Source organism: Chiroxiphia lanceolata, chromosome W (assembly GCF_009829145.1).
Source record: "Chiroxiphia lanceolata isolate bChiLan1 chromosome W, bChiLan1.pri, whole genome shotgun sequence".
Taxonomy (NCBI): Eukaryota; Metazoa; Chordata; class Aves; order Passeriformes; family Pipridae; genus Chiroxiphia; species Chiroxiphia lanceolata.
Window position 1 is genome coordinate 10,863,908 of NC_045670.1, and position 72,089 is coordinate 10,935,996.

Sequence of the window (72,089 nt, forward strand, 5' to 3'; positions counted from 1 at the left end):
AAATAACGAGCAGTCCCCTGTAGATCCAGATGAGGTCCAGTGTACACAATCCATGTGGCAGAAGTTTGTACAGAGCATGTCATCATCGTACTCATGTCTTAAAATCTATATTAAATAAATTTTAGTATAGCTTGCTAGTACCTTTAGCTTACTAGTACCTTTGTACAAAATTCCAAAAAATGTCATTTAACATTCTTTGTTAAGAATTTCAACAGACAAGGGATTTTAATGAGGTGAAGAGTTCTCTATCTGTAAAAATGTACTGAGAAAGAGACATAACAGAGTGTAGTGGGTTTGTAACCCTCCCCGGGAGGGAAACAGAACTAGGGTAGCTCACCTGATGTATATTTTACCAATAAACTATTCCATACCATGTTACGTCAGCTCAGATATAAAGAGATTAGAAGAAAACAACTTCCTTCTTCTCTTCCGGGACAGTTGCGTGGGATAGATGGTTGTTTTTGGAGGAGGAAAACACCTTTTGTGGGTAAGTAGTCTCTATTGTTAGTTTTCCCTGTGTGTATTGATACCTTAAGTCCCTAATGGTTTTTTTATTTTTCTAATATTGGTAAGACTTGTAAGTTTTAAAAGCAGTAACCTCCCTCCTTTGTCCCTTGTCCCTTATCCTTTTCCCTCTAGCACCCTTGTTTATACATTCCTTAACCCTCTTACCCCATTCTATCCTCCCTATATCACTCATAGCCCCAAATCTAATAGAAATGTTTAGTCTTTTGTCAAGGCAAGGCCTAGACAGTTGACAGAACAGCATATCTGGGCCTAAACCACAGAATGAAGTCAAGAATTAGGTAACTGTGTACCCTTTGTACTCTGATGATGGTGAAGGTGATGAAGTAGGTGGTCCCGAAATGCACCCCAGACCCATTTTCAGGGGGTGGACCCCGGGGCTGTCCAGAGTAAAGGTCACAGGGTGGACACATCTGGGATTGGATGGATGGTATTATAAAATGTAACCTCTCGGGCACAGGTGCAGGCGTCTTGTAACATCTTAGCCTTGGCAAATAAACCCTTTCTTATCTCACCCCTAATTAACTGCTCCGGGAGATTTTTTCAGCACCTAAATCCCACGGTAACAGTATAGTGCTTATAGTTCTTTTTCTTCTCTGTGTAAATATAAAACTGCCTGTCTCAGCAGCCTCGGTTTTGCAAGTTTTTTTTCTTTTCCCCCCCTTCCCTCCTCCTTCTCCCTCGGGGGGGGGGGGGGTTGGGCGGAGTCTCGGTGGACACCGGGCATTCAGCCAAAGTACCGATAACGCAGGGACATAACACTTGATATAATAGTCAAAGCTTCTCAGAAGTGTTGAAACCATTCCAAAAGGTGTGCTACTGTGCCAAAGACCGAGGAACAAGATGAGGAAGAGGAAGACAAGATGAAGGTAAAGGGTCTTCAAGACCTCTGACTCAAATTCGGGAGGCATGTCAGGGATGGGGTGAAGTGGGTGTAACAGATGAGGTAATGTCCAAATATTGTAATTAGATTATAGTATAAAGTTGTAACACCTATGTAGTTCGTGATGCACACTTTGGAAAATATTCCTGTGCATCCAGTATGCTGTAATATATGTGTGCTTTTGCTTTCTAATACTCAAAAATAGCTTTAGAGAGTTATTTTCTGGCTTTTCAGGCATCAGTACACCAACTCATTGGCATTGATGTCAATGAGAGAAGGAGAACAAACAGTGTTTCAGGTGACTACCCGACTTTGGCAATATGAAGATCATCTTTTTTCCTCCCTACCAACCTTGACTGTGGAAAGACTGTCCAAGACTGCAGACAGATTCAAAAGACTCGAGCAAATTAGAGAGGAACTGTCCCATGCCCCACCAGTATGGACAAGAGTCTCTGTTGCTGGGAGCAAGTGCCCCCCAATCAAGAGAGAGGGGACACACTACGAGGCAACCTGGGATGGAAAACCCACCTCTGCCCTGCAGCACGTGTACGTGAGTTGAGAGGAAGAACAACCACCACAGGAAATTCTTCAAATAAATGCCCCTCCAGTTTCTATTGGGCAAGTCCTCAGACAGAATAGGAGGGTTAATGTTATTTCTGATCCTCTTGAAGGGGCCTCCAGTTCATGTTTACAAGAAGTGAGCAACGAGTACTATGACCAGAACTAGAGGGGCCCTGCCTCCAGCCAGGTGGAGGAAAGGGACATTTGGATCTATTGGACTGTGGGGATTTGATGGCACATCAGACCCACAAGAGTATAAGGCTGTAGTTGACACTGGTACACAGTGTACTTTGATGCCATCAAGATATATAGGGACAGAATCCACCTCTATTTCTGGCGTGACAGGGGGTCCCAGCAGCTGACTGTACTGGAAGCTGAAGTGATCCTGACTGGGAATGATGGCAAAAACACTCCATTGTGACTGCCTGTTATAAGTTAGTTAAATTGAGGGAGGGAGGAGTCAAATTTCAGTAATGAATATTCATTCCCATTATGTCTTCCAAAGTGTGAGGGGAACTCCTGTCCCCTCCTCCCCACTCCCCATCTGAGATGGAGGGGAGACAGGTTTGCATGGGTTGGGGTCTCTTCCAGGGTTATGGAACACACCAGAAAGATTAGTCCCTGGAATGGAGAATCCCAGGAACTTGGGAGATTGAAGATAAAAAGCGGGAGTAGGCCAGAACTTGCTCTCTCTTTACCTGGCTTTTGGCTGCAGGAGGACCGTGGACTCTCGGAGTCTTTGCCGGGGTATCCATCCATCCCTTCGCTGCCTGACCAAGCCCAGACTCACTTTCGGAGAGTCGGTTTACTGTTTATTCCATACCAAATCCAGGGGAACCCAGTGCATGCACTTGATTCCTTTCTTTAGTGTTCCCCTTGTAGGAAAAACCCTTGCTTTTAATTTAAGAAAACAACAAAAAATACCTGCAGGACAAGGAAAATTGCAACAAGAAATTCTTTATTGCAGCACTGGGTGCAATCCTAAGTCACGTGGGCCTGGAAAGCACCCCACCATTTGAAAAACACACCTTTTTGTACCCTCTTGGTTACATAAGCCGTTACATATTCAGTAGGTGACAGGTATTTTACCTTAAAAGGTAATTTCTCAGACTCAGGAGGGGGTGTTACTCTCCCTCCTGATTTATTGGTGATGTACCCCTCTGTACAAATGTACACAGGGGTCTGTCTGCACACAAAGGCCGGTCACGTGGCCCAGAGTACATTTTTATTTTTATACTTTCCCTATTCCCGACTGCAAAGTTTCCCTGGCGTCAGGCCCAGACAGGACCTTCCACCTTGCAGCTTTCACGATACACTTTAAAAAACCTCCTTGGAATTAAATGAAAGAAAAGAAAATCCCACCACCTTCTGTTTTCCACTAAATTCATTTTGCTTATAATAAAACCAGATTATTTATTTCTCATACCCTCCATGTGCCACCTTAGCTTTCTCTCTCTCTCTCTCTCTCTCTCTCTCTCATGTGCTCTCTTGCATGTGCTCTTTCTTGCATGGTCTTCCATGCCTTGCTCTTATGTGTTCTCTCACTGTCGCTGTTGACATAGACACGACACACACGGAATTGTGCACACACACCAAAAGCCCAAAGGTCCCATTTATTACCAGCCTTTTTATATCATTCTTAAGAATGTGTGTCCATACATAATTGGTTCACTCAAGGACAAACAGTTCATGATTGGAGGACCTTTCCTTTGCTGCATCTTCAATACTTCTTCTATTTCTGGCAGTTGCTTGTTCTTGTTTACTCAGTTCTTCTCGTGACTTTCCGGACTCTCAAGGATACAACGGTATCTGCTCAAGGTCAATATCAAGTTTACATTCCTCGGACACCTAGGACCAGCTGAGGTTTCCCACATCTCACGTGCATTCTCACATACTCTCTTGTTCTCTCTTGCGTGCATACTCTTTCTTGTGTACTTGGTGTCTTTTTAAATGTACTCCTCTGCATGGTCTCTTGTGCTCCCTCTCTCCTATGTGCTTCCTTGCATGTGCTCTCTTGAGTGCTCCATCTTTTTCTTCCTCCTTCCCCCACCTTGCACATTGTAGCTCTCTTGCATGCGTTTCTGCTCTCTCACATGTTCTCTCTCTTTTGCATGCTCTCCACTGTGGGGAATTTCAGTGGGACTGAGCCCCTGAGATGGAACGAGAGGGTGACTGAAAATGGAGGCCCTGATCCTGACAACATACTGATGCACCCTGAGAGAGCAGAGGAGCAGCGGGAGAGAGCTGTCCCGTGGGAACAGAGAACACTGTCTCATGAGAACAAGGACCTGTTTTGAACAGAGTGGTTGAGAAAAATATAAACATTGAAGAAAAATAAGAACAGGTGTGCAGGATTGTTGTGAGAAAGTAGAGCTAAGAAAGTCTACCTATCAGCTGATTTGCGATGGATCAATGCTGTTATGGCCACCATGGGTGCATTGCAACCTGGTTTACCTTCCCCAGCCATGATTCCTATGCATTGGGAAATTATTGTTATGGATCTTAAGGATTGCTTTTTCACCATCCCCTTAGATCCAAATGACATGGAAAAATTTGACTTCACTGTTCCGTCTGTGAATCATGCAGAACCTCCACAAAGATACCATTGGAAAGTGCTTCCTCAAGGAATGAAAAATTCTCCCACCATATGCCAATGGTTTGTGGCCCAAGACTTAAGTCCCATCAGAGAACATTTTCCTAACTGCTTGTGCTATCACTATATGGATGATATTCTTTTAGCTGCTCCATCACCTCAGATTTTAAATTCAATGGAAGATCAAACACACTTGTCCTTACAACAATTTGACCTTGTCGTTGCCCCTGAAAAGGTCCAACACCAATCTCCATGGCTGTATCTAGGATTTAAAGTCCTTGATCGCACAGTACAACCCCAACCCATTACTATAAATTTTGAAATTAAAAATCTGAATGATGTTCAGAAATTGGCTGGTGTGATCAATTGGGTGAGACCTTACCTAGACCTCTCCTCCTCTCAGTTAGCGCCTCTATTTGAACTCTTGAAAGGTGACACTGATCCATCTGTGCCTCGTCATTTGACGCAGAATGTGAAAAAAGTAATTGAGTTGGTGGAGCAAGCAATTCAGAATAAACACATATGGTGTATTGATTTCTCTGTAGAAGTTCAAGTTTTTGTGGTGATTGATGAATTGATTCCTACTGCCATGAGTGAGAAGTGGGATGACCCCCTTCATGTACTGGAATGGGCCTTTTTGTTGTTCCGCAGCAAGAAAACTGCCCCAGGTTTGTTTGAACTATTGGCTCAGGTAATTATTAAAGTATGACTGCGTTGCGCTGAATTGTTAACAAGAGACCCAGCACACATTGTCATACCAGTTCAAGCTGAGTATTTTGAGTGGTGTCTGGCCAATAACTCAGCGTTGCAAGCAGCACTGATGAATTTTACTGGGCAAATTACTTACCATCTCCCTTCTCATCCATTATTGAAATTGGCAAGTCAGGTACCGTTTGCCCAAAAACAACTCAGTTCACGAGACCCCGTGCCCAGTCCCACCGTTTTTACGGATGAGTCAGGAAAAACTGGAAAAGTTGCCGTAGTATGGTATGCCGATTCACAATGGCATCACATTGTAGAGCAACAAGAAGGCTCTCCACAGGTTGTAGAACTGCGTGCTTTTTTGTTAGTCTTTCAACATTTTACTAATCCTGTAAATATTGTCACTGACTCTGCTTATGTAGCTGGTTTGGTTCAATGACTTGACAAAGCTGTTTTGGGGGCTGTGTCTAATGCCCTCTTGTTTGGTGTGCTGAAGCTTTTATGGTTGACCATTCAGAAATGTTCACATCCTTATTACATTTTCCATATCAGGAACCATACTTCTCTTCCAGGTTTTTTCACCAAAGGTAATGCACGAGAGGACCATTTGGTTTCTGCACTAGCATTAGGTCCGGTTCCAAATTTGTGCCAACAAACTGTTGAGTCCCATCGTTTTTTCCATCAGGGTTTTTGAGCCCTGATGAGACAGTTTCAACTTACAGCAAGTGATGCATGATCCATTGTTGCCTCTTACCCTGATTGCCAGGATTATCATATTCCTACGTTTTATGGTACCAACCCACGAGGGCTTCAGGTCCTGCAAATTTGGCAATCTGATGTAACTCACATTCCAGAATTTGGCTGTCTAAAGTATGTTCATGTTTCTATCGATACCTTTTCACAGGTCATCGTTGCCACCGCCCATGCTGGTGATCTGCCATTGGCAACGGGCATTCTCTTTTTGGGAGTTCCCAGTCAACTTAAAACTGACAATGCTCCAGCTTACAAATCAAGTAGGATTGCACTGTTTTTACAACAATGGGGTGTCACGCATATTACGGGCATCCCTCATTCCCCTACAGGCCAAAGTATTGTTGAGTGTGCTCACGGCACTCTCAAACGTTTCCTTCAAAAACAGAAAGGGGGAATGACGGGTGAATCCCCTGAGGTAAGATTAAACAAAGCAACATATGTGCTTAATTTTTTGCATATTGCAGAAGGTTGTCAGGAACCTCCCATAGTTCGCCATTTCGCGTCTTTGACACAAAATTCTACTGTTTCCCCTGGGGTCAAGGTGCAGGTAAAAAATTTGCAGACGGGACAATGGGACATTACTGGGGAATTATTAACTTGGGGACGAGGCTATGCTTGTGTCTCCACAGATGAAGGGCCACGCTGGGCTCCTGCACAGTGTGTGCATCCTGTTCTACATTGGGATGATCGCTGCTGATACATCCTATGAAGAGGAGCTGAATCGAATGAGTCCATGGAAGGAGTACAATGTTTGGGTCACCTTAATGAAGGCCTTAAACCAAATCACCTTTTGGACCTCACTTGCACAGCCTGAACAGCCTTTTCATACCTGTCTGGTAGGGGTTCCGTTAAATGGTAGTGAGGTCAACCTTATAGCAGCCAGTCTCAGACCTCTAACGAAGCCATTTTGTAAAGTTATGCAGCAGTGTACAGGCAATTGGGATTTGTGGGATCATTCTCTCCCACGTGCTTTGCCGCTTCAAGAATTAGACATCTTGGGGAGTTTAATTGCTGAGAGTTGTGTTTTCTTTTATCATAGGTTTGATTATTAGCTATATGACAATAGTACAATGGTCCCACAAGACGTATCCCCTAGTGTACCTTTCTATCAAAATCATTCTAATTGGTGCCAACACCTAGGGCACGATAAAATCGATCCCACCCCAGGAATCAATGTTGCAAGGAAATTGCCCTCTGGCCTGTTTCTCATATATGTGGAGACAGAGTATGGCCAGGAATTCTGGAAAAAATAACAGGGGGACCTTGTGTCATAGGTCGTCTAGGACTGTTAACACCTTCTCACAAAGTACTTTTTAATCACACTCATTTATCTAGTCACTCTCGTGTTAAGCATGCTTTAACTCTTAATTCTAAGTGTGACAATTCTGTCAACTTGTGGAATCATGGAGAAATAGTAGCTACCTCTTTCTTTGTGCCAGGAGCAGCTGCTGCAAAAGCATTGGCGACCTTAAACAAATTAGCCTGCTGGATTACGAAACAAGCCAAAGAAACGTCTCAGATTTTATATCAGTTAGCCACAGATGTTGACAGTATTCGTCATGTTACTTTGCAAAATAGAGCTGCTATTGATTTTCTGCTTTTAGTTCACGGACATGGTTGTCAAGAATTTGAGGGGATGTGGTGCATGAATTTGTCTGACCACTCTGAATCAATTTACAGACAGATCACTAAGCTACAAGAAGAGACTCAGAAGATTACTCAGGACACAGGGTTCTTTGGTCTAGATAATGTGTTTAAGGGATGGGGGTTATCAGTATGGCTTCTTTCTTGCCTTAAGACAGGACTCCTTGTCATTGTTGTAGTTGTAGTTGTGCTTCTGATGTTGCCATGTATTGTGTCACTTGTGCAAAGGGCCCTGAAGAAGACGACACAGGCAATCTTTGTTGCACAAATACAGAAAGGGGGAATTGTGGGGAATTTCGGCGGGACCGAGCCCCTGAGATGGAACGAGAGGGTGACTGAAAATGGAGGTCCTGATCCTGACAACATACTGATGCATCCTGAGAGAGCAGAGGAGCAGCGGGAGAGAGCTGTCCCGTGGGAACAGAGAACACTGTCTCATGAGAACAAGAACACTGTCTCATAAGAACAAGGACCTGTTTTGAACAGAGTGATTGAGAAAAATATAAACACTGAAGAAAAATAAGAGCAGGTGTGCAGGATTGTTGTGAGAAAGTAGAGCTAAGAAAGTCTACCTATCAGCTGTAAGAATTCTAGTTTGTGTGTTTAAGTTAACCTATCCGTGTGGAATACGTGTGCCAAAAAACCTGTACTTAAGGGGTTGCAAAAGCAGTTCCACTTCTGCCTTTTCCTTGAAATAAAGTTTCTTGCTGGACATTTCGTTCCAACAGCGACACTCCACCCTGATTGCTTTCTTGTGTACTCTCTCTCGTGCTCTTGCACACATCTCCCATGTTGTTCATGGTTGTGGTAGCAATAAACTCCCCTTGCAAGGAACATCACATATTAGGAGTCAAAGGTGCACAAGGGAAATAGCAAATTTGTAGGTTAGGTTTGATGTAATTCAGTTCTTCAGCAGTGTGTGATTGATATGTTTTCCCTTCCTCTGTTGTTGTTTTTTCCTTTTGGTAGCTAAAGGAATACATTCAGGCATCGGATCAGGAACATACACATACTCATTTCTGGCAAAGCAAATTAGGTAAAATGAGCATAAAGGCAATAGTAGAGATTTCCTTGATGATCACAAAATTTAAAACAAAATTTAAAAAAAGGCATGATTCTGTATACATAACTGTATTATATGACAAGTTGATGCTCCTGAAGGATGGGATACCATCCAGAGGGACCTGAACAAATTCAAAAAGTGATCCCATGGGAACCTCATAAGATTTAACAAGGCCAAGTGCAAGGAGTGCAAGGTCCTGCACCTGGGTCAGGGCAAACACTGGTATCAATACAGACTGGACAGAGAATGGATTGAGAGTAGCCCTGATGAGAAGGACTTGGGAGTGCTGGTAGATGAGAGACTGGACATGACCCAGAAATGTGCACTTGCAGTCCAGAAAGCCAATCACATCCTGGGCTGCATCAAAAGCAGTGTGGCCAGCAGGTCAAGGGAGGTGATTTTGCCCCTCTACTCTGCTCTCATAAGACCCCACCTGCATGCAGCTCTGGGGTCCCCAGCACAGGAAAGACATCAACCTGTTGGAGTGAGTCCAGAGGAGGGTCACAAAGATGATCAGAAGGTTGGAAAACCTCTCCTATGAGGAAAGGTTGAGATAATTGGGATTGTTCAGTCTGGAAAAGAGAAGGCTCCAAGGTGATCTTATAGCAGCCTTCCAGTACCTGAAGGGGGCCTACATGAGAGCTGGAGAGGGACTTTTTACAAGGACATGTAGTGACAGGACAAGGGGGAATGGCTTTAAAATGAAAGAGGGCAGGGTTAGATTGGATATTAGGAAGAAATTTTTGCTGTGAGGGTGGTGAGGCCCTGGCACAGATTGCCCAGAGAAGTTGTGGTTGCCCATCCCTGGAAGTGTTCAAAGACAGGTTGGATGGGGCTTTGAGCAACCTGGTCTAATGGAAGATGCCCCTGCCCATGGTGGGTTGGTGGGGGAGGGGGTGTGTGAGAAACTGAAATGTTAATGGTTAATGACTCAAACAATCGTCCTTTTGCAAAAGCAGTAGGTGCTTTGCTGAAGTCAGGTTTCCCCCCCCCAAACAAAGGGGAGGAGGGGAGTTTTTGGGTGTGTGGTGGTGAAACCACTTATCTACATAACAACAGATGAGGTGCAGAGACGGTGCACACCCACCACCAGATGATGACCACAAAAACCTGACCTTTGTTTAGCAAGAAGCTGGTTTTTCACAGAATCACAGACTATTCTGAGTTGGAAGAGACCCACAAGGATCATCAAGTCCAACTCTTAAGTGAATGGCCTGTACAGGGATTAAACCCAAGATCTTGGTGTTTAAATAAATTATTTATTTTATTTATATAAAATTATTTGATTTACCATCCTTAATCCAAAATCATATAAGGCTCAATTACACCTTTATAGTCCTAGAATCATAGAATCAGTCGAGTTGGAAAAGACCTCTGAGATCATCAAGTCCAACCCTTGATCCACTACCACCGCGATTACTAGATCATGGCACTAAGTGCCACATCCAGTCTCATCTTAAAAACCTCCAAGGATGGAGAATCCACCACTTCCCTGGGCAGCCCGTTCCAATGCCTGATTACCCTCTCTGTAAAGAATTTCTTCCTAATATCCAACCTAAACCTCCCCTGGCAGAGTTTAAGACCATGCCCTCTTGTCTTACTGCTGGTTGCCTGGGAGAAGAGACCAACTCCCACCTGGCTACAACCTCCTTTCAGGGAGCTGTAGAGAGTGATGAGGTCTCCCCTGAGCCTCCAGGCTGAACAACCCCAGCTCCCTCAGCCTCTCCTCATAGAACTTGTGTTCGAGTCCCTTCACCAGCCTTGTTGCTCTTCTCTGGACCTTAGACATAAGTCCTTTAGACATAAACCATGGACCAAGTCTGGGACTAGGACTGGATCCAGACGTGCCCAAACTATTAACATCTCCCAGTGAGAACTGTTGAAAGAATCTTAGATGATGCAGGACATATACTGCTTCAGGCCTGCTTGCACAATCCGACCTGTGTGCCGGACGGCAGGGACCTGTGTTCTCCAGCAGCAGATGTGTGTCCTTGAGCAGCAGATATCAGAAAGCTGCATAGAGGAAAACAAGGAAGGAGGTTGTTATCCAGAGTGTGAGAAACCAGAAGATGGGGGTCCTGGAAATGTGCCTTGGCTAGTAGAGTCAATAAAGTTATAGTGTGTGAAAGTAAATGTAACCAATAGAAAGTTAGAATAGAGCGTGTGAACCCTGTAGGACCCTTGATAATGTGTGTATTTTTGGAATAAAGTTAGAGCATTGACTGTACCTCTATGAGGATGTGTCTCTGACTCTCGAACTCGTTTTTGCATCTTCTCGTTTTAGAGAACTGCTTTCCTAGTTCTCTCATCAATAAAACCAAGCTCCATTACTGCATTATCAAAGTGTATTTGGTCTGGCTAAGCTGGAGTTCATTTCCCCATAGCAGCCCTCACAGTGCTGTGCTTTGCATTGGTAGCTAGAAAGGGGTCAATAACACACCAGTGTTTTGGCTACTGCTGAGTAGTGCTGGCACAGCATCAGTGCTGTCTCCCCAAAATTCCACCCATCAGTAGGTTGGGGGAGGGCAAGAACTTGGGAGGGGACACAACCAGGTCAGCTGACCCAAACTAACCAAAGGGATATTCCATACCATATGATGTCAGTTCAGACATAAAAGTGAAGGAAAGGAGGAGGAAGGGGGGCATTTGTTATTTACGTTTTCCTTCCAGAGCAACTGCTCCATATGCTGAAGCCCTGCTTCCCAGGAAGTGACTGGACATCACTTGCTGATAGGAAGTGAAGAATAATTTTTTTTCTTCTCTTTGCTTGTGTGTGCACAAACTTTCACTTTTGCTTTAGTAAACTGCCTTAACTTACAAGTTGTTTTCCACCTTATTTTCTCTCCCCTGTTCAGCTGGGAAGGGGAGTGATAGAGCAGCTTGGTAGGGACCTGGCATCCAGCCAAGGTCAACCCACCACACAAACCATTTTAATTCCTATCACAGTTCAGATTTGAAGTACAGTTACAGGGACTCTTGCCTCAGGGATTTCAGAATGAAGCTACCATACAGCTTATTTGCTGAGATTTCCAGCTTCATGTGGTGTGTTACCAGATAACATATAGAAGTTCACAAAGTAGCACAAGAGCCATAAAACTGTGTTAGGGGGTTTTTTTTGGTAGAAAAGGCAGTGATACAAAGCAGTCTTTTTTTTTCTAATCTTTTGAGATTGTTCTTCCTAAGTCTGTTGGTCATTGGACACCAGCCCTCCCCCCTCCATTTATTTGCCCCTTTCAGCAAGCAATCATTTTCTGGCTAGCAGAATTATGACAAGTTTGCCAGGCCTCCAAGCAGTATGTAAATAACATATCCTGCAGTGTTATTTCACAACATGACCTTTCTTCGGGCAATGAAATTCACTTGGATTTCCCATATCAGTTTTTCCCCTTCCACTTTCATATGGTTGCAACTTCTCCAGACTTGAAACTTTGGCCACAGGAGAGACTCCTGCAGAGACCAGTCACATATTGAATCAATCAGTATTTAAAGTGCATAAGAAAACTATGCCACAGTAGCTGGGCTGGGCTTCATTACCATCCTGATGTCCCTGCAAGACAAAGATACAGTGCACAAGATAACTGGAAACCTGCCAAATACACTTTTGAGTGACTGATTTTCATGCATAGCAGTTGAAGTCCCTAGCCTTGGGGATGCTGACATCTCCCAACTTCTTAGACACTGATCTGTGAACAGAGACACCAAACTCTGCTCTCAGCTGGAGAGCAGAGCAAGTCTGAGTGTTCCCTTATTAATACAAGCCCTACTTAAAACTAACTGCCTCCATTTCAGTTTTAATCACAGTTTCATATCACTTTTTATCTGTGTGGCAGGTTGCTATGGAAGGTAGAGTTCCCCTTGGTCGAAGCTATATACACTGCTGGGATTTCTCATGTCAGATCTAGCAGACCTGTAGCCATGCAGGAATTGGACTGTCCCTGTGACCTGATGTGAAATAATCCCTTTCATCTGCCAAGAATAGACTATTATGTCTGATCGATGAGTGGCCCAGTTCACCATTTATTTTCATGATTGGTAGATCCAATATGAGAGGTGTCAGGAACAGAGTTCTGTCCACTGTAAAACTGTATGTAAGATGAACTATCCCTTTAGTAAACCTTTAAAAAGCTAATCTGTGTAGAAGGGTGACAACAGGTGCTTTATATTTTTATTTTTAAACCATCGTATTAGTTGTAATTTCACCAACAGATAAAACTACATTTCATCAACAAATGAAACTACTGCACTAAGTGAAACTCGGTATTTAGAGGCATTGACCTTGTGGGTCTGTAAGGGTCAGGATTTTAATAAGGAAATGTTGATTTAATCTGCTAGACTGAAGAATGAAAAACATGCTTTTATGTACTGCTGCAGTGCATAAAATATGCTGATTTTCTCCAACCTGCTGCTGCTGTTGTTCCCAAAACTTTCCTTTTGCCTTCCTCACCAGGATTTTCAGAATTTAATGACTATGTTGGATGAAACCTTGGTACTGAAGTCAAAGTGTATCCAAATGATGTGATCCCAGTTTCAGCTCTATTTAGCCTCTCCTGGCACTGACATCTCCCTGCAAACACCTCCACCAGTTCAAACCTTCTTTGCTTTGCACATGCACAAGAACAGCTACAGAAAATGACAGCCAGCGTTTTGTCACACTTGGTGCTGCAGAGTGGGGGTGGGTAGAGGGTAGCTTTCAATTTGATATTTGTGATTAGGGTGTATTTTAGATAAGGAAAGAGAGAATTCTGAGTAAATGAGAGATGACTACTTGGCATCACAAGCTTTGTATTTCATTAAGACCAGTAATCCATGTTCTTAAGAATTCAACAGCCTTTAAATATCTCATCAAGCAGCAGGCAGTCCTGTTCATGTATCATAGCAGTTTCTCACATGTTAAAGACATTTCTGTGTTGCCGAGAAAAGGAGGAGGAAATAAAAAACACTTTGAAGACAGACACAGATCTGAACAGAAATGCTCAAAAGCTATCCAGAACAGTGTTGGGAAACAGAAGCCAGAAAAGAGAGAGGAGCCACCGTTTGTTACGTGCGCTAACATAACTAGACCATAGGTAATTGGAAACCAAGGCAGGACAGAAAGTACTGTCACTTTCAGAAGAAGGAAGACTATTGTCGCCATTATATCTGTGCTTGGGATTGATGTCTCAGAGCTTTTTTTGGAGTTTTTAAATTTTTATAGATTTTAGAAGTAGATGTGTAGTGAATGTAGATTTTAATGCAGTTGTATTATATCCCTTACCCTGTAGCATAATGTTTACACATACCAAACCCTACTACCCCATTTCATATCAATCCCTCTAAAATTCTGTTACCTGTTTAGTCTTCTTTTCAAGGTAGAACTGTAGAAAAACACCTCAAGGTCTGGACCAGAAGATATCACACAGGCACAACGACCTTCAAGCCCAGAACTTTGGAGGAACTCCAAGGAATGTACGTGATGTGAAGAAGATGAAGATGAAGAAGAAGGGGTCCCAAATGCCCCCAGACCCAATTCCCGAAGGGCCGTGTTGGGGGGCATAATGGGGAAGAACCGGGAGTGGACAGATTTGGGATTGGATGGGTGTTATTATCAAATCATAGAGCTACTGTCTGGGGGGTGCACGTGGTATGTATTCCTCTGGGCCTACGGACTCATTAAAGGACCCTTTATCTTATTTTATACACTAAATTGGCCCAGAGTCTTAGGCAATGTAGTAAAGAACTGTTATTTCCTTTTCCACACTTTTTTGTCTGAAGTCTCTTAATTTCAAAGTTATAATAACTTAGAGGGAGGAATTTGGTTTTTTTCTATCCCACCCTCCTTGGTAGACTTTTTTGTCTTGTTAAACTAAGACATAACCTTAAGACTGGAGAGGAAAACATTGCCATTTTTGACAACAGCTTCAGGAGCTTTGGTCGTTTCCGTTGCATACTGGGAACCCAGTATCTCTTGGGTATTCAACACCTCAAGCATGTCTGAAGTCCTTTTATTGCCAAGGATGAGTGGATTTTCACAGTCAGGGCTGCTTAATGGTTTTTTTATTATTTTTTTTTCAGTCAAGTCTCACATTCAGTAGGGAACAATTAAATTCTGAGAACAGACTGATTATAAAATCTCACATTTAAAAAGATATAGTCTTGTGCATTGACTGGATGGTTCCAGTTTAAAAAACATTATCAGACCTCTGAAAACTGTTTCTTTGTTGTGTTGTTTTGTTTGAGGTTTTTTTTTTTTGTTCCTCAGTGTTCCTGGACATTTCTCCAGGGAGTGAATAGTTCCTGCTCTGAGAACTTGCGTTGGAGCTCAAATGTGCCAAACAGACTTGCCTTTTTCACAGTAGACTGAATAGGAATAACAGGTGGCTCAAATCTGGCATCTAACTTAAATCCCATCTCCTTTGCTTACGGAAATTTTTAGTCACTCATCTGTCTTGTCACAACTACCTCTGAAAATAGCAAGGTTAGGACATGGCACTATTGGTTGTGCGAATGGTTCTTCCTTGTGTGTTGTTTTAGAAATTACCAACTTGGGTAAGAGACTTTAAATGCCTGTGAATGTACTTTGCAGAGCTACTCTTTAAAAAAACTGAAAGTGTAATCAACCAATACTCATCTCCCAAGTATCAGAGTACATGGAGGGAAAGTTTCCCTCCCTCTCACTGCATTACTGGCTGGGTATCTCATTTTCCTGTGACCTGTGCACATGTCCTACAGTCCGACATTTTTCTCAGCTTCAAACTGTTGCAAAACTCCTCAGCAACTCCCTGATAACCCTGTTTTCTGTATGCTTACAGAGTGCTGGGGAAACTACTGTAAGTGCTCATGTCCATTTATGCTTTCAGAAGGTGCAAGGACTACCCAATTGCCACATATTATCTTCACCTTATGCACAGGAAAGCTCTCCCTGGTCCCAGGACGTGAAGGGAGGCTTTCTAAGAGTTGCTTGTTTTAAAGGGGAGCTTGGTTTAATGCCTGTTCTTCCCTCCATGGTTTTAACAAGATGCTGGTAGTGCCACTGCTTTATATCTCTCTGATGACTGTCAAGCACCACTGCTCTGCACTGTGTACAAATGCCACTGACACTAGGAGTCCTTCCCTTGTGCTTCTGTTCCTCAGAACTATGCTGTGTGACATTCCTTGGAGTGTTTGCACAAAATATGCAACCCAGATAACTGAGTGTCACTGTGATTACTGTACTGCTGCTCAGCTAAACCTGGGCTCCTCAGGGTAGCTGTAGAAGCAGGCAGTAAAATCCACAGCTGGTCAGACAGCAGTGTTGGCATTTTTGACTACTGAGCAGGCTTTGATTGAGATACTACAGACATTACTGTGGAGACACTGAGATGGACGAATGTGCTGCGACAACCGTAATTTTGGAGTGGGAGTGCTCACACAGCATGTTGTCAGTGAGTGTGTTTCAAGGTCACTGCCTTCAACAAGTGGACTTGCTTTGTGGTTCAGATGTGATGTATGCAGCAACAGAACTTTTTCAGGGCTCCAGCTGATCATTCTGTAGTTCTTGATTCAAATATAAGCTTCATATAACAGCACTGTTATCAGCTTCTGAAAGCCCACTGCCTCTAACCAGACCCTTTTTTGATGTGAAAATCAATGTCAAACTAGATGATGAGCACTCTACAGCTGTGCCATAGTGCAGACATCAGACATGGTTTGCAGTGGGTAAGCTGTTGGTCTCTCACTGTTGGCAACAGTATGAAACCCACATGCTTATTTGATGAACAAAGTCCCTACTAAACCACTTGTTGCCCATCACTTAAGCCACCTCTTTCAGGAGCTCTGGAGTATTCATCTGTTGCCTAAAAGACTGTGGAGAAAAAGACTCTGGGCCAATTTAGTGTATAAAATAAGATAAAGAGAGCAGGTCCTTTAATGAGTCTGTAGGCCCAGAGGAATACATACCACGTGCACCCCCCAGACAGTAGCTCTATGATTTGATAATAACACCCATCCAATCCCAAATCTGTCCACTCCCGGTTCTTCCCCATTATGCCCCCCAACACGGCCCTTCGGGAATTGGGTCTGGGGGCATTTGGGACCCCTTCTTCCTCATCTTCATCTTCTTCACAGCACATACAGTCCTTGGAGTTCCTCCAAAGTTCTGGGCTTGAAGGTCGTTGTGTCTGTGTGATATCTTCTGGTCCAGGCCTAGGGTGCAACTCTACCTTGAAAAGACTAAACACGCTAATGGAATTTTAGAGGGATTGATATGAAATGGGATAATAGGACTGGGTACGTGTAAACTGCTACATTAAGGGTAAGGGATATAATACAGCTACATTAAAATCTACGTTTAGTACACAACTACTTCTAAAATCTACAAAAGTTAAAAAAATCAAAAATCTCTGAGGTACCAGTAAATATATGTATATATATGTAACAAACAAAACACTCAACTACTCCGTAACCGCAACTTTCACCGAAAACAATGAAGTACTTTTTGCCTTTCGGCGCAGTTATAACCACGCCCAGCAGGGGGCGCTGGCGCGCAGGGGGAGGTAGGGGCTGCAGTGACTCACTCACTGTCACCAGGGGGCGCTGTTGGGCCCCAGCGAAATGCGGGAGCTGCAGTGACTCCCTTTCAACCAGCAGGGGGCGCTGTTGTGCCTCGGGAGAAGATAAGGCTGCAGTTACTCACTGGCGGCCGGCAGGGGGTGCTGTCAGGCTCCGGCGGCCGCCGCGTCTGTGGGGACCTGCGCACGGGAGGCAGCTGGATCGGTCCGATGCACCTCCCAGAGGACGCGAGTCGCTGCCGGCACGGGAAGGGAGAAGGGGGAAGGGCGGCCTTTCCCCTCAAGGGGACTCACTTTTTGAGGGCTGACTCCAGCTGGAACCCTTTCTGTTGATGGATGCAAAGTGCTGCTGACACGGGAAGGGAGGAGGGGAAAAAAGGTACAGGCAGGGACCCCCACACCCTCCTGAGCTAGGCGAGCGATCCAAAAACCAGACTGAACCGCTCCAGCCCACCCCGCGTGGCTCTCCCTCCCCCCCAGAAAAAATGTAAAAAGCCCGGGAAACCCAAGCACCTCCCAGCCAAAAACTGCCCCTTCCTCCTCCCCCTTCCAGCCCTTTTTCCCTCTGGCAAGGTTACACAGGAAAATCTACCTTCCCCCACTGCCTCGGGCAGAGACAAACAAGAGTTCCCCTTTCTGCAGAGGAAAGTCATTAGCTTTTCAATAGGGGGCAATTAGACTCCGAACTAGAAAACAACGAAGCCTGACATTCATCTTATCCTAGTAGACTGTTGGTGTGGGAAATTCACCAAAAAAAAAAAGTATTGTGATAAATAAATAATTGTGATTCGTGAAACAAATGGGTGATTACAGCAAAATAAAACAAACGGATTGTAAAACTTAATTACACCCCCATAAAGAAATAAAACAGACCCTTACAAGGTCAAGAAGCCCTAAAACCTCCCTACTATCCTAAGAATAAAATATGGTAGAACTTTAAATCTTTAGGCCCCTGTTCGTCCAAGAATGCATGAATTATGACCGGTTGTAGAGATAACCCTTTTAGCTTTAGCTGTAAGAAAACCCATATATTAAATACTTAGCAAAAACCTGTAGAATGTATATGTATATGATATAATTAATATGCAAGAAGTAGCTAAGATAAATACTAAATGTACCCTGTAGTAGGTGTGCAGATTTGGGAAACTGGTCCCCATTTCTGTCACCCAGCCGGCTGCTTGCTTTTTCCATATAATAAACTCTTATTCAAAAACTTATAGAAACGCGAGACTTTGTTTATCACAGTATGAAGCTATAAAAGGTTATTACCTAGATGATACTTTTTAATTCTTGTGTGAAAATATGCTAAATGAGCATTTTAAAAGTGTCATCCCCTTCCTGTTGTTTGATATTATACTGACACCTGATATTGTGATAGCCAATAAAGACCAAAGAGGAGATAATTTGCTTATCAACTTATATTTGCAACACTGTAACTACAAACTGTGATATGCATATTGATTGTATCATATACATGTACATTCTGCAGGTTTTTGCTAAGTGTTTTATATATGGGTTTTCTTACAGCCAAAGCTAAAAGGGGTTATCTCTACAGCCAGTCCCAATTCATGTATTCTTGGACTAATAGGCGCCTAAAGATTTAAAGTTCTACTATATTTACAGCCAAAGCTAAAAAGGTTATCTCTACAGCCAGTCCTAATTCATGTATTCTTGGACTAACAGGCGCCTAAAGATTTAAAGTTCTACTGTATTTCATTCTTAGGATAGTAAGGAAGTTTTAGACCTCTTGACCTTGTGAGGGTCTGTTTTATTTCTTTGTGGGGATGTAGTTTAGTTTTACAATCCATATTTTTATTTGTTTCACGAATCACGATTATTTATATATATCACACAAACCATAGCGTTATGTTACAATAATTAGTGATATTTTGTTATGTTACCTGTAGATCTTATAAATATATATATATAAAATGATACTTAAAGCAATATGAGAGGGAACTAATTACGTCAAGAAAAGGACCCGAAAAGAGAACAGAACTATTTCCCAGTGGCAAGCAAGCACATGCGCAGAGGAAGCCGACCACATCAAAAGGATGAAGTGAAGCTAGCCGAGCTTGTCTCCTAGCAACAAGATAACGCATGCGTACAGCTTCTCGGCTACAGAACAGAGCCGGCGCAGAGAGACCTGATGACGTACAACAGAGGAATCAGACAAAAGGAGGGGATTTTAAACAAAGGCAAGCAGCTACAAACCTATAAAAGGCAGACTGAAAATTATTGAGGTGTGCCTTGATGAACAAGGAAGGTTCATCAAGTCACCCAGCGCTGTTTTGCTTATTTGATTTTATATAAATCTATAATAAATTTTTTTTCTACGATATTTAAATCTAGTGCGGATTTTACTTATAACAATATGAAAGTTTTTCATTTCAACTTGAAGAACATATGTGAAAGTGTTTGTCATTATAGCAGTCTGAGATTAAAAGAGCCTGACCATGTACAATCAAATAAATACAGAACTAAAATGGGTTCATTTTTGTATTCAGGTGTAACAAAGACTATTAATGCTCATGGCAGATGCTTGATATTTTATTTGAATAATTGACATAATTTAAAATAAAATTCAATTTACCACAGAAGTCTGGTAACATTTGTTTTAAAGTAAATGTTTCCAAAATGCCTGTAAAAACATTTGATTGCAAAAGATTAACTGGGGCTGGGAATCAGTACTAGATCCCCTTCACACCTGGCCTGCTGACATAGCTGATGTTTCAGAAGCTGTCCTCCAACCTCCAGCCATGTGTAGCTGACCTGAACAGCCTGTGGCAGTAGCAAAATGACCCTTGCAACAGAAGCCTGCAGTCTCCCCAGCATGGAGAGCTGCCTAACCATACACTGTGCAGAAAAACTGATGACAAAGGATCTGGGGTTGGTGACCTGCACTGCCCAGGAGTGTTCCGGCTGCTGCAGGAGCCACAAGGCTAACTGAAGAAAGCCTCGGGGCATGCTCTCACTGTCTGACTGTAGGATCCCAAAAACGAAGTCACTCGCAAAACAAGTCAACAACCACAGCAGCACCTCTCATCCCACCAGGTCTCCAGCCTTATGCAGACAGAGTGGGAGCCCTCGGCTTCCATGTGGGTGATTGATGGCTCTTGTGTCAGACTCCTTACCAAGCTACTGCCGTCCAGAACCATCAGGAGGCAGCTCAGGCAGCTCAAAGCACAGCCATCAGTTTTGGCTCTGCTTCTACACTTCTCACAAGCCTTTCCGCCAAGGCGCCCAGACCTCAGTATCTGGCAGCAGCTAGCACAAGAAGGCCAAACAATGTCTGATAAAGTTAAAGCAGTGCCAGGTACATAAATCAATCTGATCCAAGAACCTAAGGAAAAGCCCTAAGGCCTCAAGTGTTACTGGGGATGCAGTCATCATCTCACCAGCTAGCAGCAGGGCAGAGCCTAGCCGCGCACCAGTTATCAGCGGGACCTCCCCACATCCAGGCTGAGTTTTGTTCATAACTTGACAGGAGAGAACAACAGTACCAGAGTAACTAAGCGATGCAGTGCCCAAAACAACATTCAAGTCTCATCACATTGTGTCATTTGTTACGTTTCTTCAGAACTGCCTCTCCCTTAAGCCACCAGATTAATCCCCTCCAAGCTGCTCTATCATTCCCCCTCTTCAACTGAACAGGGCAGGAGAAAATACAACTGTGGGAGCCCAAACCCAGCCTTCAGCAAAGGAAAACAAGGGCTGACAAAAACCTCGTGATCTGAAGGAGCTGGACCCTTCTCACAAGACCTGTTAAAGTTCTACCTTATGGATCAAGCCTGGCTCCAGCAGAAATCAGAAAAGACTTTTGAGATGATTGTATCAGACCATGTCTAAACCCCTGTAATCCCTCTATCCCCCATGTAATCCTACTAGAAGAAAAATTAACTATTTGGAAATTGCAGTAAAAACTTGTGTAATTCCATAATTAACATAACTCGTTCCCCTCATTAACATGTCCAACCTCAGATACCTTTAAAATAGTGTTCTCGTGTTCAATAAACTATTCCAGTTCCCCCATACTGGGATCGTGTCTAGCTTTTATTTTTCAGACCAACGCCACTTACAACAATACAACAAAAGGCTCATGGGCAGAGATAAGGACAGTTCAATCACTCAGCAATTACCATCACAGGCAAAACAGACTTGACTTGAGTAAATTATTTAATTTATTGCCAATCAAAGCAGATTAGACTAGTGAGAAATAAAAACAACCCTTAAAACATTTCACCTTTCTTCCCAGGCTCAACTTCATTTTCAAATTCTCTACCTCCTCCCCTCTGATCAGTACGGGGGGGATGGGGGTTGCGGTCAGTTCATCATGTCATCTTTGCTGCTCCTTCCTCCTCACTCTTCCCCTGCTCCAGCATGGGGTCCCACTCATGGGAGACAGTCCTCCACAAACTTCTCCAATATGGGTCCTTTCCATGGGGTGTAGTCCTTCAGGAACAGACTGCTCCAGCATGGGTCCCCCATGGGGTCAAAGTCCTGCCAGAAGACCTGCTCCAATGTGGACTACTCTCCACAGGGCCTGCCAGGAGCAAACTCCAGCATTGGCTTCTGTTATAGATTAGGAAATCAGGGGAATTTTTCTTCCCCTGCCCCACTCCAAGGGAAAAAAACGGAGGGGGGGGGGAAGGGAGGTCATTAGCGTTACAAAGGATGTAGCCTGCCTAGGTTAATGGGCCATTTGGAGAGAGGAGAGAGGGAGGCGGGGGTTGGCTCTGTTCGGAGGGGTGAGGAGTAGACTGCGTTGTTGGCTCCCTGGGTGCAGACAGGCATTTTGGGGAGGGGGACCGGAGGTCTAGTTTGGCTGTTCATCCTGGTCAGCTCGACTTCTCATCCTGCTGGCTTCGACCTGCCTGACTGTCCCGCTCCCCGGATCTGCTGTGCCTCAACGGAGAGTTTGCTTGCCCGCGGGAGAGGAGTGGGAGTTTCTTTTTTTTGTGACACCACCACCTGAGACTGCGGTGAGTCCCCGCCACTTGAGACAGCGGTGAGTTCCCGTGGGAGTGTACTGCCTGCCTTTCTTTTCATCCCCACGGAGGGGAGGACTTCCCCCATCTCCTTCTCGGCTTCCTCACGCGGTCCGGGACCGCTCTCCCCAGCCCCCCCCTTCCCGCGGGGTGACTGCCGGAGCCCACAGCGTCCCCTGCCGACCACGACCAGGTACTGCAGGTCCTACACTTTCCAGCGATACCACAGCGCCCCCTGCCGACCACGACCAGGTACTGCAGGTCTACGCCTTCCAGCGGTCCAACAGTGCCCCCTGCAGGCCACAACAGGGCATTGCAGACCCTGCACCTTCCAGCGATCCAACAATGCCCCCTGCCGGCCACAACAGGGCATTGCAGACCCTGCACCTTCCAGCGATCCAACAGCGCCCCCTGCAGGCCACAATTAGGACTGTGCTAAAGGACAGAGAAGTATTCATTTAGGCTTTTGTTGTTGTTGTTGTTGTTGTTTTTCTGGGATTACTGTCTAGTTCTTCTGTGGTTTTATTGCTGTTTTTGACAACACACATATATCTTTCAATAAAAGGTTGTTATTTCTTCTGTTTTTCCACATTTTCCTTGAGTAAAGCCCCTTAATTTTGATATTACAATTGCTGAGAGAGAGGAGTTTGGTCTATCTCATAACTCATCCTCTTTAGCAAACAGTTCAGTCTCATCAGACTGAGACAGCTTCCCACAGGGTCACAGCCTCCTTTGGGCATCCACCTGCTCTGGCATGGGGTCTTCCACAAGCTGCAGGGTGGATATCTCCTTCACTGTGGCTGCAGGGGGACAACCTGCTTCACCATGGTCTTCACAGGCTGCAGGGGAATCTCTGCTCCAGCCCCTGGTGGACCTCCTCCCCCTCCTTCTTCACTGACCTTGGTGTCTGCAGAGTTGTTTCTCACATATGCTCTTTTTTGGCTACTTGTCTTGGTTTTATTGACAGTGTACCAGGAGGCGGGACCTCCGATGGAATAGAAACCCCTCCCCCTAAATTACGAACAATTTTGAAATTATGAGGCATTCGAGTGGAGTATGAAAATGAATAACAATTTTACTAAAAATGGAGAACAAAACAGAATAAAACAATGATCAAACAATAACAGAGGAAATGTCACCCAAAACCACTCTCTCAACTGTACTGCCAAGATGACAACGCAGTCCCAACACGGTCACGTGGTCTCGATGTAGCCTGGGCAGAGTTGTGACTGTATGAGCAGTAACAATGGCAGTAGCGGCCACGTGGGAGCGGTGACTCCAGGCAGAGATGCTGGCGGCTGTAGCGGTGGCAGGGCTCCGAGTGGCAGGAAATGACAGGGATGAGTGACGGAGTAAAAAAACCCCAGCAACAGCTCACCATGCACACAAAGGGGGCTTCCCCAACTGGTAGCAGTAAAGCAGCTACAGCAGGTGAGCCACGGCAGCGAAGCAGGTCCCCCCACAGCGGCTGGCAGCGAAGCAGGTCCCCCGCAGTGGCTACAGTGGGCGGACGGCAGTAGCCAAGCAGATCCCCCCATGGCGGCTACAGCGGGCAAGCAGCAAACTCCTCCGAGTAACAGCCCAGGACAAAGAGACCAGGTCCCCCTTGTGCCAGCAGTTTTATTCTCCTAAGTTCTAATGGGATTTGTCCCAGCGGGAGCCCTTGTCCCTCCCTGCCCCCCCTCCCCTGAGGGGGGGGGTAGAGTGTGTCCCCCCGCCCTCCTCAAAAACCACATGATGGTATGGAGAAATTTAGCTAAACCATAACACTGCTGTTCCACAGCAGTTTTTTCCCCTTTCTAAATATGTTATCACAGAAGTGCTACCACCATTCCCAATTGACTCAGCTTTGACCAGCAATGGCATCTTCTCACAGAAGCCACGCCCATAGCCCCTCTTCTACCAAAACCTGGCCATGCCAACCCAATACAGATATAAATCCAGAAACCTCACCAACAAAGCAAGAGCAGCATCACCAGGGAAGACACAGAGGGGTACATCTCTTTGGAAGGAGACCACCAGCTTTTATAGGTATCACTTTCTGTCTTCACCTCTCTGCTCTCACTAGTACAACAGTCTCCATAAGCAGAGTGGTTACTGTAGTGGAGAGACTGAAAAAACTTAAAACACATTAACACAACTGAAGAGATAATTTTATTCAGAAGTTTGGTCTAAATAGTCGTTTCTTCACTGGCAAGACTTCTTGCCCCTTCAGGATTGTCTAGTACCAGACAGATTTGTTTGGATAATAATTGTGAGAAAAGTGAAACAAGCAACACAACTGAATGCTCTCAGCAGTGACAGTAAAGCAGTTTGAGTTTTGTTTTCCAGCTTTTCTGATTAATCAGGAACCCCATTTCCTCATTTCAAACTGTCACATTTCTCACCTAGGAAGGAAATTTGGGCAACTGCTTTACCTGCACCCACAGGCCTCTGTGTGCTGAATGTCCTTCTTAGACAAGTTTTAATTTCAGTCCCACTAATAGAAGCTGGTTAAGCTCAATACTATGGGATAAGTGCAAGGCAATGTCCTGGTCCTACTCATCATTCATCTCCACATCTCTTAGATACTTACCAGGTACATATTTTCTCAGCATTATTTTAAGTAAAGGTAATTAATGTAGTTGAGAACCTCACAGACAATTCCAGGAGTTAACACTGGACCCAAATTACATGTTTTTGTCATATAAAGTTAACTACATAATAGAGACAAATGTCATCTCCTTTGGGGTCCCGATGAGCTAAAACCTCCTACTGGAAAACCTAAACTGAGGCAATGAGTGAAGTTCTCCCTAAGTTCTCAATGCTCCCAGCTCCGTGCTGTAACACAAATTCCCTAGGCTTGGTTTTTGCACCACTGCAGCCATCTGCCTGGAGACCTCTGGTTGTTCTGCCCAACACACAGTGTTCACATGTGTCTACGGGAGCAGACAGCACTTGGGCAGGCAGGATCCAGCAAGTTGTTAATTTGCTGAAGCCAAAGAGCATGAGAGATGGGAACCATGACACTGGGACTTATATTGAGGGTTTTATTAGTTGTTCTTCTTCAAAATCAAAATATTTAGCAAATTACTGTAAAGATTCCTCAAGACTTGATATTTTAAGTATTTAGAACTTTAACTATCAAAACCAACCCAAAACCTGATTTCTAGTACTAGATGCTATTATGTAATTCTATAGCAGTGTGAGAAATGGAACTAGTGCAGTGAATATATCTCTTTTAAAGAAAGTGCTTGAAAGAAACCTCCTGCATCACACCAAGTATTATTTAAAACAAAAAGATAACTGATTTCCTAGCAGAGCATTGCCTTAAATATCCTACAAACCTGGGGGATTAAGAATACTGAGCTCCAGCTCTCTGCCTTCAGATTCAAGAACCAACATAAGTTGAAGGTCTAGATAGAGTTCACAGTTTACCTGTTTCAAGGGAACTTAAACACCACTCAACATTGAACGCTCATGTCTGGAAGAAGTGTTGGATGCATGGGTAAAAAAAACCCAAGAGGAACAGGTTCTCTGTGCATAGTGACAGTTTACAAACCAGTGTTTTACTAAGTTGCAGACTTTCCCCCCAAAAAATAAAACTCCATTGCACTAGAGGTCAAATTTAACCAGTTAATCTGGACTATGACACAGTCAAGTAATTCAGTACAAGCAGATACCATGAAAGCAGCTTCAAAGAACCAAAGCATCCTAGTTTCAGAACCAACTTAATGTTCTTCTGTTCAACTCCGGTGCAACAATGAGTGGGAGAAACCACTCCATCTCTACCTATGTACAATTCCAGTAGAGGCTGGGCAGTCTAAACTCTCTGTGGTCAAGCTGGAAAAAGGAAACTTAGGAAAGGACACTTTAAAAATTTAATTTCAGAAAGAAAGTTGGCTCTCAGGGGAAAAAGAAATCCTAGAGGGACGCACATGGGCAGACTCGTGCAGACGCTCTCCCTTATATGCAAAAAGCCAGACTCCTTCCTGCTGAGATTAAGTCACCCTGGATGTGAAGGTGGCAGGGCTGGTCCTGCTCCGCTGTATGATGAGAATCCAGGAATGTGTTTTCAGCTGGCTCCTGCACGGGCCATTAGATCTTCCAAAGCGTTCTGTTGGTCATTGTTATGCAATAATAAGACCTCCTTAATGTCTTTTAGTTCAAAGCCCATTTCTTTAAATTGACTCATTAGTTGGAGAAGCTCTGTGATCTGAAAGACACAGACAGTCCATTATTCGCAAGAGAAAAGAGGATCAGTGCTCAGTGGAGGTTTAGCACAGAGCCAGTCTTCAGTGACTGGGCACCCCATAGGGTAGATTTCTACACCCCAAGTACAGCCTGTTTCAACTCTAGTTGGAGAAAGTCTGCTCACACCAGAGTTGGCAGAGCTCTGGGTGCAGTAGCCCATGGAGCCTCACCTTCAGTCCCGTGTTTGCAGTCCTGCATTTCCAAAATCCTCTTCAGCAAGGGTACCAAAGCTCCTTCTGTGGGGTGTCTCTCCCAATATGAAATTTATCAGCCTGCCCTAATGAACTCTGATTAATGTCACCCTACTCCCCCACATCTAGCAACTACTGTTGCATCTGAATTTCTTTAGTTACTTTGGGAACATCACAGTAGCCCTTGCTATCAAATGGCTCTTCAGATCTAGGGCAAACTTGTGGGATTAGCACAAATCCTATTGGACACACTGTGTAAAATACTACCAACATAAACCACAAATCCTCCCTGAATTTTGTAAAAAATAAAGTAACAAGAAGTGAATGACTGATCAGACTTTTATGGACCCCTTGCCATTTACAGGACCTCCACCCCACTTTGGGGGAATGATGACAAAATCAAACCAAACCAAAACAGGTTGAAATGCATGATCAGGAGACTAGCCATTTCCAGATTTGGAGTTAAGCCTGTAGCAAATTCATTTACTGAACTAGGTCACTTCTCCCATCTTCACACTGTTCCTCTGTTTGCAAGCTCATCACCAAGTCCAAGAAAGCCAGGAAGGCATATATATGACATTAGTAACAACTAACATTATCTACCTGGACTCGTGCAAAGCATTTGACAGTCCCGCATGACATCCTTGTCTCTAAACTGGAGAGACAAGGATTTGATGGGTGCACCACTCAGTGGATAAGGAATTGGCTGGATGGTCACACTCAAGGAGTTGCAGTCAAGGGCTCAACGCCCAAGTGGAGACCAGTGATGGGTGGCGTTCCTCAGGGGTCAGTATTGGGACTGGTGCTGTTTAACATCTTTGTTGGTGACATGGACAGTGGGATTGAGTGCACCCTCAGCAGATTTCCTGATGAGACCAAGCTATGTGGTGCAGCTGACACACTGGGGGGAAGGTATGCCATCCAGAGGGACCTTGACAGGTGGGCCTGTGCAAACCTCATAAAGTTCAACAAGGCCAAGTGCAAGGTCCTGCACCTGGGTCAGGGCAAATGATGGTATCGATACAGGTTGAGGGATGAACCTATCGACAGTAGCTCTGCCAAGAAGGACTTGGGAGTGCTGGTGGATGAGAGGCTGGACACGACCCAGCAATGTGTGCTTTCAGCCCAGAAACCCAATTATATCCTGGGCTGCATCAAAAGCAGTGTGGCCAGCAGGTCAGGGGAGGTGATTCTGCCCATCTACTCTGCTCTCGTGAGACCCCACCTGGAGTACTGCATCCAGCTCTGGGGTCCTCAGCAAAGGAAGGACATGGACTCACTGGAGCGAGTCCGAAGGAGGGCCATGAAGATGATCAGAGGGCTGGAGCCCCTCTCCTATGAAGACAGGCTGAGAAAGATGGGATTGTTCAGCCTGGAGAAGAGAAGGCTCTGGGGAGACCTTGTAGCAGCCTTCCAGTACCTAAAGGGGCTACAAGAGAGCTGAAGAAGGACTTATTTACAAGGGCATGGAGTGACAGGACAAGGGGGAATGGCTTTAGACTGAAAGAGGGTAGGTTTAGCTTAGATATTGGGAAGAAATTCTTCACTGTGAGGGTGGTGAGGTACTGGAACAGGTTGCCCAGAGAAGTTGTGGTTGCCCCATCCCTGGAAGTGTTCAAGGTCAGCTTCCAGGTGTCCCTGCCCATGGTGGGGGGAGGTGGAACTAGATGATCTTTATGGTCCCTTCCAATCCAAACCATTCTATGATTCTATGTCTGGGGGGGTTGAGTTGTACCTCTAAAACTTTCATATAATAACTTGGCACACAACAGACAGTCAAACTTTAAAAGATACTGCTGTCTTCTGAGCTGGCTACCTGTTCCTGCCTCTGTATTTTTGGTGTTTGTAAAGCAGCCAGACCTCAAAAAACATTTTGGATCTTCTTCAAGAGAGACCACTAACCCAATTTGCTGAGCAGCCAGGCAGATGCATTTGTACAAGGGAGAAAATTCACGGCCAGGGCAGGTTGACACATTTTGAAAGATAATTTGCTGGTTCTGAAATTAACTGTCTCTATACCAAGCACCTTGCCCACAAGAGAACTCTGGGTTCAAAACATTACAATCAGAATAATCAGGGTCTTGAAAAAATCCTGTCCCCATAAAAATGCATTCAAGTGAGAATGATAAAGCAACACGGAATAATTCTAATGCTTTAACACATATTCACTTTATCACCACAGCGATGTTCTTCAACAGTCAATTTTGGAAATAAGGCAGTATTACACAAAAGCCAGAGGAACTGCACACTCTATTCTAGCACACATTGCGCCCTCACCTTCTCCTCTGAACGCTGGTGCATTTCTAAAGCTGCTTCAACAAGAAGTGGATCAAAGCCCTTCTCACAAAACTGTCCATGTACAAACAGGTAATCCAAAACCTGTGGGGAATGAAGAAAAGAAATTAAGCTTGCAGAGTAGCAGCACATGGTTGAATACCATCTTTATACACTCAGAGGGGCTCAGCACAACTTTACCCTGGGCTTCACCAGGGACTCAGATAAAGTCCTTCCTAGTAGATCTGAGACAGTCTTTATGCAAGAACTTGTTCAGAGAAAGCAGACGAGCCCTTCTGTCCTCCTGTGTTCTCCCACCCGCTCTGAACATCATCTTCTGCTCTAGTCAAAACAGTCTCACAAGCCAATCTTTAGAAGTTTAACTGTGCTTTTTATACTACAAGTTTTTAAGATGAAACTGTAAGTTCAGCAGTCAATATATGTCAGCTTTTAGCTTCCTCTCAGACATCCACAAGCACAAGAGTTGATGCAATCCGAAAGCAGTCAACCTTTCAAGATCAACTCAGCATACTGGTGAGTGAGCTGCAAATCCCAGCTCACACACACAGAAACCACTGCCAAATTTCTTATCTGTCCTCAGTTTTGAGAGTTAGGGGGAAAGGTCAGATAGGTAATGCTAGGTACACAAAAGAATGCAGCTTGCAAATACAGCAGGATTTAAAACCACCATCCTAAGGGACATTTTTTCCATTTGATACTACAGTTCACTCCAGCACACAGCTTAAATAATTCTCGATGTGTAGGTAGCCAGCAAGCAGATCAGCTCCACAAGAAGGAGTCACTGGGATGCTCCTCCTCCCCAGGCAACAGGCACAGTCCTGCCAGGCAATGCTCTGCACACAGCCCACCTAGGGTTTCTCACACAGAAAGTTGGCCATACTCTCCCTGCTTTAAAATGTTTGTTTGAAGCAGATTCAAGACCCAGAGCCATGCTTCACCCTGCAGTGCTTTATGCTCAGTGACCTGGTTTTAGCAAGCATTTGAGGCAATGCACGAGGCAGGAAGCAACACAGCACACAAAAGAAAGTCTGTCAGCAGTGCTTTGCAAGAGCCTTTCAGGGGTGTTGTAAGCCTGCAAGGGCAAATCCCTCTCCACAAGGAGAGACATCAGCATTGCAACCCATTCTCAGAAAAAGGTTAGTTGGCTGGTTTTTTGTCACATGGCACTAAGCATGGCATAGAACCATGCTAAGCTTCCTTCAGATGGTTTTATGGCCCCTGGGAAGGCCCAGTACCTCTCCCAGCTTCATGTGGAACTAAGGGTCCATCCCAAGCTCAGTGCAGCTCTGACCCAGCACCCACAGGTGTGGCCAACTCAGTCTCTCATCAGAAACAAGTGTGGACACTCTTGTTTTGTGAGCCTTTACTGCCAGATGACAACTTCTCTAGTGGTTAATGTCCCAGCAGTTACAGGCTGCAACCCCCTGTTAGAATAAATATATTCCCCCCTATCCATTTTGCAAAACCAAGTTTGTTTCTCAGCAGAATCAGCATCCAATCAAGGGTTTCTTCCCCATTGCACAAGCTCTTACTTGGTCTATGTTCTGCCCCTTCTTCTTCATGGCTTTCATGACGTCCTCAGGTGCATACCCCATGTTGACAACCGTCTCTATGCACTGCCTCTCACTAGCAGAGAGGGCCTGCTGTAGTTCAGGAGTGGGGCCACCTGACCGCTTTGTGCAGCTGGTGTTATTGGGCACTTTAGACACGAGGAAATTTTGATGCATTACCTAAAGGGGAAAATCCAGAGGCTGAGGTGATAGTGCAGAACCAGGATATCCCATGTAATTAATCCAAGAGGCTTTCTAGACTGTCCTTGGGAAGTTACTCACTGTTAGGATGAAACCAAGCAGTGCACATAGTCTGATTCCCACCATACTTTTTTAACCCTCAAAACAACCAACAACCCAGATTCTTTCCAACATACCCTCTCCTACCAGTGGATGAAAACCTTTCAATACCTAACCTTATGATACAGTCAAACCCTGTATCTCAGTGGAAGCATGCAGATTGCTTCCTTTACCCCAAGTTTACTCATCACCTTCTGTACTCAAAGGAACACTATTTCTGGAGATTTTCAGAAATATGATCCAGTGCAAGCACTCAGGTATTTGTGAACTTACCGTAGGGATTTCTGTTTCCTTGTAGTCTGGGTGTACCTGTTGGACAACACACAAATAAGATGACTATAAATATTATGCATTAGTGAACAGAATTTGCTACAGCTGGGGAAGAAGGGTTTTATGGGAGAGGTCTGGGAATAACTTTACTATACTAGGGAGACTTGTGGTCTGATCAGGGGATGCAGACATTACACAGTTGTGTGTAGTTATTGAATAGACATCATAAAGATAATTTCTTCTTTCAGCACTCTACAAAAACAGATTATACTTCAAGAAGGATGTGTCCCCTCTCATAATAATTGTAAGCTTGTTTATTCTGTCACTGTGACTTCTACATGTTCACAAAGCTCAGTGTAACATACTGGCTCCTGTTCAGCTTGACCCAGTGCTACACTGCCTGAATGATAGCAATAATTTTAAAATCATTGCCTAGAGACTTCCCTTAATTTTTTTTGACCCTGAGAAGGAGTAAGAGAAACATATACCTCTTTTCTACTCTCAAAGCACTGCATTTGATACACCTGTGATGGATGCACTCAATCCCCTTAACTAAACCTGCAGTAGTTTGGTACAGGTTCCAAAGGAGGTAAAGGTCTGAGCTGTAGCTCTATGAAACACACAAAGAAGCAGAGAACATAGATGCATATGAGCTTGGAACATGATTGTGCGATCAACACATGAATAGCGTGTGACTTTTCCAAGACTTATTAAATAAGGGACAAAGAAAGTTATGGGTACAAGGAGTCTCATGCATACCTTTCCCATCATATAGAATTTGACTATGAGCCAACCACTTTATCCCTGCTAGGCACTGTGGCGGCAGGGCGGTCATCTCCCCTTGAGCTAGGATGCTTCTCAAGGTTACTCCTTGAGGCAAAGAGACCTTCTACCAACGACAGATCTTCAGGTGAGTCCAATTTGAGTTCTCTGTAAGTTGCAACTGGACTGCACACCAGTGACTCTACCCTTGAGCTGGGATGCCTCTCAATTTTTGAGATTCCTTACCTGAGGTGGAGAGACCCTTTAATTCACAACAGATCCTTGTTAAGTGACTGATAGCATGCTGGATTAATACTAATGAAATCCATGTAGCTAATTCCATTAGACATAAATGGTCATCCAAGTCTGATACTAAAATTGGACCTAGTCGCACCTAAGCTCTGTCAGGAGTTTAGAAAGCAAGGAGGTCCACTCTGAACTTCATGACTCAATGGAAGGGTTTCCCTTACCCTTTTGCATCTTTGGTCTCTGTGTAAATCATTCTAGATCAATTTTAACTCAATTTTTCTTCATATGTTTCATCCATGTAATAAGTAATAGAGTGAACCTTGCCATCAAACTTTAAGTTGCACTTTTAGAAAATTCATATTAAAACCACTTTTACTAATACCTTAGATCATGATTCTTTAAGTGACCTAAATCACTTTTCCACAACACCGCCATATACGAACAACATGGCACACTGACTAAAAAGAACATGTGATTTTTCTACCAATACTCAACACTTGGTCCCATTCTCAGTACACCAACAAGGCTGGGTAATGTTCCTTGCTGTACACCTGCTCCATTTCTGCAGAACCAGGCTGCCAGAGGGCAGAACCAACCCATCATTTTATACTACTTTACCCAAGATAACAGCAGCGTAAAGTCAGAACTTTGCCCTTTTCAATTCATCCATTTAAAAGTCTTCTTGCATTTTAAATCAAATTAGACTGCAAGAAATTACTTAGGACCAAGACCTTCTGTTTATTGCCTTTTCTTAATACCTTTTTAAGCCAACATAGATAGCTTGAAAGCTTGTCCACTTCTTTCAGAAAAGCCTTCTTTGGACCCAAACTGAAAAAAGCAAACAAAAAAACCCCACAACAACAAAAAACTATTAATAGAAAAACAATTTTCAGAATATATGTTAGGATTTTGACAAATTCCATCTATTGGGGGAGAGAGGAAAAGGGGGAGGGGGAAAGAAGAAGGCCTTGTTCTGTATTTCTGCCCATTTTCATCTCCAGGGTAAGAATTTATCTTCTAGGACACAAAGCCCAAGAAATTATGTTTGGTCTGATGGACTGGTTTATGCAAGAACCTCTCTTCATGGTGGTAGAGGGGTTCAAAGCTCTTCACACACCTCCTTTCCTCCAGGCACTTTTGCCAAAACAAAAAGCATTAGAATATGGGATACACTGAAATGGGGTTCTGGAGTAGCCCTGAAATCAGCTGATTATCAAACTGAAGGATGATGCTTTGCTATCGATGCTGCAGCCAGGAAGACCAAAACTGCTTCTGACACCAGAGATTCAAGAGTCCAGGACCAACTCCTCTTCCTCAATGTACTTGAGCTTGACAACCTGTGCTTGTGGTCAGTGACTTCCAGCAGAGGAGGAAAACACATAAAGGAATTGCAGGGGACAAAACCAGGACTGGTCATTCAGCAGCCATGCCCCCTTACATCTCAAACTTGCATTTCAGTGCCCTTCAAGAAGAAAATGTGCATTTCTTTCAGTATGTGCTTGCACACTGTGCTTACTTTTAGGGACTTCATACAGAGGCCGGGAGCCCTGTCTGCAGCTGGTGTGCCTGCATGCATCATACTACTGCAGCGATATATATTTTGCACCCCATTCTCCTGCAACTACATTTCTTTAACTGAATCATACTAATTGGGTATCTGATCAGCTTTGTTTAATTCCAACCTGTTGACTTCACTAGTCATTTCTCCACTCTGCCAAAGCTGCAAAAAGCAAACTAGTGAGCTTCAAAAAAACAAAAACCCAAACAAAACCAACCAATCAACCAAAAACAAAAAACCCCAAACACACAAAAAAACCCCCACCAAAAACACTCTGAGGAGAGGGGACCACCCAGAACAGAATCAGTGCAGTCTCAGAGTAATCACAAGTTTATTTCCATCCAAAGAACCCTAGATCCAATTCACTGGTAAAACATAAACTCCAGTGGTAACTCCAAATCCAAAGTTACAATTTCTAGTCTTGTGAGAAAAAAATTTCTATATAAAAATCACTGTGGAATACACTGGGACATATAATTGTCCCAAGGCTTTCTAAAAAGGACAGGCTTATTGTTGTGCAACCTTGAAGGGACACATGACCCTTTTGCTCCCAGTCACAGAGATGACTGTGACTTCCTTCTATCATTTTCACATTGAGGAGTTTTGTTACATTTACTTCAATTTCCAACAATTTCAATTTCAAAATTTTGTTACATTTACTTCCATTCAAACCATGTTCAAGAAATGACTGGACATGGCACTCAGTGCTCTGGTCTGGTTATCAAGGTGGTGATCAAGGGTTAGACTCGAGCTGAGAGGTCTTTTCCAACCTAAATGATTTAGTGATTCAATTTCTTGCAACTCAGCTGTCCTTTTCCAGCCACTGGGACCATATTGTGGAAATATGAAACAAGTACATTCTGAAGTCTTGGAATTTAAACAGAAAGAACTAGTTCTGTTGGCATACCTATTTCTTGGTTTGCTACTTTCAAAGTAGAAACAGTTTCAAATGAAAATCTTTCATTTATTGGTTTGTATCTTTCCTTACAGTATTCTTGAGAATATACCTTCTCTCTTGGTCTTTAATAAGTTTTAATGCAGCATAGAGATTTGAATAGTTAGAGTGAAAATGTGATCATCTGAATGCCCATCTATCTAGTTGTGAGTGATCTTTCATGTTAGTCCCCAGAGATGTGTCATACCTCAAGATTTCACCTCTGAGCTACATACAATCATACAATCACCTCTCAAACCTGTGATCTGTAGCAGTAGCAGTGAGCAGTTGCTCAGCACACTGCTACTTCTGCCAAAGTTTACTGTATTAAATTTGTTCTAGTCATCAATAAACACGAGTTGTCAGAATACTGTAATTCACAATTAATAATGCATTTACCTAAGTCTAAAAAGAGACGAGAGAACAACAGGAGAGCAGTTGTGTCACTTGTTTCAGAGCACATATCTACAGTATGTCAGTAAGGCCACAGAATCACTGAAGCAGCATTTATATTGGACAGAAGCAACCAGATTAGAGTCAGCTAGAGGATTTGACTATACAGTTTTTACTAGGCTTCATGAGTATTGGTATCCAGATCTCAGGTTCTTTTGGGAAAAAAATATCCACAAGTTTACAGATGTGCTGATTTTGGCTGGGGTACAGTTAGCTTTCTTCACCTAGTATGGGGCTGTATACTGGAAACAGTGTTGATAACATAGATTTTTTTTTTATTGTTGAGCAGTGCTTGCACAGCATCAAGGCCTTTTCTACTTCTTATACTGCTCTGCCAGTGATTAGGCTGGGGGTGCACAAGAAGTTGGGAGGAGACACAGCTCTGACATCTGACCCCAACTGACCAAAGGGATATTCTATACCATATGGCATCATGCTCAGTGTATAAAGACAGGGGAAGAAGAAGGAAAGGAGGGGGACATGGAGTTATGGCATTTGTATTGCCAAACAATTGTTATGCGTGATGGAGCCCTGCTTTACTGGAAATGACTGAACAGCTGCCTGCCCCTGGGAAGTAGCAAATTAATTCCTTGTTTTACTTTGCTTGTGTACACAGCTTTTGCTTTCTCTATTAAACTGTCTTTATCTCAACCTGTGAGTTTTCTAACTTGTACCCTTCTGATTCTCTCCCCGATCCTGCTGGTAGGGGAATGAGCGAGCAGTGATGTGATACATGGTTGCTGGTTGGGGTTAAACCACAAGTCCTTTTTGGTGCCCAACATGGGGATGAAAGGATTCAAGATAATGACAGATTTGATTGGAATGTGCTAGGTAAAAGTTGTAGCTGTTTATTATTGGCAGGCTCCTGTGCTTGCCATGGGCTTGCTTGCCTGACTGTATATTAGAGTCTAGTAATCATCGGTGGCTGCTTTTTGCTTTCACTGCTGCTGTACTGTTTATCACCTCACTGTATTGTGCCTAGGTTCCAGGTAAATCTTCAAACTAGGCTCAAAAATCTTTCTATAGATTCTATAGATCCCTCTCCTGAAACACTGGCATCATATTAAAAACAGCATCCAGCAGTCCTCTGAAGAATCCTTAGGGTTCTCCTTCAAGAAGAACAAGGACTGGTTTGATGAAAACAATCAAGAGATTCAGGAATAGTTGAGGAAGAAGAGAACTGCTCATCAAACACACCTTGCGCTGCCATCCTGTCATGGAAGAAAAGCAGCCCTTCGTCTTGCATGCAGCAAACTCCAACAGAAATTCCGTGACATCCAGAACAAATGGTGGATCAATCTAGCTGAAAAAACTCAATTATGCGCAGATACAGGTGATCACAGAGGATTCTATGAGGCATTGAAAACAGCATACAGGTCTACATACCAGGTCCAAAACCCTCTACTCAGCGCAGATGGTCAAATGCTTCTGACAGATAAAACCTCCATTCTGAATCGCTGGTCTGAACACTTTCAGACTCTTTTCAGTACTAGCCGTGTAGTCCAAGACTCAGCAATTCAGTCCATGTCACAACAACCGGTGAAGAATGAACTGGATATTGCCCCCACTTTGGGAGAAACTCTTAAAGCCATATGGCAGGTGAAAATTGGCAAGGCAGCTGGAGTTGATGGAATTCCACCTGAAGTCTGGAAACATGGGGGCCAAGCACTGCATGCTAAATTTCACGAGTTTGTGGTGCGCTGTTGGGAACTAGGCAAACTACCATCAGACCTTTGTGATGCAGTCATCACCACTTTGTATAAGAAGAAAGGAGTCAAATCAGACTGTTGAAATTACCATGGTATTACTCTGTTCTCCATTGCTGGCAAAATCCTGGCAAGAATACTCTTGAACAGACTAATACCTGCTGTGGCAGAAGGAATTCTACCAGAAAGCCAGTGTGGTTTCAGAGCCAACAGGAGTACCACAGACATGGTATTTGTTCTCAGACAACTGCAAGAGAAGTGTAGGGAACAGAATAAAGCTCTCTATGTAACCTTTGTTGACCTCACCAAGGCTTTCAATACTGTGAGCAGAAAAGGTCTATGGCAGATTTTGGAACATTTAGGATGTCCCCCCAAGTTCCTTAAAATGATCATCTCGCTTCATGAGGATCAGCACGTCCAAGTCAGATATGGTGATGCACTTTCTGAGCCCTTTCTAATAACTAATGGTGTGAAACAAGGCTGCGTTCTTGCACTAACTCTATTCACAATCTTTTTCAGCATGATGCTCCAAAGGGCCACGGCAGACCTCGATGATCAGGACGGTATCTACATTCGATACCGTACTGATGGAAGCCTATTCAACCTAAGGCAAATGAAGGCCCACACTAAGACCTTAAACCATCTTGTCCGGGAGCTGCTTTATGCTGATGATGCCACCCTTGCGGCCCACACAGAAGCAGTTCTGCAGCGTTTAACATCCTGCTTTGCAGACGCTGCTGAGCTCTTTGGGTTGGAAGTCAACTTAAAGAAGACAGAAGTCCTCTATCAACCTGCACCTCAGGAAGTCTTCCATCATCCTGTCATAGGTTGAGATTGGCCCCCCCTGAGAAGCTGGGGGGCTCAGAGGTGCCAGGGCAGTGTTCCCTGGAGAGCCAATCACCATTCATGTTGTTCGCTTCTGCTCAAAATCATATATCACAGCACCGGAAACGGTTGGCAGTGTAGTCTTGGTTGTTTTGCTGTTGGTGTCTGTTGCGTGCAGGTGGACAAGGCCAGGGGGTGGCTGGACTCCCTCTCTTCCCCTCCGGGGGGGAGAGGGGAGCCCTGCGACCCCCCAACTCAGCCTTTAGCTAGAGTTAGAGTCAGCATTTGGAGTGTGTACTGTGAAGGAAGAGATTCACAGCACCGGAGGTAAGAGGAGAGAGGCAGGCATTGCAGCCAAGCCCTCTTCCCCCTCCTTTTCTGCAGTGAAACTGTAGAGGGGGGCTTTTTCCTTTCCCTCCTCTGTAAGTGGAGGAGAGGCTCAGCACTGAAGTTGAACCAAGTGGACAGGCCATGGAGGTAGGCCCGGCGCTTGGGAGAAGAGTCCCAGGCGAAATTGGAGACGAGCCAAGAGCTCGAGAGTTGCCTACCGAAGCTGACCGGAGGCAGCTGAGAACTGATGTGGAGGAATGAAGATTCCAGGATGTGGACGCTTGATAAGCTACACTGCAGCAGCCTACGAACTGAGGTGAGACACCGAGAGGGAGAAGTCACCAGCAGCAGAAGAGCAGTGACTCAAAGCTATTGTCTTGGACTTTGTGAGGAGAGACTGCAACAAAACAACTGGAACTTGGTGAGAGGGGGAGTGTTCAGGAGCCCAGAACACTCCCACAGCAAAAGACTGTGTTACATATCAGCCTTAAAGGCTGCTCCTGGACTAAAGTTAAAGGAGGGGCTTGAAAGGACTGACTGATAGTAATGTAATATATATATATATTTGCCTTTAGTTTGTATAGTATTTATTTGTGTAAATAAATGTATATACTTCCCCCTTCCCCTACAGAAGCCTCTGGTCTGAAAGTTTCTCTCTGGTGTTAGGATAAATTGTGGGAAGGGGTGGAAGAAGTCTAAACAATGGATTTTAGATTTCTAATGTGGCTCAAACTGCCACAATCCCCATATCACCATTGGCCAATCAGAGCTCAAATCAGTGCAGCAGTTTAATTACCTAGGTAGTATCATCTCCTCGGATAGTAAGATTGACGGAGAGATAGACAACAGGTTAGTAAAGGCATATAGTGCTTTCGGAAAGCTTCATAAAAGAGTTTGGCGAAATAAACACCCGAAGAAAAGTACAAAGATCAGTGTTTACAGAGCCATTGTACTGTCTACTCTTTTATATGGATCCAAATCATGGGTCATCTACCGTCACCACCTGCGACTCCTAGAACGCTTCCATCAACGCTGCCTCTGTACAATCCTAAACATCCACTGGTCAGATTATGTGACTAATACGTCTGTTCTAGAACAAACAGCAATCACAAGTATTGAGGCCATGTTGCTGAGAACACAGTTGCGTTGGGCAGGGCACGTCTCAAGGATGAAGGACCACCACCTCCCTAAGATCATGCTTTATGGTGAACTTACCACCGGCTGCTGCATGAGAGGAGCCCCAAAGAGAAGATACAAGGACTCCCTGAAACAACATCTCAGCCTTGACCATATTGATCACCATAACTGGTCTACTCTGGCCTCAAATCGGGAGGCCTGGAGACACACGATCTATAACGCTGCTGATGCCTTTGAGAACACACGCAGGATCACTCTCAAGGAGAAAAGACAATGCAGAAAGAATCGTGTCTTGAAGAATATACCACCTAAGGAGTCTTTCTGCTGTGCCTTTTGCAATCGGACATGTCTATCTTGTATTGGCCTTATTAGCCCCCAGCGTGCTTGTAACAAATGTGGATAGAGCCTTTCCCAAATCTTTGTTCGCGAAGACTAGCCATGATTGTGCCTAGGAACATTTTGATAACAGCCATGGCAATGTGCCTGGGCTGGCAAATGACCAGGGCATTGCTGCTGTTCCTGTGCTGCTGTACTGGTCAGGCTGGAACTTCAGTGTGAACTTGAGTCAAAGGGACTGTGACCTGTGGATGAGTACACGCAGGAGTAGAGATCCACCTGCCACCTGTGGAGGAGCCTCACACTGGAGCATGTGGATACCCAAAGGAGGCTGTGATCCCATGAGAAGCCAGCACTGGAGCAGGCTCCTGGCAGGACCTGTGGAGAGAAGAGCCCGTACTGGAGCAGGTTTGCTGGCAGGATTTGTGAACCTATGACAGACCCACACTGGAGCAGTTTGTGAAGAACTGCAGCCCATGGGAAGGACCCACATTGGAGAAGTTCAAAGAGGACTGTCTCCTGTGGGAGGGACCCCACGCTAGGGCAGGGGAAGCAGAGATTCCCTTGCAGCTCATGATGAGGCAGCCATGCCCCTGCAGCCATGGAGGACTATGATGTGACTATACTAATGGGGGATTCTAGCAGGAACCCCTTGTTGCAGCCAGGGGAGGAGTTCAATGTAATGTTGAACCCTATAACCCATCCTAAAAGGACCAGGGGTGGAGATTGTAATGAATATACCTTTAAATTGTTGTCAACCACAATTTGAGTTGTATGTTACAGGAATTACTATAACAGGAACCACCCAAACCAATGGAGGAGAAGCCTTACAAGCAGCATTGCAAGTACAGCAGTGACCCGACCTGAGCTGGATGTGGTGCCCACTAACTCCAAGCAACACACCATCTCTCCAGTCCTGAGTGACCACCAGAACACATGGAGCGCAAAGTCATGGACTAAATGAACTCAAAGGACATTTTGTGGACATTTTTCAAGGATGGTCCATAGACTAAGGGAATGATATCTGTGTATTATATCAAGGAATAGAAATGGGGGTGGTGGTTAATGAAGTTGTATTGGATAGTGTAAAACCTGCACACGATGTAAATGGTATGGAATAAGGGGTGGAATGTGCTGGTTTGGGCTGGGATAGAGTTAATTTTCTTCACAGGAGCTAGTATGTACTAGTATGTTTTGGATTTGTGCAGAAAACAATGTCGATAACATAGAGATGTTTTTGTTATTGTTGAGTAGAGGTTGCACAACATCAAGGCCTTTTCTGCTTCTTGTACTGCCATGCTGGGGAGGGGACTGGGGGTGCATGGGAGGTTGGGAGGAGACACAGATAGGTCTTTATATACTGTATAGTATAGTATGGCCAGTCTTCGCGAACGAAGATTTGGGAAGGGTCTTTGCCCTTCGAGCCTGCGCAGTGGATTTTTTAGGTGAGACACAGTGTGCGCTGAGCTGAGCCCACCCTTTAATCCTAAGGTTCATCTGCCGGGGCCGAGCAAGCTTGGACGGTGGCAGCGAGGTCCTCAGGACGTAGGTTTGTTTAGAGTGACCTTCTCTTAGATGGATGGCCTTACAGGGCTAACGAGCTCCATCTACCCGGGGGACTCCTCTGACCGGGACCCGAACCCGGGCCGCGGTGGTGAAAGCGCCGCATCCTAACCACTAGACCACCGAGCATAATGCCATATGGTCTGGAATATCCCTTTGGTCAGTTGGGGTCACCTGTCCCAGCTGCGTCTCCTCCCAGCCTCCCATGCACCCCCAGCCCCCTCCTCAGCATGGCAGTACAGAAAGCAGAAAAGGTCTTGGCTCTGTGCAAGCCCTGCTCAGCAATAACAAAAACATCTCTATATTATCAACCCCATGTTCAGCACAAATCCAAAACACAGCCCCATACCAGCCACTGGGAAGAAAATTAACTCTACCGCAGCCAAAACCAGGGCATCAGTATATAAAAACAGGGGAAGAAGGAGGAAAGTGGGGGACGTGGAGTTATGGCATTTGTCTTCCCAAGTCACCATTGCACATGATGGGGCCCTGCTCTCCTGGAGATGGCTGAACACCTGCCTGCCCATGGGAAGTAGCAAATGAATTCTTTGTTTTGCTTTGCTTGTGTGCATGGCTTTTGCTTTCCCTAATTAACTGTCTTTATCTCAACCCATGACTTTTCTAACTTGTACCCTTCTGATTCTCTCCCTGATCCCGCTGATAGGGGAGTGAGTGAGCAACTGTGTGGAGCTTGGCTACTGGCTAGGCTTAAATCACAACACTTACTCAAATTTCTGCTCTTATTCACAAAGACAATAACTGGCATGAAGTTAAGTGTCCCCAAAGTAATTTTGGAACTCTCTACAAGTCTGAGAAAATGAAACATCAGACTCCTGTCTCAGAGCTGTACAGCCACCAACTGTAGCATTAGTGATCCAAGATGATCCTCAAGACTGCTTTTGGTATCCACAAAGCAATCCTTCCTCCCTCATTTACAAGGAAGAGGATAAATACCAGGTTTCAGACCACCATCATTTTCATCCTTTTAAAAGGTTATATTTTGAAAGTACTTCAAGAAGAAAATAAATAAATTAAATGTTAAAAAAACAACAACAACAAAAAAACACCCCCCCACAAAAAAACCCAAAAGACAATTCTTTCACTCCAGGTCAAGTGTAAGCACTTTTTCTCCCCTGAATGACACAGCACATGTGTTTCTTTAATCTGTGATTGCTTCTATTCCTTGAAAAACTTGCATTTCCCATTATTTCCAGCAAACATATAAGCAAACCAAGGAACAAATCTAGTAGATATTTAATTCAAAACCTAAGACCAGTTCAGAATCTTATATATCTCAGTTGGATAAGACAAAACGCTGGACTGTACAAAGATTTCACTTCATATGCTTAGCTCAATAGTGTGCAACTATGAACAAGTACCAAAAAGCTGAAAGAAAAGTCAACAGAATTGGTCTAAAAAAATATCAGATATGGGGGAACTTGCAGAGTAATAATCTGAGGTTCAGAACTGCCAACATGAAGACCTGTTTAATTGATCAATTTGCAACATAAATGAAGAGGAACTACCACACATGATTTACACATCTCTCCCATTAAATGAACCTAAAACCACAGGACATTTTAGAAGCAACATCTGCCTCTACACCTCCACACCTCCCCAGCAACCCCAATTCTAATCCACTGCATGTTTACCATAGTTGCTGTGCTTTGAGATGATTCTTCTTCTGTACAAACTGTTGATGCAGTCAGGGAAGGTAGCCTGGATGAAGAGGATAATGTTGATGTCTCCATGCCACTGTCCTCATTTACAGCAGAAAGACCAACCAGATGGTGTCCATTCAATTCATTGGCTTCATTCTGAGTGCAGGTCTGCAAAGAACTGAGCAAAGCACCATTGCAGAGACAGGTAGTGTTGTGGAAAGTGCTCATGAGCTTTGATGATTTTTGATCACTCTCATCAGAGTCAAGTTTAGGAAAGGACAGGGATTTGATGTTGCTCACTGAAGTGATAGGGGACAGGGACACTTTGGTAGACAAGGACATCTTTTCACAGTTTCCCAACTGTGGTAAAGTGATAAAGCCATTGGGTTTGTGAAGGGGTTTGAAGTCCAGCGTAGTCCTTTCTATGGATGTCAGAACTTTCTCATCTTGCAACACAGACTCTCCTTTGGGCAAAGTATTATCTAATAGCTGGGCAACAATTGGTCCAGTAGTACCAACATGAATTTCAAGAATATTTTTTAATTCCTCCTTATCATTGATAGTTTTTAATTCCAGTTTGTCAAAAGGGTCTTCTTCACATTCAAAATCAGCTGGGTTGAAGTCTGCTTTTGAATGAGGTGGACTGAGAACCTTTTGCTTCACAGCACTGCTGTTGGCTGGTGTGGGAGTAAGAATATTATTGTGCTGCAGGCTAGCAAGGATGGGGTTAATAGGAGGAGGCATGACTTTAGGGCAAGGTCCCTCTGGGAACGCCAATTTGGTGATGTCCTCTGGAGCCGTTTTTGAGTTTGCTAGCACTTCTTCTACCTTGTGTTCAGCTTCTCTCTGGGCAGCTTCAATTTTTTTGATATCTTCAGCCCACTTGATTGTTTTCTTTTCCAGTGAGAAGTCATACTGACCGGGGGTGAAGGGGAAAGGAAAGGAGAAAAAAGATAAATTATAAGGATCATAGTCACTACTTCTAACAGTAACATAAGTAACATAGAATAAGAGCTACATGAACTACCATGTGTAGTGGGTTTCTGTGGCTGGGTTTTGGGAGCAGAGGGGGGCTACAGGGGTGACTTCTGTTAGAAGCTGCTAGAAGCTTCCCCTGTGTGGTGGAGCCAATGCCAGTCGGCTCCAGGATGTACTTCCTGCCGCTGGCCAAGGCTAAGCCAATCAAGAGTGATAGTAACACCTCTGTGATAACATATTTCAGAACAGAAAGGTATTGTGCTGAAAGAATTCCAGCCAGGGAAGAGCAGAGTGAGAACATGGGAACAACAAAGTAGACACCAAGGTCAGTGCAGAAGGAGGGGGAGGAGTGCTCCAGGCACCGGAGCTGTTTCCCCTGTGGTCCGTGGTACAGACCATGGTGGAGCAGTTGTCCCCCTGTAGCCCATGGAGGACCATCGGGGTGCAGAGACCCACCTGCAGCCCATGGAGGAACCCATGCTGGAGCAGGTGGATGCATGAAGGAGGCTGTGACCCTGTGGGAGGTCCAAGATGGAGCATGGTCCTGCTGGAGACCTGCAGCCCATGGAGAGGGAGGCCCACACTGGAGCAGGTTTTTCCCGGGTAGGACTTGTGGCCCCTGTGGGGGACCCACGTCGGTGCAGTTCATTCATGAAGGACTGCACCCCATGGAGAAGTGACCCACGGGACAGCAGTTTGGGAAGAGCTGCTGCCCGAGGGATGGACTCACACTGGAGAGGTCCATCAAGGACTGTGTCCCATGGGAGGGACCCCACAGGAGCAGGGGAAGGACTCCAACTCCTCTCTCTGAGCAGCGGCAGAAACAACAACTGACCATAACCCCCATTCCCCATCCCCCTGCACTACTGGGGGGGAGGAGGGAGAACATGGAAGGAAGGAGGGGTGGGGGGAAGGTGTTTTTAAGACTGTTTTATCTCTCACTCTTCGGCTCTGCTTCTGTTAGTAATAAATTTAAGTACTATCCCCACTTTGAATCTGTTTTGCCCGTGAAGGTAATCAGTAAGTGACCTCTCCCAGCTCTTAACTCATGAATCCTTAGTTGGATTTTTTTCTCTCCTCTGTCCAGTTGCAGAGGGAGAGTGAGAGAGTGGCATTAGTGGGTACCTGGCATCAGGTCAGGTTCAACCCACTACACCATGGACAGGCATCAATTTTTCCCAGCATATCTTGTCTGTAGGTTTACAGACTGGCAAAACTAAAAGACCTCAGAAGTAGTTCCTTTAGTCTCTAGCACCAAACTCTGTCTATAGTCTGGATTAAAATATCATATTCTGCCTCCTTCCTACATTTAGTTTTGCTATAGAGCTACTGATCATCCCAAGATCAGTTTCACAGCCCTCCCACCTTTTCCCCCCAAGACAACAGATATAGCAAGGGCAAGTCTACTAGATAGACAATCATACCCAGATTTGGCACCACCGAACTACCTCCTATCCACAAGTTCCACAAGTCATTCAAGACTACAGCAGAGTATTTTTGCATCCAAAGAACAATACAATATTACTCAGTTCCCCCTAAAATATTTCTAAGGGACTTGATATTATAGTTTTATACCCACTAGTTTAAGAGGTATTCTTACTCCAGTGTCAGTGGCTCACCAGTCAAAGGGGATATACTGGTTACAGTGATGATGACAACTACCTGCAGTAGCAAAATTTGCTGCAGTTACTGGCATGACAGGATCTCACAAACTTTTCTCATTTAACATCAGCTCCTTCAGGGACAGGTTAGCACAGGAATCCATTTGTAAGCTACTCACTACCAGTTTATTGGTCACAGTAGTGGCCTGGTTGAGAGGACAAAATTCTGAACAGACAAAATCTACTTAAAGCTTTAATATCTTAATAAGAATGAACAGCCTCAAATGCTCTTTAAATAACCACAAAATGTTCAGAGAACACAGGCTACAAGCTAAGTCCAAGGCATAACCTACCTGTGATTCACAAGAAGTCATAAAATACCCTTGCCAGGATAATGGCACATAACCGAACAGGAGCGCTCTTACCGTGGGACTGCTAGGTCATACAAATTCCTATCTCTAAAGAGCAACAAACCAGCAAGGCTTGCTAGGTCTCTACTAAGTTTTTCTGGGACTCACTATGTGTTGTGCCACGTCCTATCCTATAGCAGGTTCCAGTGGGATCATAGAGACCTGTTGTCTCAACTGCATAAAAGTTTTCCATTCCCTTAGCTCTAAGACTCCAAGAGGTGTGTTACTTAATTTATCAGCAAGGTAATTTTGAAAATCACTGGCAGAAGTGCTGAGCACTACTCGTTACACATTCTTTGCTGTCTGAGCAGAGCTATCAGGGTTTTTGTGTGTGTGTGTGTATGGTTATATATATAGACCAAAACTGACCAAATACTTTTTTTATATTAAAAAAGAAGGGTATTTATATAAAAATATATGGCTTTGGGCAATTTTGCTTCCCTGTACTTTTATTTTTTTAACAACTCTCACTACAGCTGTAAAAAAAGTCAAATTGCACTGCAAGATGCATACTCTACATAGTCACATCCTATTATGCAGGGTGCTGCAGTCCAATTGGGCATACTATACGTGAACCTCAGCTTGGCAGGAAAATAGAGACTTAGCACAATGAAACCAGCAATAGGACATTAGTCTCCTTTAGCTCTTCCACACCACCTTAACTGGGTGGAAATATGTGTATTAGGACATTCAGGCAATCATTTAATGGTTATAATGAAAAAGCCATGATGTAGGGTAATTAAGATAGTCAGTTCTCCAGTGGATGAGTTGCAGGGCAGGAAAAAAAAAGATAAAAAAAGAATCATCTGTCACAACTGAAATTAAAACAATCATCAGTTTGGACTGACCAAGGAAAATCATGGACCCAAACAAGAAAACATAGTTCAATTAGACTTCTTGTATCACAACCTGCATTTGGAGATTAGATTTTCAACATATACACTAAAGCAATTGATTTTATACTACTATGATTTTTTTTTATAACAGAGACATGCTCCTCAAAGACCCAGAAGCCATCCATGTACCAAGCTATAACCTGTTTGCCCTACAGCTGGAAAAGAATTCCCACTCAGAACTGCACAGAAAACAAGAACTGAAAATTTATTTCTTCCTCTCACTATTGTGAGAACACATAAAATATGGTCATAAAAACATTTGTTACCCTCAAACAAGATTCTGCAAGCATGCCATAGCATGGGTATATCAGTTCTTAGCATTTTTCCTCTTAAAAATGCTACTCAGTCAGGGTAATATTTAGACCTAAAACTACTACAACAAAACGCTCTACTTTTTTGAAGTAGATGCACTAAAATAAATATTATTAAGTTTTTTAAAAAGTAGAAGCTTTTTGTACAGCCTATCATATTTTATCTTTCGATACATTCTAATAGATCTTCTGCAACTACTGTCTGGCATACAAAATGACACTATGGGACCATCAAAAATAACATTGAATATGTGTGCAAACTGTGACTACTTGCAGTTTATAGCACCGCATGTTGGGGGCCAGGGGGAAGAGAGCAGAAAGGTAAAACACATCACTTACCTGGGCTTCTCTGACAAGCTTAGAAGAATCAGGAAGGTTGAAATCAATGGGTAATCCAACCTCTGCTGGGGTTTTAAATTTGTCTCCTATCTTAAATGGGACATCATCAAGATAACTGAAAGGACCTAAGATCAAAAGCAGAAATTGTATAAAGAAACAAGTTTAATGCATTCGATTAAGACTCATAATTTCTGTATTTGGGAGCTATTTATCTCTGCTGTTGTCCTAGTTACACCATCACTGGATGGGTGTAGCCCAAAACTGTGTATTCTATAGCCTTCCGTGCCATTTCCCAGAAACTGTTATCAGTAGAGGCCTGTGAAACAGAAAGATGTTCCTGTCCTCATACCCTTTTATGGAATTCCCCGCTCTGAGGGAAGGACTGAGCATCCTCATACCCTTTTATGGAATTTCTCGCTCTGAGGGAAAGACTGAGCATCCTCATACCCTTTTATGGAATTCCCCGCTCTGAGGGAAGGACTGAGCATTCCTGCCTGAACTGGAGAATATATAAACTTGGAGTTCCGGAACCTTTTTACCACTCATGAGATCCAGAGGAAGACTGCAGCTCACCGCTCTCAACCAGACTGCAGCTCACCGCTCTCAACCGGACTGCAGTTCACCACTCTCAACCAGACTGAGACCACCACCCTCAACTGGACTGCAATCACTACTTTTGACCAGACTGCAACAGCTCTCCCACCAGCAGGTTTTTCCCCTCTCCCTTTTCTTTGGACTCAGGGGGGTCCAAGGAACACCACTTTGTTCATGCCCCAGGGTGCTGGGTTATACATTTGGGTTTTGTGGGTTAAGACCAATTGTTTGTCTGTATAATCGTACTTATTGTACTATTTTATTAAATTGTTATTCTGACTTATAATCTCTCTTTTGAGTTGAGTTCATTTCCCCTGCTGGTTAACTTTTAAACCAGTACAGTTGCCCAAACTATACCAGGTGACTCAATACAAAGGAAGTTGAATCTATTTGGACTTCATTGCCTCAGTTTTGGTTTGTTTATAATGTTCTAGATCTTACTAAAGAAAACACAAACACACAACAATCCAACAACTAACAGATTTTCAAGTCAATATACCGAATGTTTTAGCTTCCCTTGTGACAAGACTATCCCTATACAACTGGAAACTGAAGCTCTCCTGAACACTGTATTTTGCTATGTCTCTAAAAAGATCCTTCTTTTTTGTCATATTCAAAACAGGCTTTAAAAATCCCAGCTTTAGAGCAGCTAAGCTAAATTAAAATCCAAGTTTTGGCATACAAGTAGGAAGTCACATTTGTACGGAATTGGTCACAAGGGCAAAGTTGCGGTTACACCTTTTGCCTTATAAGGAATGTTTTCTGTTTGTGATTGGCTATAAAAGGACTGCAACTCTTTGAAAAAAAGTCTCAGTTCTTCATCCCCTTTGCTGAGTCCATGCCTCTTAATGCACTGCAAATGGCGCCCACAGTGACAGAAATTAAGCTGTTTCTCCGGCAGTGCAGCTCGGCTGAAAGTTACAGGAATTTTCGCTGAAAGGAAGTGACGAAAATAGAGCTCTTAATTACCCTTCGCTGGACGTTAAGGTAAGTAGCCGAGAACGAATTGGGAACTCCATTAACTGAACAGCAAAAGACAGTCTCGCAAGCCTTTGCTAAATTCCTTAAAAAATATGGGAGGATGGTAGAAGAAGAAAATTTAGAACGTGTCCTTTTGTGGGCATCCAAAGTTGTTCCCACATTAAATATTACCTCAATATATGACCCGAGAGTTTGGGACGATATCGGTTACAAACTATGGGACAGTGCCACGCTAGGCAATAAAATGGCTACTTCTCTATTAACATCATGGAGAGCAGTTTTCGAGGCTTTGCAGGTTCATGCCAGCTCCGGAGAAGACCGCGCAGAAACGGCAGGTGATTCCGAGCCGCTGGTACAGCACGAGCCGAAGCCTTGTGTGCTGCCGCTGCCCCATGCCCCGCCGCTGCCGCCATCTCCCGTGTCGCCGGGGATGACGCCTTCCGCGCCGCCACTGCTGCCGTCACTGCCACCGTCATTCGTGGAGCCTGTGGTGCGACCAGGAACAAAGACCTCACCACTGCCCCGTCCTCGCAAACTTCGCTTACACAGTGTCGCCGCCGCAACGTCGGTTTCTCTGTCGGACGACTCTGAAGAGGATCCAGAATTTACGGATAAGGAAAAGGATTTAAACTTGTACTGTCCTAACTTTCAGAACACGTGGGCACGAGTACGGGGGGGGGGGGGGGGGGGGGGGCGCGCGGAGGACGCAACAGCTTTAAAAGTTTCTCCGGGTCTGTTTTCGCCTGACCGGGATCTGTGCGGGGAGGGGACGCGGCCGTCGCCAGGCTCGGGGCCGCTCCTGTGCGGAGGACAACCTGATGGCGGAGGAGGAAGAGGAGAACTCAGCTCCCCGGGGGCCCCAGTTGGGCTGCGGCGGCTCTGGAGCGGTGGGACGGGACGGTTGACAGAGGGACGGGCGGTTGTAGATTCTGCTGCTGCTCCAGCCCGAGGAGGAGAGGATGGTCCGAGAGAGTGCCGGGGATGCACGCCTACCCGAGTCGAGACTGTTGGCGGGGTCAGGGTTGTCGGTGCTGAGGCGGGTGGTGTGTACGCTAAACGCGTTATCGGCACTGGTCGCGCTCTGATTCATGCTGCGGGCGTTCTGGTTGGGGGGTTGCGAACAGCTGGTCAGCACAGTCAGCAATACAGACTTAACGCTGAGGGACACGGAGGTCGCCAGCTACCAGTTGCTACATGTGGCCCCTTGAGTCACAAAAAAGCAGCTTTACTAATCGGCAGGTCATCCGTTACTTTAAAAGGTCTTACTGTGTTGTTGGGGGTGATAGATGCAGATTTTGGGGGGGGGGGGGCATACCAAGTGTTTACCCCTCACGATTTCAAAACACTATTTTGCTTAATAATGACCGATATGCAGTACACAATGTGGGAATCCAAACTGAAGCGGCTAGCAGAGAAACAAATGACTGCAAATTTGGCTGCGGGGGCACGTAACCTTTTACAAACGGTTACTGCAGATGTTTTGATGGGGCAGGATAAACATGCTTCTCACACGGTGCAAGCCCAGACATGTCCCGCCAGGTTGCAGCAAATAACACAAATAGCAGTGCATGCCTCTAAATCCATTCCGGAGACAAGTACGCATTTTACCTGTATTAAACAGCAGGCACGGGAGGCAAAAACAGAAATATCTAACATTGTTAACAGTGGAGAAGACCTAACGGTCATATCTGCCTCACAATGGCCCAAACAATGGCCCTTAAGGAACACTCATGCCTGTTTAGCAAGTTTTCCTGGGTTGACCTCCCCAAAGCAAAGCAAGGACATCGTGGTCATACATAGCTCAGACAATAAGCCTGTCTCCATTAGTCCTACTGGGATCACTGACTCTGTGTGGGAGGGACTGCTTGAGTCAATAGGGGAATCAGTCGACAATGGATTTTTCCTAAGAGACACTCTGTTGCAGCAAATCCCACAGGTAACCTGGGAAACAAATGACCCTGTGTGGGTAGATCAATGGTCCCTCCCTAAAACAAAGCTACTATGTTTACACCTGTGATAAACACAGACAATAATTCCTGTCAATAAAAAAGACAAATGGGAAACAAATGGGTTAGTGTAACCTCAGGAAAGAAGAAAAACAAACAGATTGTAAAACTTAATTGTACCCTCATAAAGACACAAAACAGATTATTACCCTCCCTATTACCCTGGACATGAGGTATATCCGAACTAAGTCGAATCAACAGAATGCTGGCGCCTCTTTGTCGAGAAATGTATGGATTTATAACTTGTTGTAGAGATAAAAATTAGTCTTGACTGTAAAAGAAAACATGTACTGAATACCTGGAATAGCGATGTAAAATGTATATGCATGTATGTAATGAATATGTATGAGATATCTGAAATAAGTACTGACCTCGTATCCCATATCGGGGTGGAAGATTTAGGAGCCAGATTCCGTCTGTCACCCAGCACTGCTTGCTTCTACTATATAATAAACTCTAATTTGGGAAAATTATTTTATTTCGAGACTCTCTCACACACCCCTTAGTGGAGGAACAACTACAAGCAGCCTCTCTGTCAGAAAAGAGCCTTTTGTTAAACTGCCAGTTTCTCGGGGCTGGGGGGAGGTGGATTCTGTTATCTTCTACCGCTGTCTCAGGGTGGGGGAAGAGTAAAACTTTCAAAAACCAGGACTTTACAATTTTCTGGTTTGTGATAAATAAATAATTGTGATTTGTGAAACAAATGGGTGATTACATCAAAATAAAAAAAACGGATTGTAAAACTTAATTACACCCCATAAAGAAATAAAACAGACCCTTACAAGGTCAAGAGGCCCTAAACCTCCCTACTATCCCAAAAATAAAATATGTTTTTTTTAGGCGCCTGTTCGTCCAAGAATGCATGAATTATGACCGGTTGTAGAGATAACCCTTTTAGCTTTAGCTGTAAGAAAACCCGTATATTAAATACTTAGCAAAAACCTGTAGAATGTATATGTATATGATATAATTAATATGCATGAAGTAGCTAAGATAAATACTAAATGTACCCTGTAGTAGGTGTGTGCAGATATGGGAAAATGGTCCCATTTCTGTCACCCAGCCAGCTGTTTGCTTTTACCATATAATAAACTATTATTCAAAAACTTATAGAAACTCAAGACTTTGTTTATCACATGGTTGGAGAAAAAAGTGGTTTTGCCTTGCAGTCTGTGGGGGAGGGCACACAAAAAATCCAAACCCCTCTCCTCCCTTGCTTTTCATCTCCCTGCCTACAGGATATGGGGGAAGGGAAACAAAACACAGCAAACTGAAACCTTATCAGCTGCTTGCTTGCACCACTGTGGGGGAAGGATGTTTTCTGCTTTGGGATATCTGTAGATCTAAAGCACTTAAAGCTGTCTTTACACTGTCACCCTCTGAGATCAATCATTGTATAAATTTATATTGCTATTAATCGGAAATGTTTGTCTCCACGGAGCCAGGGCACTGGACGCATGCCTGAGCAAGCAATGACAAACTGCTTTCAATGAAAATGGAAAGAACTGTCATCTGATTCCTGCGATGTCTACAGATAGGAATTCCTAGAAATGAAATTACCTCCGAAAATGAGGAACCACGATGAACAGTGAAATCAGATAGGGCAGAGACAGAGTCTGTGGAGTGGAATCACTGAATGCTTGCTTTTTGTTTAAAGTGTAGTCTTCCGGTGTGGCAGCGTGGTATTGGGTTTTGTTTTGTTGTTAAAATAATGTTTGCTTTTGTTTCTAATTGTTTCAGTAAGTGCCCTTCTGCCCTTACAGTATTAGAACATACACCACATAAAGTCACACACAGTTTCACTGGGACCAATCAACAAAAGCAATGCAAAACCAGAATAAAATGAAGAACATGTATGTGTGGAGTGTGAATGGTGGCCGCCAGCATGAATGAAAAAATGTGTGTGTGTGTGTGAATCCAAGCAACAATACCTCAAATAAAACACACTTATACAACAGTCTGTCAGTAGATTTTGCCTGCACCTTCTATCGACACTAACCCTCAAGATCTCTCCTTAAAAAACAAGAGGGGGGGAGTACAGGTTAACCCTGCAGGAACGCATTGTCAAAGCCTGCTATATATTAAATTTTTAAATCGAATACAAATAATGTAAAACCTCAAGGAAAAGTCCAAATTATAATCAAAAATTTGCAAACAGGTCAGTGGAAAAGACCATTTCCCATCACAACATGAGGAAGAGAGTATGCTTACGTTTCTACAGGTTTTAGTTCAAGATAGATGGGTTAAACCATCATTGCCACAGCTATCCACGTAAAATTGCAACCTTTCTCCTGCTATGGCATTTTGGACCTGCTTGGTTGGAGAGCCAGCTGACAAATGACAGAGGTCAGATCCCTGAAACACGAAGGCACAACACAAGATCCTTCGGTGGAATAAAGGACATTTGGGATGGTTGGGTCCTTTATTTGCCTAATGCAAGGTTTTAACCTTTTTGGGGATCACTTTAAGGGATGAAGGTAAAACAGTCAAATATATGTTGCAGTTAGGATTGGTTTACATGTATATTTTTATATTTTTTATATACTATATTTTTTGAAATGTTTACAATTAAACAAGTGTTCTTAAAACATAAAAAGAGGGGAACTGTGGGAGATAAGCAGGCTGAAGGCCTGGAAAGAACCAGACCTTGCAGAGCACAGAGTAACTCATTACAGGGATGAGTTTGTAGTTCCAAAAAACTGCAGTCTCCCCAGGCAACAGCTAGCAGCCAATGGGATGTTGCAGTTACACCTTTTGCCTTATAAGGAATGTTTTCTGTTTGTGTTTGGTTATAAAAGGGCTGCGACCCTTTGAATAAATGTCTCAGTTCTTCACCCCCTTTGCTGAGTCTATGCCTCTTAACACACTGCATTACAAATACGTGTCTTATTAGACCTACTGACACACTAAGTGGTAGACACCTCCTCTTGCACAGACTTCTTGTTTGCCTAAAATAGATACTAGCCACAGAGGGTACAAACACACACTGTGGTATTTACATAGCAACACTCTTTGTTTTGGTACAGGAAAAAAAACAAATAGCAAACCTCACCTAGTTTCTTCCCAGTATGCTTATTTCTTTAATAATGACCACTGCTATAACCTCATCTTGAATACAACTTTGCTACAAAACCCACAAGTACACATTAAGAAACACACCAAGTGTTTTAGGACATTTGATAGTAAAAAGTCTTTCTGAAGCAAAACATTGATGCACATAGTATTCACTTTGTTCCAGCCCAATCAGAACAGTACTAGTCTAGTGAAGTTAAAATCTGATCCAGAAAGCCAAGAATCCTTTTATTTTTGTAAACATGTGACCCTTCTGCTTGAACACACTGATGGGTAAGGGTGCAAATTGTTTTAAATGAGAAATTCTAAAGCAATGAGCAAAACCTACACATAGAAAGTATTATGCAAGCCACTGTTAAATAGTCACATGTTCAAGTGAAGCAATTAAAGGGTTTTTTAAACTGTTAGTTAATATGGCCGTTAGTCACTTCATCCTTCTAGCAGTTAAAAGCATATTGAGGAAGTTCTGAGAATAGCCCTGGCAAAACCGTACCTGTCAGTCTGATCTCTGACACCATGTACTGTATGATATTCCTGGTCCAAGTTTCTACCATGGGAGTAAGATTTCTCTCCAGCGTAATATGCTGGCCAACTCATAGAAGTGTCCTCCAGTTTGGTAGAAAAATGGAAACGTTTCAGATAAAACAAGTTACTAGTTATAAATGGGGAACAGTTTTGAAACCAAGTAGAACTTAGGTTTTATGGTCCCACAAAACATACATAATTCTCAGAAACTGGAGTTAAAAGTTTTCAAGTTGTATAGTGACAGTGAGAATACAACAGCAATATTAACATGCTGCACTTGGTATAACCCACACTTTTTGTGCAACAGATGAGAGCTGCATTTCTAGATGGTACTAGTTACTGGAACTTAAGCTTGAACTTCCAATTATTCTAATGATGAGAGCATTTGAAGTTACATGCTTAGGCATAGTTATAGGTGTATGCTAAGAATACCTTCCAAAACAGGAAAAGTGTTCCTTCCACTCCATCCATACTTTATGTTCCCATCTTCATTTCCATCTGACCACAGTCCTGAGCAATCTGCTCTAGGTGGCTCTACTCGAGCAGGGGGTTTGGACATGACCATCTCCAGAGGTCCCTTACAACCTCAACCATTCTGTGATTCAACGACAGTCCTCTAACCTCCAATAAGCAGCTCAACAATAAGTACAAAAGATGCATCAACTATGTTGACTGATTTCATCAGCCTGCCAGAGACACTGAGTTGAAGGTAGCTGTTGGACTAGATGCTTTACAGCAAGCCAAAATTCACTTGGTGGAATTATTTCTTAACAACCCTGGAGAAAACTGAAAAAAATTGCCCTGCTGATTTCTTAAGACATAATAAGCCAAGGAAGTTGTTCCACTACTCCTCAGAAACAATACAGTGACAGTGTCACTGCTATCATTAGGAATAGAGGGTACACAAAAGAGTAGACAAGTTAAGCAGCCAGCTTACAGCACCATTTGTTTTGATTTTGTTATTTTGAAGCCAGAAACATGTTCCACCACACCATACTGTTTGGCGAAATATTTAAGACAGGTTGAATTCTAGCTCCAAGCAGTGTCTTTACTAGTCTGGTTTAGGAAGCAGAAGAGAGAAGTAAAAATAGACTCAATAGACAAGCAGTTCAGTGTGTTCATAGATACAAGATAACAACTGCTGAAGAGCTGGTAGCAATCCAATAAATAAATTAATTGTCTTGCAGCAGGAACACTGGGCCACAAAGGAGACCATCTAAAAATTAAGTTTTGATAGGTCATTTTTATTAATCCTTAACCATGTATTTTAGTGAGGCATTTCTTATTCTGTAGTTCAACTTTACACTTGCCAGACTGAATAAAAAGCTCAAAGAAAACTGGAATTCCCCGGGACCCTCTTATCTGAAAGATTATCCAGGAAGATCAAGGCTGAGTTTCTAAAAGCAGAAGTTTCTATAGCATGAAAAATTATGTTAGCAATTTCACATGAACCTCTCAGTACTGCATTGAATGATTACTGATTTGAAGAAGATACATTACATACAACTAACTGAACTTTAATGTTCCACAGAAACATTATTCCTTAAGAGATAAGCAAATAATTTTTATCATACCAAACATCTGCATGACACTATGCATCTCAAATGCAGAAGATGATATTCTCTTCTTCACTTGCCTGATGAACCAGATTAGTCCAATTTAGGAAAAAAATTCACTGCTAAGCAAAAAACAAGCATAGTTCTATGATATATTAAAAACTTCACTTTCAATCCAGCTGTTCAAATGACTTCCATAGAAAGGAGCTAGATCTAGTGTCCACTTCAGCAAACATCAAATCAGTATCACAACTGCAGTTCAGCTTTGATTTTGAAGGAGTACGTGGAGGAAGGGGAAGGTATTATTCTGCCATGAAGGAGTAGGAGTCACAGGCTGAATTTCAGCTTAACCAGAGAACAAGCACAGTATCAGCAAGCACCTATGCAAGAAGGAAGCCAAGGCACTTCATTTCTAACAAAAAAACTACTCAGAGGCTAAAGAGATTAGTTTCTATGGACTGTCTAGGCTAGGACATTAGTCAGCAGCAGTAGTAGGATTCATTCTATTGAAGAGACAGGGATGCCGAATTTCACTTACCATGAGACTCAGATCCCAACTTCTTAGAAGCCATTTAGAACCTGAAAAACATTTTAAAACAGCTTTAACAACTTTATATATGTAGCACAGCATAAACCTATGCAGTTCTACACCGTCTTATCTCTAGATTATGGGGCATGTTGCAGACACTTGCTGTTTATCCTGTTCCCAAGATAGATAAGCAAACTTATTTTATAGCTCTGAGAACTGACTAAGCAGACAAATAACTTAGCCCGGGGTCTGACAATCTAAATGGCAAAATGAAGAAGAAAGGAAAAACAGAGCCAAGAAGCAGATCAGGAAGGCAGAGACTTCCAGATCACAGTGCTCAGAGGCATCTCTGTCCCAGCACCATGGAGCACACCCTGCCTCCCCTGGCGTTAAGACTAGCCCTTCCTACTGGAAATACCACACTGATCCTCTCCAGTTTAATCCCTGTTGCTCTAAAAAGAGATCCTATCATACTGGGTATGCAGTCAACCAGTGTGGCACTTGTCTAGACACACTGGGTAATGCACAATACAGGTATACAATAAATGGTACCATTAGGAAGATATTTTTCGATACACACAAGAAAACAATGCTAACAAGAGGTCTCATTCACTGCCCACAGAATTTTACTAACAACTTAAAATTTGGATGCACATCCTACATGGTCAAGATGTTAAACACAGAAGCACCTAGTCAGCTTTTAACACAGAGTCAGTCTGTCCTGAGAAAAAGCTGCTTTTAAGATAGAATTAGCTGCCTAATTAGCTGTTAGCTAAAATCCTCCTCCAGGATGCTCATGATGTGTTCAATAACATAACTGGTTCTTTTGCTAGATTAGAAGTACATCACAAGATCTTTCTTAAGACACTAGAACATAATTCTTCAAATAACTGATTTTTTAAGTCCTCCTTGCGGTATTATATATGACAAAGAATCAGAGTTGCCCTTTGTTTCTGAAGACCTCCAACTCATATACTAAAATGCCCAACAGCCATTCTTCAAAACCATGAAATTATCTGGCACACCCCCACCAGCAGCAGACAGCACTCAAAGCGAACCATGAAGCAGATCTAACATTCACACCCATCATTCCCCAATCTTACTCTTAACCTCAGTTTCCAACTGCACTGGAGACTGAGACACTGCCTGCAAGCATGTACTATGGCTGCCCATCATTCACTACTATTATAGCAGAGCTGAACTTGGGAGAAGGCCTCTACACACTTTCTTTAATTTCTCCTTTCTTTAATTTCTCCAAGTCTGTCTTTCTTCTAGTTACTACCTCAGACTGAAAAGCAAGTGCTCATTTTCTAAAGGATTTTAAAACTTCTGATGAGAGTAAGTAAACTCCTCACTTTGGCAACTCAACTGACAAGGAAGTTTTTTCAATGCGGTACCAGTTATCTACAGGCAATAGAGTTTATGCTGTCTACCTCATTTACCAGAAGTAGCTTACTCCAGACTGTACCTACATAAAGGACATTGAAAATTCAGAGATCAGTTTTAGAATAATAATTTATACCTGTTATTGTTTACCTTGGCTGAACGTCAGGTATTCACTGGGCCTGCGATCAACCTCCCTCCGGAGGGAAAGGGGAGGAGGAAAGGGGGAGAAGAAAGGAAAAAAACCTACTAAACCGAAACTGCCAAGAAAAGCAGCTTTATATGTACACAGAGAGGAAAAAAAAATATAAACACTACACACAGAGAGAAAAACTAACAACAAAGACTGCTCCCCACAACGAACGCTCTTCTCCCCCGAAGAAGCAGCCCGTCCGCCACCACACAGCTACCCGGAAGAGAAGGACCTTACTTCCTTCCCGTCTTTTATATCTGGGCTGTTGTAACAGAGTATGGAATATCTTATTGGTAAAATATACATCAGGTGATCTATCCCAGTTCCATTTCCCTCTCAGAGAGGGTAACAAACCCATTACAATACCCCATCTCCAGCAGGCCATTGCAAGGACATTGTCCTGGTTAGAACAGCTGGGACCGATTTATCACTGAATGGGTATAGCCCAAACTGTGTATTCTATAGCCCTCCATGCCATTTCCCAGAAACTGTTGTCAGTAGAGGCCTGCGAGGTGTGTGGGGGGGAATGTTCCTGAGCACCCTCATACCCTTTTATGGAATGAGCACCCTCATACCCATTTATGGAATTCCCCGCTCTAAGGGGAGGACTGAACATTCCTGCCTGAACTGGAGAGTATATAAACCTGGAGTTTCGGAACCTTTTTACCACTCGTGGGATCCAGAGGAGGACTACAGCTCATCGCTCTCGACCAGACTGCAGCTCATCGCCCTCAACCAGACTGCAGCTCACCACCACCCTCGGTTGGACTACAATCACCACTTTTTGGCTGGACTGTAGCAGCTCTCCCACCAGCAGGTTTTTCCCCTCTCCCTTTGCTTTGGACTCAAGGGGGGGGGGCCCAGGTAGCACCGCTTTGTTTGTGCCCCGGGGTGCTGGGTTGTACATTTGGGCTTTGTGGGTTAGTGCCTGTTGCTTGTCTGTGTGGTCGTACTTATTGTATTATTTTATTAAATTGTTATTCTGACTTGTAATCTCTCTTTGAGTTGGCTTGGTTTCCTCTGCTGGTTAACTTTCAAACCAGCACAATTTTGGTGCCCACTCGTGGGGCAGAGAGAAAGAAGTTAGAATCACAATTTCATTTTAAACATTTGTCTATTTGGATATAGAAACTCCCTGATCACCATGTTGTTTGATGCATTCACATGGATGTTGTATCTGAGCATGTTCATATTTCCACAGATGGGGAACTATTTGCCTGTTTTGATGCTCTTTTTAAAACCAGGGAGAGGGATCCAAATTGCTTTATTAGTTTACTATATTTATGTCATCATAACATCAGAAGCAATGAGTTTCATTGTAAATGTGTATTCAGTCCTGTTTACCTGTCCTGGTTTGGGTTGCTACCTCTGGGACCTCATTAAAAATCGCACCCAGTCCTTTGGGGAAACAGGGGGGAATGGTTGTTTCCAGCCTCTCACCTCCTTCTTCCCCTTCAGACCTGCTACAACAGTTTTTGAAAATATTGAGTTCCCTTTTGATGTTAAGGACAGCATAATGTTATTGTTAGTGTTGCTTTGTCTGCTCTGTACCATCTACACCATGTTTAGAGTCAGAACAGGGCCTTCTAGGGAGGTTGTTTGGATGCCTGCCCTGGGAGCAGATAATGCTGAGTGGTACGGGAAGTGGGAGGACATCGGTCAGTATTTGGAGAAGTTTTCTCCTCCAATGATCTGGAAATTCACCCCTGAACAACTGCAGGATCCTGTTAGCATGATAAGACTGGTGAAGGGAAAATGCTCTGGCAGCTCCAGAGATGGCCAGCTCACAGCAACCTGCTGGGCCCTGACCACTGCCTACCAGACACTACTTGACATGGTACAGTGCTGTCAGGGGGAGGAGAGAAGGAGCAGATCCACAGGCACCACGTCCACCCAAACCACAGCTGAGTCAGAGGGAGAAAGAAATGAATCAACCGGCACCGTGTCCACACAAACCATCGAGGAGTCAGAAGAACAACCCAAACCAATAGCAGTCGCCCCTGTCCAGAAAAGGAAATCAAAGACTAAATCAGTCCGTATAGCAAATGATGATGAAGAGGCAGGACCTTCACATCCACCAGAGGAGACAGAGCCAGAAATAATCACTCGGTTCCTATCCCTGGGTGAGCTACGTGAGCTCCGGAGAGAGTTCACACGACAGGCGAATGAGTCCATTCTGACCTGGCTGCTCCGAATCTGGGATGCCGCAGCTAACGATACAATCCTAGATGGGAGTGAAGCCAGACAGCTGGGATCCCTGTCTCGAGATGTAGTCATTGATCAGGGGATTGGAAGGAGGCAGGAAACTCTCAGCCTCTGGCGGTGACTGTTGTCCAGTGTGAGGGAGAGATACCTTTGTAAGGAGGACCTCCACGTACAGTAAGGACAGTGGAACACGATGGAACAAGGTATCCGGTGCTTAAGAGAATTAGTTGTACTGGAGATAATCTTTTCAGAGGATGAAAGATTCCCTAAAAGTCCAGATGGTGTACAGTGCACATCCCAGATGTGGTTAAAGTTTGCACGACTCGGGTCAGAAATGTATTCCCACTACTTAACATCGCTGCAATGTTGGGAAGGAGAGGACAAGGTGGGCGCGTCGGTCAGTAAACTCAGGATTTATGAAGACACTGTCACCGCCCCACTACGAACCCACGTCTCATCTGTGGAAACCAAACTGCCTGAACATGTCCGAAGCCTGGAAGAGAAGATTGAAGAGGGACACCAGAAGCTAAGAGAAGAAATTAAGGAAGGGATCTTCCATATCGCGCCAGGACAAACAAGAGTCTCTGCTATTAGGAGCCAGCCTTCCCCAGCTAAGGAGAGAGAGCACACTCCACGTGGCAATCTATGGTTTTACCTCCGTGAGCACGGAGAAGATATGAGGAAGTGGGATGGAAAACCCACCTCTTCCTTAGCAGCCTGGGTACGTGAACTGAAAAGAGGAACAAGTACCACAAGGAACTCTTCAAGGGTAAATGTTGTTCCAGTCTCTCGTGGGCAAGACTCCAGACAGTACAGGAATGATGATACATCTGATCCTCTTGAAGGGACCTCCAGGTCATACTCACAAGAAGAGCACAACGAGTACCATGACCAGGACTAGGGGTGTCCTGCCTCTAACCAGGTAGAGGAGAGGGACAATCGAGTCTATTGGACAGTGTGGATTCGGTGGTCTGGCACATCAGAGCCACAAAGATATAAGGCCTTAGTGGACACCGGCGCACAATGTACTTTAATGCCATCAAGATACGTAGGGGTAGAATCCATCTCCATTTCTGGGGTAACAGGGGGATCCCAACAGTTGACTGTACTGGAAGCTGAAGTGAGCCTGACTGGGAAGGAATGGCACAGACACCCCATCGTGACTGGCCCAGAGGCCCCGTGCATCCTTGGCATAGATTACCTGAGGAGTGGGTATTTCAAAGACCCAAAAGGACTTCGCTGGGCTTCTGGCATAGTTACTGTGGAGACAGAGGAAATTAGACAGTTGAACACCTTGCCTGGTCTCTCAGAGGACCCCTCTGCTGTGGGACTGCTGAAGGTTGAAGAACAATTGGTACCGATAGCCACAGCAACAGTGCACAGTCGGCAATACCGCACCGACCGAGACTCTGTGACCCCTATACATAAGATGATCCGTGACCTGGAGAGCCAGGGGGTGGTCAGCAAGACTCGTTCACCCTTTAATAGCCCTATATGGCCAGTGCGTAAGTCCAGCGGAGAGTGGAGGCTGACAGTGGATTACCGTGGACTCAATGAAGTCACACCACCCCTGAGTGCTACTGTGCTGGACATGCTGGAGCTCCAGTATGAGCTGGAGTCCAAGGCAACCAAGTGGTATGCCACCATTGACATTGCCAATGCCTTTTTCTCCATTCCTTTGGCAGCGGAGTGCAGGTCACAATTTGCTTTCACTTGGAGAGGTGTGCAGTACACTTGGAATCGACTGCCTCAGGGGTGGAAACACAGTCCCACCATTTGCCATGGACTGATCCAGACTGCACTAGAAAAGGGTGAGGCTCCAGAACATCTATAGTACATTGACGACATCATTGTATGGGGGAACACAGCGGGCGAAGTCTTCGAGAAAGGAGAGAAGATAATCCAGATTCTCCTAAGAGCTGGTTTTGCCATTAAACAGAGTAAGGTCAAGGGACCTGCTCAGGAAATTCAGTTCCTAGGAGTGAAGTGGCAAGCTGGACGCCGCCTAATTCCAATGGAGGTGATTAACAAAATAGTAGCCATGTCCCCACCAACCAGCAAGAAGGAAACACAGGCTTTCCTAGGTGCTGTGGGTTTTTGGAGGATGCATATCCCCGAGTACAGTCAGATTGTAAGCCCTCTCTACCTTGTGACATGGAAGAAAAATGATTTCCAGTGGGGCCCTGAACAACAACAAGCCTTTGAACAAATTAAACAGGAGATTGCCCATGCGGTAGCCCTTGGGTCAGTAAGGACAGGACAGGATGTGAAGAACATGCTCTACACTGCAGTCGGGAAGAATGGCCCTTCCTGGAACCTCTGGCAGAAGGTGCCTGGGGAGACCCGCGGACGACCGCTGGGATTCTGGAGTCGGGGATACAAAGGATCTGAAACCAGCTATACACCAACTGAGAAAGAGATCCTGGCTGTTTATGAAGGAGTTCGAGTTGCCTCAGAAGTGATCGGCACCGAAGTGCAGCTCCTCCTGGCACCCCGACTACCAGTGCTGGGCTGGATGTTCAAGGCAAGAGTTCCTTCTACACATCACGCCACCGATGCCACATGGAGTAAGTGGATCGCTCTGATCACGCAGCAAACCCGGATAGGGAATCCTAATCGCCCTGGGATTCTGGAAATTATCACCAATTGGTCCGAAGGTGAGAGTTTCGGACTATCCTCTGAAGAAGAAGAGGAGCAGGTGACACGGGCTGAGGAGGTCCCATCATATGACAAGCTACCAGCAGATGAAAGGCGATATGCGCTCTTCACGGATGGCTCCTGTCGCATGGTAGGGACAAACTGAAAATGGAAGGCAGCCGTGTGGAGTCCCACACGGTGAGTTGCAGAAGTGACCGAAGGACAAGGTGGGTCAAGTCAGTTTGCAGAGTTTAAAGCCGTTCAGTTGGCTTTGGATATAGTTGAACGAGAGAAGTGGTCAAGACTCTATCTCTACACTGACTCATGGATGGTGGCCAATGCTCTGTGGGGATGGCTGGAGTGATGGAAAAAGGACAACTGGCAGTGCCAAGGGAAACTCATCTGGGCGGCAGAGATGTGGCAGGACATCGCTGGCCGGGTAGAGAAGCTGAGTGTGAAGGTCGGTCACGTAGACGCTCATGTAGGCAAGAAACGGGCTACTGAGGAGCATCATAACAACGAGTAGGCAGACCGAGCTGCCAGGATTAAAGTCTCTCAGGTAGATCTGGATTGGCAGCACAAAGAAGAATTATTTCTGGCTCGATGGGCCTGTGATGCCTCCGGTCACCAGGGGAGAGATGCAACATACAGATGGGCTCGTGACCGAGGGGTGGACTTAACCAAGGGCATCGTCTCACAGGTCATCCATGACTGTGAGACATGTGCTGCCATCAAGCAGGTCAAGAGGGTGAAGCCTCTATGGTATGGTGGACGGTGGTCAAAGTACAGGTATGGGGAAGTCTGGCAAGTTGACTACATCATGCTCCCCAAAACCCGCCAAGGCAAGCACTACGTACTGACCATGGTAGAAGGAAGTACTGCATGGCTGGAGACATACCCCGTGCCTCATGCCACTGCCCGGAATACCATCCTGGGCCTTGAAAAACAAGTCCTGTGGCGACACGGCACCCCAGAGAGAATTGAGTCTGATAATGGGACCCATTTCAAGAATGGCCTCGTAGACACCTGGGCCAAAGAGCACGGCATTGAGTGGGTGTATCATATCCCCTACCATGCACCAGTGGCTGGAAAAGTCCCACCTCAAGCAAAGGTAAACCCATCCGAGGGATTGTTTTTTCTCAAGGACCTGGTTCCACCTGGTGGGTAATGCAAAAAGATGGGGAGACACGTGTACCACAAGGGGACCTAATTCTGAGTGAGAATGGTCTGTAATGTTTCATTGTATATATATATATATATGTAAGTGTATATAGTTTTAAGGAGACATAGTTTTTAAGGGGGTTAATTTGGGCATGACATGGACGGTATAGAATAAGGGGTGGATAATGTCCTGGTTAGAACAGCTGGGACCGATTCATCACTGAATGGGTATAGCCCAAACTGTGTATTCTATAGCCCTCCATGCCATTTCCCAGAAACTGTTGTCAGTAGAGGCCTGCGAGGTGTGTGTGGGGGAATGTTCCTGAGCACCCTCATACCCTTTTATGGAATGAGCACCCTCATACCCTTTTATGGAATTCCCCGCTCTAAGGGGAGGACTGAACATTCCTGCCTGAACTGGAGAGTATATAAACCTGGAGTTTCGGAACCTTTTTACCACTCGTGGGATCCAGAGGAGGACTACAGCTCATCGCTCTCGACCAGACTGCAGCTCATCGCTCTCAACCAGACTGCAGTTCACCACCACCCTCGGCTGGACTACAATCACCACTTTTTGGCTGGACTGCAGCAGCTCTCCCACCAGCAGGTTTTTCCCCTCTCCCTTTGCTTTGGACTCAAGGGGGGGGGGGCAGGTAGCACCGCTTTGTTTGTGCCCCGGGGTGCTGGGTTGTACATTTGGGCTTTGTGGGTTAGTGCCTGTTGCTTGTCTGTGTGGTCGTACTTATTGTATTATTTTATTAAATTGTTATTCTGACTTGTAATCTCTCTTTGAGTTGGCTTGGTTTCCTCTGCTGGTTAACTTTCAAACCAGCACAGACATACTAAGTTTACCATCTCACAATATTGGATAATTGAACATTAGGTTACTGTGACACTATCGATTTGTTCCAGGGACACTAGTAGCAATGCATAAAAATCCTGCAAAACTGAAGATGTGCACATCTAACATCCATGGAGGTTTTCAGTAGTATATCAATCTAGAGCTGCATAAAGCCTTGGATGCATCCTTAGTGTCAAAACATCTCACATAAGTAATAAGTATCTTGTTTTTGTTGGTAATCTTGTAGTAAAATCCTCATGCAGACCAGGCACCTGCATTAAGTTCAAAGCAGAGTGGGAAAAATGATCACCATATGCAACACCTTATTTTAACTACACAACTAGCTAAGGCACATCAATAGCAAACTAATCATGAAATGCACCATTTCCAGAGAGACAGTCACACTGTAGATTCAGGTAGCATTTGATTTTATATCACACTTGCTCTTCCTGATGCACTGTGAGTGTGCACTTATTAAGATACCATTATTGCAGAAGGCACTGTCAGAATTGTTAAGCACTGCACACAGTAATACTAGAACAGGTTGCCAGCTACATTTCATCACCCCCTTTCCAAAAAACTTTTAATTAAAATAGTAGCTTGCAACTAATCAGATTTGATAGGCTATTTAGGGACCACTGTTACAAGTATCTTGCTGTTGCTCTGTCTTGTTGGCTTGAAAAGAAAATAATTTGCAGCCAGTTAGAAAGTTACTGATGTTGCTACTATGCTTCTGGGCCTGAACTATACTTGCTTTAATCAAAGTCGTAACACTGTGCAGTAAAGGTTTGTTTACCTTCGTTACTGCTCTTTTAGAAATGTAAAGGACTTGGTCCCAAAGCCTTGCTCCAAACCAGCTAATGGACAACTGCAGCACTATCACTGTTGCCTTTGTTATTGAGACTCCAGAACAGGATACTGAAGAGCATCTGTGGGAACGGCACATAGGGGAACAAATTTTGGTCTGATGCTTTACTGCATGTTTTAAATTGACAAAGAACACAAAACATCTTTTTTGGGCTAGGGAAACAAGTTAGTTGCATGGTACTATGTGGGGAAAGGGTTAACATTATACAGGAACATGTCCCATGGAAGCATGGGAAGTGTAGTCTTTTTGTCACGCCTCCGGAGAAGGACTCTATGGAGCATGCCCACTATAAGAACTCGCTAAGGACTGTGGGAAATACCACATGATGTCACAGGAGGTATATAAGGGTTTGTTAGCGCGCGAATAAATGATTTTACAGCTGCACATGCATCTGTTTGGTCCGTGAACCCAAATGTTACAAATGGCGACTCTGAATCAGGGACTATCAACAGGCGTCGGTAACCAGAAGTACTAGGCTTTGGGACGTCTGCCATAGCATCCTCCTGGTAGAAATCAAAGGAAAAGTGGAGAGCTCTTCAAAACATATCGTGCGCACCAGTCACCTCTGGAAGGATAGGACAAAAGGAACAAGGACTGAAAAGGAATTGAAGAAAAAAGAAAAGAAATCGGCATTCAGCAGCCAGAGGTGAGCTACCAGAACAGGAGGGAGGTATTCCCAAGAAATGAAAGAAAATGCTGAAGCCATTCGCCAGTTTTTAAAAATGCAGAAAAAAGATGTAAGAAAAAATAAATTGCTGGCGCTTTAAAATTGGATTGCCATATATGAACCGGGACTTCCGCTAACTGGAACCCATCAAATGCAATCTTGGCAAAGAATCGGAAACAGACTATTCGATAGAGTGAGTTCTGGAGACATGGAGGTGTTTACAAACCTAGCTGCCTGGAAAGAAATAATGAACGCCTTAAAGGCTCACAGCAGACAAGCAAATCCAGCCGCAGCAATGAACCCCACTTCCCCTCTCCCTCCTGCAGCCCCTGCCTCCCCCCTTGGGTTTCCCCAGAGACATTGTGCGGAAATGGAGGTGTGGGAGGTTCCTCACAACAGAGAGAGGAAAGGGGATGGGAGGGAGATTGCAGAAGGATCAGTGTGGCACCATTCTCCTGCTGCCAACAAAGGGAGGAAAATGGTGTGGTGGCACCACATGGTGTGGGGGCGCATGGAGCAGGGCCTGCGGCAGGGGGTCCACTTGCCATGTTCGCTGAGGCCCCTGCTGGCATGGCTTCGTTCACCAAGGCCTCCGCAGTGCCACTTCCTGGGGCCCCCACAGTGCCACTCGCCACGCTTACTGGAGCCAGCACGGCTCCGTTCAGTGCGGCGATGGACGTCGCGCTGCGTGGTTACCGGTGCATGGTTAATGAGGAGCTGTTACCTTGCCCGTATTGCGTGGTCGTTACGGAGGAGAAACCGACGATCTCCTGCCATGAGATAGGAGAGGAACCTCAGGTCCGTTTCGGCTACATGACCGCTGCAGAGTTGCTGTAGGACAGCCATGTGGCTGCGAGATGGGTGCAGTCATCTTGTTCCCGCCATGGGGTGGAAGTAGAGCTCTCCCTTCTGCCGATTGTGCAACCAGCACACGGCAGCCACATGGTAAGATGGGCGCAGCCATCTTGCTCCTGCCACGGGGCAGAAGCGGAGCATCCCCTTCCGCCCCCGCCAATTGCACAACCAACATGCGGGAGCCGTGTGGCAACAAGGGCACCGCCATGTTGCTCCCGCTGTGGGACGGAAGTGGAGTTCTCCCTTCTGCCGCTGCCATGTTCTAGTATGCCTCCATATGAGGAGGGAGATGAGTATGATGAGCAAATAGACAGCGAGTTTATGGAGGATGCAGAAGGGGAATCGGTTACGCAGTCATGCGGTGGTGCTTCCATAGGCATGTGGGAGAAGTGTCAGGAAGAAGCGTTACACGTGGGCTATTGGAAAGTAGTGAATGCATGCCCTGTCATTTATTGGCCCCGGTAAGTTCTTCAGTTCCAAAGTGTACCGTATGATGTTGTTAAGGAACTGAGGCAGATAGTTAAAGAGAGTGGTGTTTCCTCGCCCCACATATTTTCGTTCCTGGAGACCCTAAGTAGCACATATGTGTTTACACCCCATGACTGGAAGGCACTGCTAAAAATGGTATTAACAACTTGTAGTGGGTTTGTAACCCTCCCTGGGAGTGAAATGGAACTAGGATAGGTCACCTGATGTATATTTTACCAATAAGTTATTCCATACCATGCTACGTCAGCTCAGATATAAAGAGACGAGAAGGAAACAACTTCCTCCTTCTCTTCTGGGACAGTTGCGTGGAATAGACGGTTGTTTTCAGAGGAGGAAAACACCTTTCGACCTTTTGTGGGGAAGTAGTCTTTATTGTTAGTTTCCCCTGTGTGTATAGTGCTTATAGTTTTTTTTCTTCTCTGTGTAAATATAAAACCACCTTTCTCAACAGTCTCGGTTTTGCAAGTTTTTTTTCTCCTTTCTCCCCTTCCCTCCTCCTTCTCCCTCTGGGGGGGGGTTGGGCAGAGTCTCAGTGGACACCGGGTGTTCAGTCAAAGTACCGATAACAGAGTTCAGTGTTTGGCTTATGGATTTTTGGGAGAACTGCACGGTTTATGCTAATGACCAGAGCAATTCACAAGCAGGGATGACCTATGCCCACTTAGCAGGGGAGGGGACACATTCAACGTCCAGGTCCCAAGTAGACTACCCCCGAGAAATATATGAGGTGATTGCAAAGCTTGTGTTGTGGGTGGTATGGAAACTCCCAGGCATGGATAAAGACATCAATCTGTCTTTTGCCAAGGTTTTCCAAGGGTCCACCGAGTCGTACTCCCAGTTTCTAGATCGTTTGCAGGCTTCCTTAGGAAGGTAGATTGAGAATGAGGAAGCGAGAGTTGCTTTTCAGACAGCTTGCTTACGAGAATGCCAATAATGATTGCCAATGGGTTTTGCAGTCCATCCCTAAACGTGAGCAATGCACAATCGCCGAAATGGTCTGGGCTTGTCAAAATGTGGGGTCCGTTGATCACCATACAAACTCACTAGCCATGGCATTAGCAGCCAAACTGCGGGTACCTGAAGGGGAAAAGGGGAGGAACAGCTGCTTCCAGTGTGGAGCGCCTGACCACCTTAGAAAAAACTGCCCTAAAAAACCCCCTCCGGGATATTACCCCAAATGTGGGAACGGGAAGCACTGGGCTAGCAAATGTCAGTCCCGGGTCAGTGGTCAGGGGGAGGCGGCGCCACAGGGAAACTGGAGACGGGACGTGAAGCTGCATGCCCTCACCAACCACACAAATACGACTCCAAACAATTGGTCAGGGACTTGCTTGCCGCCACCTCAGGCAGCACTGGCCTGGACCTGGCCTCCAGCGAGCCAGTGACTTAAACATCTATTGCAGTGGCTTTGATACCCACTGGGGTCTGGGGGCCCCTGGGAGCGGGAGTGCATGCCCTATTAATCGGACGTTCGTCTACCACAAAGATGGGTTTATTCATCCTACCCGGAGTGGTTGATTCGGATTCTCATAGCAAGATCCAAATCATGGCCTGGACACCTGTGCCACCTTGTTACATTCCCAAAGGGCAGTGGTTCGTCCAGTTAATTCCCTTCTACAGTGCTTCTCCCCTGGGAAAAGGTAAGAGAGGCACCAGGGCGTTTGGAAGCAAAGGTATGTCACAAATCTTTTGGGTCAAGACAATCTTCACCTCTCAGCCCATGATGATGTGTCGCATTGATGGGTGCAAATTTAAAGGCCTAGTGGACACAGGTGCGGACGTGTCCATAATCAAAGACACCGAGTGGCCTTCTGACTGGCCGGCAGTGTTCCCTGCCTCGACCATTTTGAAGGTAGGTGGCATGCAGAGGCCCAGGCAGAGCGCAGATCTGTGCACTGTATTGGGGTCAGAGGGACAGACTGCCCGGATTACTCCTTTCATAGCTCCAATCCCATGCACCTTGTGGGGGCGGGACATCCTAGGACAATTCGGCACAGTTATGCAGATAGTGACGAAAAGTGCTCAGGTTTTTCAATGAGGGTCATTGTTCAGCCATTCCACAGAGTCATAAAACTGCAATGGAGAACAGATGAGCCCATCTGAGTAGATCAATGACCCCTAAAAAGAGAACGGCTAGTTCACCTGAAAGACCTGGTGCAGGAACAGCTGGATGCTGGGCATATAGGACCAACTTCTAGCCAATGGAACACCCCTGTGTTCTGCATCCCTAAAAAGAGTGGCAAGTGGCGCATGCTACAGGATCTCAGGGCAGTTAATACAGTCATTGAGTCAATGGGAGCATTGTAACCAGGACTTCCCTCACCTGCCATGCTTCCTGCAGGGTGGTCACTGATAGTAATCAACTTGAAGGACTGTTTTTTTACTATCTTTCTACATCAAGACGATGTTCCTCGCTTCGCCTTCTCGATTCCGGCCTTCAATCATGCAGAGCCCGTGCAAAGGTACCACTGGGTTGTATTGCCTCAGGGTGTGAAAAACAGTCCGACCATTTGCCAGACAGTGGTAGCTAATGCCATACACTTTGCCCGGAAGCTCTACGCTTCAGCCATCATCTACCACTACATGGATGACATCTTGGTAACAGTCACCCAAGAGACTGAGTTACAATCTATTTTGACTGCCTTAACTAATGCTGTTTGAGAAGAAGGGTTGCGGGTTGCTCCAGAAAAGATCCAACAAACTCAACCCTGGGCCTACCTTGGATGGAAGATCACCCAGCAGGAAATCGCACCACAGTCTTAAGGTAACAGACACTTTGACACTAAATGATTTACAGCAACTATTAGGAGTCATTAACTGGTTTAGGCCTATTTTGGAGATCACAACAGAGGAACTGCACCCACTTTTTGAATTACTTAAAGGTGACCCAGCTTTAACCTCTACTCGGTCCCTAACCACAGAAGCAAAACAGGTTCTAAAAATATGCTCTCAGGCTATTGAAAACAGACAAGGTAGACAACAACATCCCGACCTACACATTTGCCTTGCCCTTATTTCCAGCAAGTTTCAACCCTTTGCCGTCCTTTTCCAGTGGGATCAGATGGAGTCTGACCCCCTGAGGATCCTGGAATGGTTGTTTCTGCCCCACTCTCCACCTAAGACTGTCTGGACTATTAATGACATGTTTGCTAAGCTTGTTGTTAAAGGTAGAGGATGTCTGCAGGAGATGGATGGACGAGACCCCGAGACCATCTACATTCCAGCAACCAAAGACAACTTAGACTGGTTTCTCATAGAGGACGTCAGATTTCAGGCTGCGTTGGCAGACTACAATGGTGACATTTCCATTCACTTTCCAAAGCAAAGACTCTGGGTAGAAATGGGGAATCTACCTCTAATGGCCACGCGTCGTTGCCGACCACAACCTGTATCAGGCATCACTGTTTTTACTGATGTGTCTGGATGGTCAAAAAAGGTCGCAGTGACATGGATAAATCCTGTCACAGGACACTGGGACAATCAAGTACAGACCATAGACCAAGGTTCTGTACAGGTTTTAGAGTTTACTGCTATCCACATAGCTTTTGAGTTGTTTTGTGATCAGTCACTGAATATCATTACTGATTCGTGTTATGCTGTGGGGTTGGTTTCACGTCTCGAAGCCTCTTTCCTTCGAGATGTCACTAATCCTTATTTGTTTGCAGAGATACGCACTATGTGGTTCCTTGTCAATCACAGAAAATTTGACTTTTACATAATGCATGCCCGTTCCCACACAGAACTACCAGGACCCATAACAGAAGGCAATCAAAGAGCAGATGCTGCTGCTATGATAGTTACAGTTCCCAAAACCCTCGAGCAGGCCAAACTTTCTCACCAATTTTTCCATCAAAATGCACACTCCCTGAAAAGACAATTCCAACTTACCATAAACCAGGCCAGAGACATCATCATGTCTTGCCCTGATTGTCAGCAATTTACCCCAATGCCATCTAAGGAAGGGGTTAATCCCTGAGGCATAATGGTCAATGAGATATGGTAAACCAATGTCATGCACATAGCTGAATTCAGCCAACAAAAATACGTACACATCACCGTAGACACCCACTCTAAATACATCAATGCCACTGCACTCACAGGAGAAAAGGCAAGAGATGTTATCAAACATTGGCTTAAGTGTTTCGCAGTCTTAGGAGTCCCAAAAATCATAAAGACAGATAATGGTCCTGCTTACTGCTCATTAAAAGTTAAAACATTTCTTACAGATTGGGGTATATCTCACAGCACAGGAGTTCCACATTCACCCACAGGACAAGCTATTGTCGAAAGGGCACACTGCACATTAAAAGAAATTATACAAAAACAAAAAAAAGGGGAATCCATCTATAGTCCACAGGAATGCCTGCGGAAAGCATTATATGTTCTGAACTTTTTAAATTGT

At 44.6% G+C, this 72,089-nt stretch overlaps 1 protein-coding gene across 1 annotated transcript; it reads right to left on the reverse strand.

Moving 5' to 3' along the window:
* Positions 1 to 26,291: 26,291 nt before the first annotated feature.
* Positions 26,292 to 56,431, reverse strand: LOC116780032 (ubiquitin-associated protein 1-like). The gene is made up of 6 exons (XM_032674536.1): positions 56,398 to 56,431; positions 47,126 to 47,250; positions 42,582 to 43,505; positions 30,489 to 30,686; positions 28,939 to 29,040; positions 26,292 to 26,432 (listed from the first exon to the last, which is right to left on the reverse strand). Exons 1-6 carry the CDS (start codon positions 56,429 to 56,431, stop codon positions 26,292 to 26,294), a joined length of 1,524 nt encoding a protein of 507 aa, XP_032530427.1.
* Positions 56,432 to 72,089: the final 15,658 nt, after the last annotated feature.

Excerpts from the sequence above, each read along its gene's own strand:
- LOC116780032 (XM_032674536.1), bottom strand. The coding sequence starts at position 56,431 with ATGGCTTCTAAGAAGTTGGGATCTGAGTCTCATG. Across the intron at positions 47,251-56,397 it reads GTTGGGATCTGAGTCTCATG|GTCCTTTCAGTTATCTTGAT; the intron begins GTAAGTGAAATT and ends TTTTGATCTTAG. Across the intron at positions 43,506-47,125 it reads AGCTTGTCAGAGAAGCCCAG|TATGACTTCTCACTGGAAAA; the intron begins GTAAGTGATGTG and ends ACCCCCGGTCAG.